The sequence below is a fragment of the Balaenoptera borealis genome (genome assembly GCF_965194805.1).
Source record: "Balaenoptera borealis genome assembly, chromosome: 8".
In the NCBI taxonomy this organism is placed as follows: Eukaryota; Metazoa; Chordata; class Mammalia; order Artiodactyla; family Balaenopteridae; genus Balaenoptera; species Balaenoptera borealis.
This window is the reverse complement of record NC_138865.1, coordinates 51,683,788-51,755,876: the sequence shown is the minus strand read 5'-3', so window position 1 is coordinate 51,755,876 and position 72,089 is coordinate 51,683,788. Positions and strand designations below refer to the sequence as shown.

Here is a 72,089-nt window from a genome sequence, read left to right as displayed (position 1 = left end):
GGTGGGAGTGGGCAACTTTATCTTGTTCCTGATCTTAGAGGAAATGGTTTCAGTTTTTCACCATTGAGAATGATGTTGGCTGTGGGTTTGTCATATATGGCCTTTATTATGTTGAGGTAAGTTACCTCTATGCCTACTTTCTGAGGGTTTTTTTCATAAATGGGTGTTGAATTTTGTTGAAAGCTTTCTCTGCATCTACTGAGATGATCATATGGTTTTTCTCCTTCAGTTTGTTAATATGGTTTATCACATTGATTGATTTGTGTATATTGAAGAATCCTTGCAGTCCTGGGATAAATCCCACTTGATCATGGTGTATGATCCTTTTAATGTGCTGTTGGATTCTGTTTGCTAGTATTTTGTTGACGATTTTTGCATCTATGTTCATCAGTGATATTGGCCTGTAGTTATCTTTTTTGTGACATCTTTGTCTGGTTTTGGTATCAGGGTGATGGTGGCCTCGTAGAATGAGTTTGGGAGTATTCCTCCCTCTGTTCTATTCTGGAAGAGTTTTGGAAGGTAGGTGTTAGCTCTTCTGTAAATGTTTAATAGAATTCACCTGTGAAGCCATCTGGTCCTGGGCTTGTTTTTGGAAGATTTTTAATCAGAGTTTCAATTTCAGTGCTTGTGCTTGATCTGTTTATATTTTCTGTTTCTTCCTGGTTCAGTATTGGAAGGTTGTGCTTTTCTAAGGATTTGTCCATTTCTTCCAGGTTGTCCATTTTATTGGCATATAGTTGCTTGTAGTAATCTCTCATGATCCTTTGTATTTCTGCAGTGTCAGTTGTTACTTCTCCTTTTTCATTTCTAATTGTGTTGATTTGAGTCTTCTCCCTTTTTTTCTTGATGAGTCTGGCTAATGGTTTATCAATTTTGTTTATCTTCTCAAAGAACCAGCTTTTAGTTTTATTGATCTTTGTTATTGTTTCCTTCATTTCTTTTTCATTTATTTCTGATCTGCTCTTTATGATTTCTTTCCTTCTGCTAACTTTGGGGTATTTTTTTTTCTTCTTTCTCTAATTGCTTTAGGTGTAAGTTTAGGTTTTTTATTTGAGATATTTCTTATTACTTGAGGTAGGATTGTATTGCTATAAACTCCCTTCTTAGGACTGCTTTTGATGCATCCTATAAGTTTTGGGTCATCATGTTTTCATTGTCATTCATTTCTAGGTATTTTTTGATTTCCTCTTTGATTTCTTCAGTGATCACTTCGTTATTAAGTAGTGTATTGTGTAGCCTCCATGTGTTTGTATTTTTTACAGATCTTTTCCTGTAATTGATATCTAGTCTCATAGCGTTGTGGTTGGAAAAGATACTTGATACGATTTCAATTTTTTAAATTTACCAAGGCTTGATTTGTGACCCAAAATATGATCTATCCTGGAGAATGTTCCATGAGCACTTGAGAAGAAAGTGTATTCTGTTGTTTTTGGATGGAATGTCCTATAAATATCATTTAAGTCCATCTTGTTTAATGTATCATTTAAAGCTTGTGTTTCCTTATATTTTGGATGATCTGTCCATTGGTGAACGTGGGGTGTCATATTCCCCTACTATGATTGTGTTACTGTCGATTTCCCCTCTTATGGCTGTTAGTATTTGCCTTATGTACTGAGGTGCTTCTATGTTGGTTGCATTGATATTTACAATTGTTATATCTTCCTCTTGGATTGATCCCTTAATCATTATGTAGTGTCCATCTTTGTCCCTTTTAATAGTCTTTATTTTAACGTGTATTTTGTCTGATATGAGAATTGCTACTCCAGGTTTCTTTTGATTTCCATTTGCATGGAATATCTTTTTCCATCCCCTCACTTTCAGTCTGTATGTGTCCCTAGGTCTGAAGTGGGTCTCTTGTACACAGCATATATATGGATCTTGTTTTTGTATCCATTCAGCCAGTCTATGTCTTTTGGTTGGAGCATTTAATCCATTTACATTTAAGGTAATTATCGATATGTATGTTCCTATTACCATTTTCTGAGTTGTTTTGGGTTTGTTTTTGTAGGTCTTTTCCTTCTCTTGTGTTTCCTGCCTAGAGATGTTCCTTTAGCATTTGTTGTAAAGCTGGTTTGGTGGTGCTGAATTCTCTTAGCTTTTGCTTCTCTGTAAAGGTTTTACTTTCTCCTTCGAATCTGAATTAGATCCTTGCTTGGTAGAGTACTCTGGGTTGTAGGTTTTACCCTTTCATCACTTTAAATATGTCCTGCCACTCCCTTCTGGCTAGCAGAGTTTCTGCTTAAAGATCAGCTGTTACCTTTATGAGGATTCCCTTGTGTGTTATTTGTTGTTTTTCCCTTGCTGTTTTTAATATTTTTTCTTTGTTTTTAATTTTTGATAGTTTGATTAATATGTGTCTTTAAGTGTTTCTCCTTGTATTTATCCTGTATGGGACTCTCTGTGCTTCCTGGACTTGATTAACTATTTCCTTTCCCATATTAGGGAAGTTTTCAACTATAATCTCTTCAAATATTTTCTCAGTCCCTTTCTTTTTCTCTTCTTCTGGGACCCTTATAATTCGAATGTTTGTGCGTTTAATGTTGTCCCAGAGGTCTCTGAGGCTGTCCTGAATTCTCTTCATTCTTTTTTCTTTATTCTGCTCTGCTGTAGTTATTTCCACTATTTTATCTTCCAGGTTAGTTATCCGTTCTTCTCCCTCATTTATTCTGCTATTGATTCCTTCTAGAGAATTTTAAATTTCATTTATTGTGTTGTTCATCATTGTTTGTTTGCTCTTTAGTTCTTCTAGGTCCTTGTTAAATGTTTCTTGTATTTTCTCCATTCTATTTCCAAGATTTTGGATCATCTTTACTATCATTATTCTGAATTCTTTTTTAGGTAGACTGCCTATTTCCTCTTCATTTGTTTGGTCTGGTGGATTTTTACCTTGCTCCTTCATCTCCTGTGTGTTTCTTTGTCATCTCATATTGCTTAACTTACTGTGTTTGGGGTCTTCTTTTCTCAGGCTGCAGGTTCATTGTTCCCTTTGTTTTTGGTGTGTGCCCCCAGTGGCTAAGGTTGGTTCAGTAGGTTGTGTAGGCTTCCTAGTGGAGGGGACTAGTGCCTGTGTTCTTGTGGATAAGGCTGGATCTTGTCTTTCTGGTGGGCAGGTCCGCGTCTGGTGGTGTGTTTTGGGATGTCTGTGACCTTATGATGATTTTAGGCAGCCTCTCTGCTAATGGGTGGGGTTGTGTTTCTGTCTTGCTAGTTGTTTGGCATAGGGTGTCCAACACTGTAGCTTGATGGTCATTGAGTGGAGCTGGGTCTTGCCATTGAGATGGAGATCTCTGGGAGATTTTTGCCATTTGATATTATGTGGAGCTGGGAGGTCTCTGGTGGACCAATATCCTGAACTAGGCTCTCTCATCTCAGAGCGACAGGCCTGACGCCCAGCCAGAGCACCAAGACCCTGTCATCCACATGGCTCAGAATAAAAGGGGGAAAGAAAGAAAAGAAAGAAAGAAAGAAAGGAAGAAAGGAAGAAAGGAAAGGAAAGAAGGAAGGAAGAAAGAAAGAAAGAAAAGAAAGTTATTAAAATGAAAAATAATTATTAAAAATAAAAAAAATGTTTTAAGTAATAAAAATAGAGAAGAAAGAAAGAAAGAAGCGTGCAACCAAACCAAATAACAATCCACCAACGATAACAAGTGCTAAAAGCTATACTGAAAAAAAACAAACAAACCCCAAAACGGACAGACAGAACCCTAGGACAAATGGTAAAAACAATGCTATACAGACAAAAGCACACACAGAAGCATATACATACACACTCACAAAAAGAGATATAGGAAAAATATATACATATATTGTTGCTCCCAAAGTCCACCACTTCAGTTTGGGACGATTAGTTGTTTATTCAGGTATTCCACAGATTCAGGGTACATCAAGTTGATTGTGGAGATTTAATCCACTGCTCCTAAGGCTGCTGGGAGAGATTTCCCTTTCTCTGTTCGCACAGCTCCTGGGTTTCAGCTTTGAATTTGGACCCGCCTCTGAGTATAGGTCACCTGAGGGCATCTGTTCTTCGCTCAGACAGGACGGGGTTAAAGGAGCAGCTGATTCGTGGGCTCTGGCTCACACAGGCCATGGGGAGGGAGGGGTACAGAGTTCGGGGCGAGCCTGCGGTGGCAGAGGCCAGCGTGACATTGCACCAGCCTGAGGCATACCGTGTGTTCTCCAGGGGAAGTTGTCCCTGGATGACAGGACCCTGGCAGTGGCGGGCTGCACAGGCTCCCTGGTGGGGAGGTGTGGATAGTGACCTGTGCTTGCACACAGGCTTCTTGGTGGCTGCAGCAGCAGCCTTAGTGTCTAATGCCCATCTCTGGGATCCGCGCTGATAGCCGTGGCTCACGTCCGTCTCTGGAGCTCCTTTAAGCAGCGCTCTTAATCCCCTCTCCTCACGCACCGCGAAACAAAGAGGCAAGAAGAAGTCTCTTGCCTCTTCTGCAGCTCCAGACTTTATCCCGGACCCCCTCCCGGCTAGCTGTGGCGCACTAGCCCCTTCAGGCTGTGTTCACGCAGCCAACCCCAGTCCTCTCCCTGGGGTCCGACCTCCGAAGCCCGAGCCTCAGTTCCCAGCCCCTGCCCACCCTGGCGGCTGAGCAGACAAGCCTCTCGGGCTGGTGAGTGCTGGTCGGCATCGATCCTCTGTGCGGGGATCTCTCCACTCTGCCCTCTGCACCCCTGTGGTTGCGCTCTCCTCCGTGGCTCCGAAGCTTCCCCCCTCCGCCACCCGCAGTCTCCTCCCGTGAAGGGCCTTCCTAGTGCGTGGAAACCTTTCGTCCTTCACAGCTCCCTCCCACTGGTGCAGGTCCCGTCCCTATTCTTTTGTCTCTGTTTTTTCTTTTTTCTTTTGCCCTACCCAGGTACGTGGGGAGTTCCTTGCTTTTCGGAGGTCTGAGGTCTTCTGCCAGCATTCAGTAGGTGTTCTGTAAGAGTTGTTCCACATGTAGATGTATTTCTGTTGTATTTCTGGGGAGGAAGGTGATCTCCATGTCTTACTCTTCCGCCATTTTGAAGCTCCTCCCCTATAGCTTTAATATAAATGCAAAATGCTCCCACTTCTGCCTTCTATAAACAAGCCTGTTCTTGCCTCTGGCCCATTCATTGAAGCTTCCAAAGACCAACATCCAGTAAAGAGTACTGAAATGAGTTTTATCCTTTACAAGGAGCTCAAAAATCTAAACTCAAAAAGAGAAATAATTTGACAAATTCTATTTAAGCTCCCACACATCTCCTTATTCCAGTCATTATATGAGCATTGTGGAGATCCTTAAAGCTAATACACACAAACAAAAAGAGGATTTTATGGCTTCTGATTAGAATTAAAGAAGGAAAATCTTTCTTGAAAAGATTTTATAATGGAAGAGAATGCTGTTCTCTGTTTTGTTCCCAGTTATTACTTAACATTGAATACTGATGCTGAAATGATATAAGAATTTATTTTCAACTATTTTTAGTTCTGAAGACTTACAACAAATAAAGAGACGACTCCATCTTTAATTTTTTAAAAGAAAACTGTAAGACTACCCCATTTTAAACATTATAATGCTGGTGAATAAATTGTCTGTAGAAAAATGCCTAATGCATCAGCTAGCTATATATTAGACTATGTTGGGAAATCTTGCCACATATGAACATGATGTTTTTCCCAGCCAAAATAGAAAGTTTACAGTAATTATTTTTGTTATTCATACTTTAAACTCATTTGGTATCAAATATCCAAATAACTGAAGTAAAACTAGAATTTTTATCTATGGAGTGAATGCCAAAACGATTTAAGGTCTAGTAAAACGTTGTGATAAAATGCAAAAAGAGGCATTTTCATGGCTACGTTTTTACAGTCTTTTTTTTTTTTTAAACCTCCAGACCAATGTTTTCTTTTCTTTTTTTTTTTTTTTTAATATTTTTACTCTCTTGGTTTTGAAAGTAAAAAAAAGTGATTTCATGTAATTGAATTATTAGTTGAACTGCAAATGATATGTATTAAACAAAATTGTTCATCACCTAGATTTCATCTAGGTGTTGTAAAAAGACTGTAATTTCTTTTTATGAAATTTCCATAAGGTATAGGGAGGAAGAAATTCTTTTGCTAAGTGAAGCCTATAAAATTAGAGAATTTTTATTAGCTGATATTCAAAGGCTTACTTTGGGTCTGTAGGGTAAAGTTTATGTACCTTAGCTTGTAATTGCCTACAGAGAGATGATATTTAAAAATTTGCTGTATACCTTATAAAAGATGTTTCCCTTCTCAAATTCAGCCACTTCTCTTCCACCAAAACGTTAGTTCAAACTAATCCACTATTTCTTGCATTTACACGCACAGACTCACATACATACATTGGAAACATATAAATGAGATCTTATCACACACATTTTGAGATATGATTACTGTTTTAAGAGTTTATCTTGGTGACTCTCTAATGTCAGTCTATATAGATAGACATCATTATTTACTAAGTACAACGTATTCCATAGAACTGACAAGGCATGATTTATTTAGTTACTCTGTGACAGAAATTAGATAGATTTGATTTATTTGCTTTAAAAAATACAGCAATGAATTTATACATGTATCTTTGGGCAAATATGAATTTCCGTAGGCTAAATATATAGAAGTAAAATTCATGCATATGGTTTACAGAAATGTTAAATTTTAATAGATAGTGACAAAAGTACCCTCTAAAAATGGTTTATGACTTCAAAGTTCCACCAGTGGCTTATGAAAGTAGCTGTTTCTTCATATCCTCCCCCAAATGGGCATTATCAAATTTTAAAAGTGTTTATAACCTGAGTAAAAATTACGTAGTGATATTGTTTTAGTTTCAATTTTCCTGGTAGCTATGAAGGTTTAGCATAATTTTATATACATATGTAGTGTACAGTGTTTTTTTCTATGAATTCTTTCCTTGTATCTTTTATCTAACATCTTATAAGAGGATTGCCTCTTCTTAATAACATGGGAACTCTTTATATACAATGATAATTGCTACTTGTTTCTTAAACTTTTTGCAAATATTTTCTCTCAGTATTGTCTTTTATTATTATTATTGTGTTGTTGTTGTTTTTGTTCATAATGATCTTTGCCACCAAGAAGTTTTAAGATTTTTATACAGTTGATCCGTTAATCATTTTCATTAGTGTGAGGCCTTCTCATTCCTTAAGATTAAAAGCCATTATTCTATTTTAAAATTTTAATAGTTTTATTTACATTACCACTTTAATTATTCTATAATTTGTTTTGTGTATAGTGTTCCAACTTAATCTAAATTTAAAGGGCTAATTGCACTTTTTTAAAGATGTTTTATCAAGTCAGCTTTCTTTAATTGTGCATGCAAAAATCAGTTTTGGAACGTCAAAAAAGTTCCATCCTGGCCATTTTGGGGTTAGATAAGTACTTGCAAGTATTAGCTCCATACCAATTGTAGAAGCCAGCTAGAGTTCCTGTGGGTGATTGCCTGTCTGGGAGCTGGTAGGCTTTAGAAGCACAGTTTCCTGCTTTCTTCTAGCTTCGTTTTATTAAAAAGTACACGTCAGATTGAGGCTAGGGGGCTCAAAGGGCCTATGCTTGGTCCCGAACGCAAGTCCAAGGTAGATTCCAGGTGACCTCAGGTGGGTTTTTCTGAAATCCTGCCAACTATGCCAAGTAATGTTGGTGAAAATAATCAGTAAACAATCGCGCCCTCTGAGTCCAGCGCAGTTTCCGGCTGTAGCTCCGGCCTCCTCGCCTGGCCTTTCCCCTTGGGAGCCTCAGGCACTTTCTAAAATCTCGCTTTTTAAATACTACAACCTTTCTCTGCTAATTTAAATTTCCATTTTCTCTCATACATTAGCACACATACACACATGTTCACTCACCCACACTTCTTCTGGACTCTCCATTTTGTTCTGTTGATCTACTTGTCTATTCCTGTGCTAATATACTGCTTGCATTTTCAAAGTTTTAAAGTATGTTTTTATATCTGTTACGGCAGGTCATCTCAATTGTGCCAAATAGACTCGTCTAGTTCCATGAAAGTCCTATTATGAAATTGGTTGGGATCATACTGAATTTATAATTATTTTATGGAAAATTATTGTCTCTACAATGTTGAGCTTAGTGGCTCCTAGTTATACAATCATCCTTATGTTTAAAATTCCCGCTTCACCTGTCTATGGACAATATCTCTATTTAGGTTGCTTACAGACCATGGGAAAGGTGTGAAACATGCTGCTGGGTTGGCCATTAGCTTTATTCCGGGCATGAAGCTACCTGGAGTAATGCCCTGCTTCTTTCATCTCAGTGCTCATCATCCTGGATTTAACTTGCATGCAAATGCCACTGTCCTCTTCAGTTCTCCCAACACTCACCTGCTGCTTTCTCCAGGGCCAAATGTGACATTCTGCACCTCTTGATTCTGGCTCTGAAGATCTTTCAACCACTCCTAGCTCCGCAGCTGTTTTCACCTCTGTGTGTTTTAAATTGTGCTTTCCTCTGGTTTTGATTTTCTGATATAGTCCCATTGACTTTTTATCATTCAGGAATTCCTTCCATTTCTTGTTTCTCAACAATGTTTTGAATTAAAAAATATTCTTCCACAGTTTTGGTAATTTTCAGTGGAATGGTGGTTACCTTTCTTGCACATTCTCAGTAAGTTATTTGAAATATTTTCTGGAAGAAAGCAATTAACAGGGCCCCCCATGAGATTCAGTTTCTGTATTTGTAAAGCAAGGATGTTGATAACCTCTTTTATGGGGCTATTTTGGGGATTAAGTGAGACACACATGTATCTTAAACTCTTACCATAAAATACATTCAATATATATCAAAGAACCTCACTTTTCTTTAATCTTAACAAAAATTCAACCGCATGAAAAAAATTCTGACTGAAGGGTTGTGAAAGGTGCAAAATAGGTCATCTTTTGAAAGCATCTGCAGCATCTGAAATTTCTTGGTAAAATCTGCTAATAGAAACACTGCAGGCAGAATAATGGGAAACTGAAATTTGGTAAGTATTCCAAATGTGTTTGGCTCCACAGCTATAATCTATTAGCAGCAAGAAAATTTCATGAGAAAAATGATATTGGAATATTCCCAAGAAATGATAGTGACACTGTTTGTACTGTCAAGCTTCTTTTCTGTTGTGTAACTACTTTAGTAGCAATTCATTACCTTAATGACATCTCAGTGAAGGTGGATTCCAGAGCAGCAGCAGTGAAAGCATCATCATAGAAAAAGCCATGAAACATCTAAGTCACCTCACTATGATAATATCATAGTGGCAGCTTTTAAAGCACTGATGGTTGGTATTCTAATTAACATCTAGTTTTAAAAAGTAATCATCTGTCCTATTTGTAATCATAAGCAGTTATTGCATGAGCTCTGTCAAAAGTCAAAATGAAAAGTTTACAAGTACAGGTAGCTTTTTGCTTATTTATCAGTTTTTAATTCAAACCTGAATGCATGTAAAAAGTAGAGGCTTATATCAGGTAATAATATGGCCATTGCCAATGAGAAATAGAAAAGGTGAGTGATGGCCCCTGAATAGTGTGGCAAGTCAGGGTAAAGCACAGATCTCTGATGAATCTCTGGTGTTTAGACTAGCATTTTCCTCTTTTCCTTTTTTGATGTACGTGAAGGGCATTTGCTCTGATGCTAAATTTTGTACATTCTTTCATAGCATAGTTGGCATCCAAATCAAAACGCAAATAAATAAAACAAAAAAAGAGAAGTACTGTATGTATCTGGAAATGTCTACAGTGAATTTGAAATTCAAGGACAACTTGGAGGTACCAGTGATTCATGAAACAGAAATGTTAGCCAACCCTGATGTAATATTTTATATGAAGGGCTTTTCACTTACAAAGGTCTTAGTATTTAACAAAATTAAATATCCAAAGACATCCATTTCACCCTGCGCAGACTAATGATGTGCAAATCGGATTGGATGGATCTGAGAAGTCATTCAGCATACAGCAAGTGTTTATAGCAACTGAGCTAAGCGGATAAAAAAGACCCTGTTCTTTTGTGACTACAGGGAAAGGCTCTACACAGGTGGCCACAGGCGTCCAGCTAAGTTGACTCTGTCTAGGACTCCAGGCTGTGGGGACATGACCATGGCCAGCTATATTTGCTAACTACACATTAAAAGTTATGAAATGTTTATTTTTGGCTTCTCAGGCTGGGGAAAGTTAAAGATCATATCTGTAACTAAATAGGCTTATGAGCCCTCTGTACTTCAGGCCTTCTCTGTAACCTTAGTCTGTGCAAACAAACTTAGATTTATCCATTTTATAAGGGAGAAGAGATTATCATTCCTTATCAGTAGGCTACCACAAGTACTGAATTATATACAGCTGCTAACATCAGAATTATTTTTAGCCTTATGCTTTGTGAGACTAATGTTGTAGAGGACCAGCACTACCATCTGTCTGCCTCTTAGAGACCAAAATCTTACTTGCTTCTGTTGGAAGAGTTCTTTTGCCTTGAAAAAAGAGCTTGCTAGTACTATACAAGAAACTACTGATGTCAAGTCTTTAAATTTTGTTAAGGAGCCCACTCCGTACAACCCATTCCATGTCCCTATAATGTGGAGCACAGGCAAGCTATGCAGATATACAACTTTGGTCATATAGGTTCATCTGGTCCTAAAAAGAGACATTTTGAATTAACACTTTCTTCCGAAAAGTATTTAACACATTGGTTTTTAGAGTTCTTACTTCTGTTCTGGACTCTATTCCCAAGGCCAGATTAAATTAGACTATACATATGAAAAAAATCTCATTAACCTGAATTTATGGAAAAGGGAGGAAGAACACACTGAGAAGTATGGATTATTTTAAGTGAAATGCAATTTTAATGCATTCAAGTACATCTGGCAAGGAGAAGTAGGCTAACAATGTTTACCTATGCACGCTTTCATGAATGAATAATAATGCCCTGTAATTTCCTCATAATTCTGTGTTTTTGACATTCCTGAAAAAGTAATGGTAGAGCACAAAATTTTCTGACAACTAAAACAAAAAATGAAAACCATTGGAATATGTAGTGCTATTTGTCAGATAAGAGAAATACACAATTTTCTGAACAGGGACAGCATTTTTACTGACATTGAACTGAAGGTCAAGTTATTGCTCTTTACATATTTACTAGACCAAATTAGCTAATTAATTAATTATCTTCTTTTATTGAGCACCTACTACATGGTCAGGCACTGCGCTAGGTATTGAGGTTTATAGACAAATAAGACAATGTCCGTGTACTCCAGGAGCTAACAGTCTACACACAGAAGATAGCGCATGAAGATTTTATAAAAGTGCAACTTTATTCAAATGGTTGTACTTTCCTTATAAATATGGGGACATAATATTAAATCTTAATTGATGTATGTTATTCCTTGGATATTTGAGACAGTACTTTCAGGACCACACATTTAATCCAGAGCATAGAGAATTGAGAGCAACAAAAGCTTAACATGTCTACTGCATTGTGTTTCTCAAATATCAGATATATGAAATGAGCCTTTGGCCAATTTTAATTTTTTTGTGAAACTTTTAAGAGTGTAATTGGAGTTTGGGTTGTTTTTTTTTCCCAAGACATGTGGCCACTCACCATCTGCTCTTCCTGGAAGTCCAGGAGGCTAGCAGAAAGAGCTGATACTTTCCTCTAGTAAGATCTCTGAATCTGTTTGAACCCTTTGGCATGAACTTGGTTGGCCATAGAGCACAGAGAAGGTGATTTGGGATAACTCAGTGACATATCTGTTTATTGATGTCAAGAAGCCACAGCTTATTCACAATATATTCCTATCACATAATACACTGCCTAACTTTTTGGCCAACCCAATAAACGGAATCAAATCATTTTTTAAGTTAGCAGCCGTTCATTCTTTTTCATTGCTGTGTAGTGTTCCATTGTATGAGTATATATTTTTTATTGTACTATTTATAGACATTTGGGCCATTTCCAGGTTTTAGCTCTTAGGAACACAGCTGCTAAAAACAATTTTGTACCTGTCTTTTCAAGGGCATAAAGATTCATTTCTTGGCTAAAAAACTAGAAGTTAACCTCATGTTCATATAGATATAGATACATAGATATATACACATAATTCTTAATTCCATGTGGTCCTTAGCACATTCTAGATGATCATTAAATGACTGAAGATAAATTATTAACTAATCATGTACTGTGAGGTTATCTCAAACTTATTAAAAATATTGGAGAACAAAAAATAAATAAAAAAATAAAAATACACTGCCTGGTACACAGTGTTTAACAAATGTTTGTTGAACTAAAATAAAATCAGAAGTAGAAGTTAGCACAGTATAGGAATTCCACATTGAAAGTTCAAGTAACTCAATAGTTTTAGTACTAGGATACAAAGATTAATACTCAGAAATCCTACTCACAAGAAATTTGCATTACTTTTTGGGAGGTGGACATTAGTCACTACAGTTGGGTATGTACTGAGGACCAGAGAAGCACAGGAGAAATTATAATTATAATTGATTTTGCTTTAGTAGGTTGGGGAAGGCTTTATACCCTTAAACGAGGTAGCATTTGGTTTGTATCTTTAAGAATGAGAAGACGTTAATCAGGCAGAGGAAAATGGAAACGTATTTAGTGCTGTTTCAGGTATACTATTGCTGTATAACAAAATACACCAAAAGTTAGCTTAAAACAATGATAATCATTTATTTTGCTCATGAATCTGTAATATGAGCAGGGCTTGAGAAGAACAGCTTATTTCTATTCAATGTGGCTTCAACTGGGTGGCTTGTCAATTTGTTGACTGGTTGTTGATTGGTAGATCAACAAGAGCCACCAGCTGGAGTCCTTTCTACAAAACTGCTTGGGCTTTCTCACAGCATGGCAGCTGGGCTTCAAGAGCAAACGTTCTAAGAGATAGGAAGTGGAAATCTCTTAAGTCCTGGGCCCACAAACTGGTACAGCATCCTTTTACTGCCTGCCAAAAATCAAGGAGAGGGAAAGAGACTCCCAGAAGTTTTGTAGTCATCCTTAATCCACCACATCTGCAGATAAAATGCTATCATCAATGTCCTACCAAATGCACAATTTGGTTAGAGAATGTAGTGAAAGCAATTGTGACAAGTGGAGGAGTAAGAAGGTGATAACAGGGAGATGACTGGGGGGAGGCCACATTTAAGCAGATTGTGAAGAGCCTTTCATACTGTATTCTGAGTTTTACAACCTTTTATGCCCAGAATTGTCCTGATCATTTCTGTGTTTTGAAAGATCAATTGGGTAGCTGTGTGCAGGACTGATTAGAGGAAAGTGGAGTTGCAAACAGCATAAATGGGCAGGAGCTCTTTAATAGTTTAGGAGAAAAGTGATGAACTTGAGCATAAATGAGAATAGGGGACTAGGAAAAAAGATGGAGTCCAGTGAAATTTCAGATATAGATATAAAAGAAACTGGTTCCTAAATGGATGTTTAATTAAGAGACAAGAGAGAATCAGGGTGGCACTAAAGTTTCCAGCTTGAAAAGTGGGAGAAAATACAGAAAAGGATAAAGAGGTATAAACTTCCAGTTATAAGATAAATAAGCCATGGGGATGTAATATACACATAGGGAATATAGTCAATAATATTGTATCACCTTTGTATAGTGATGGATGGTAACTTGTCTTATTGGGGTGATCATTTCATAATGTATAAAAATATCAAATCACTATATTGTGCATCTGAAACTAATGTAATACTGTATGTTAATTATAACTCAAAAAAGAAAAAAAATGAACAAAATATATAGGAGAGAAGATAAAATATTTTAATGATCAATAAATGCTGTATAAGAATTCAGAACACCGAAAGAGAATCACGTTTGGGAGAAGAGAGACAAGATGATCAGTTTAATTTAAGACATGCTTGACTTAAGATACACCTAGCATTATTAGGCTAAAAAGTTTAATAAGCAAGTGGTTGTATGAGTAAAGAAATCAAAAGAATAATTAGGTGTGAAACATCTAAATTTGTAGTTATCAAGCTTTGAGTGCTAGTTGAAACTAGAAGAATACATGAGATCAACAAGAAAGAAAATATTTTTTGAGAAAAAAGAAACTTTTTTTAAATAAATAAATTTATTTATTTATTTATTTTTGGCTGTGTTAGGTCGTTGGGTCTTCATTGCTGTGCGCGGGCTTTCTCTAGTTGTGGAGAGCCGGGGCCACTCGTCGTTGCAGTGTGTGGGCTTCTCTTGTTGTGGAGCACGAGCTCTAGGTGCGTGGGCTTCCATAGTTGTAGCATGTGGGCTCAGTAGTTGTGGCTCGCGGGCTCTAGAGCGCAGGCTCAGTAGTTGTGGCACACGGGCTTAGTTGCTCTGCCCCATGTGGGATCTTCCTGGACCAGGGCTCGAACCCGTGTCCCCTGCACTGGCAGGCGGATTCTTAACCACTGCGCCACCAAGGAAGTCCCAAGAAAAACGAAATTTGAAAGCAGAATCTGGGCAACAGAAAGACTTAAGCATAATAAGACTGAAAGAAATGGAAAAGGCAGTAGAGGTAGGGTAAGGGCCTTCCTTATTGATCCCATGAATCAGAAAGACCAAACATAATCATATCTGTGTCACAAAGCTGTTGGGTTAACAGTATAGTTTTACTCAAACTAATTTTTATGATCCATATATTTATTCAGGGTTACACAAATGAGAAGGTAGGAATATAATTTGTCTTATGTTTCCCAACATTATACATTTGCAGCAATTTTACAGAAGGTGGTGCTCAGTGGTTGCAAATGCAGGAACTTTAAAAAAATTCTAAAGTTATAATAGCTTTCAAAAAGATTGGAAAATAGAGTCTAAAGTTTCTTTGTATAGTATATGTGTAGAATAGCCCTCTTCCTTAAAAACGTCCTTTCGTCTTTAGCTATCAGGATCACTTATTTGGCTATGAAGTCACTGACTCATCCAATCCCTAGGAGCATAGCACAGCAGGGTAAGTAAAATGTGCCCGGCCAAAAATTCAGGAAAGAATATTACTTAAGTTGGTTAGGGGCTTTCTCTAAACTGTACCATAATTCTTGGATCATAAACTGACATTTGAATAGTATTTGCTTTGAATATTAATAATGAAGGCATCTCAAGATCTCCTTTAGTTTTTCTTTGCATATCTCTTGTGGCGAAATTTGGAAGACACAATTTACACTTTGTCCCCTGTGAGCCATAGAAAGAAAAGTTGGCTGGTAAACTCCCAAGAAAAATGTGAATGACTTTTGTCAGAACCTCTTGGTCCTATACTGCAACCACTGGAAGCTTCCTTTACTATGTATAGAACTCATCTGAATCAGAGTCAGTGGGTCTATGCCCTGCTATGGGGAATGGCTGGAAGTGGCTGGGCATCAGTGTAATTCTCAAAGGATGGTGTTACATAGACACATTTCCCTGACCCAACAATAGGAAGCTATGTAGCAACAACTAGAGGAATCAGCAGGGGGCATTGCTGCAAACAACTCTTTAAAAGTGAGAAAAGGAGATGTATGGAACTGATGGCTTGAGTGACATGAATAGTTAAAGGAAGTAAGGAATACTGCACGTTTGAGGTCTAAGAACTGCTGTTGGCTTGGGCAAGCATTAGCAGCAGTGAAGAGAATGCCAGACTTCAAGGTTTCTATCCATTTATAGTTCCATTCCAAGGAAGTACATTATCAACTCTTAAAATGAATACTTATTAAAATTTATACCTTAGTTCTAGTAGGCACTCATCAATATATTACTTCCTTTCAGTTTTACAATTTTTCTGTGATGATATTCATTGTCTTTCTCATTTTATCAATGAGGAATCTAAGACTCATTGAAGTTAATTAACTTGCCCAAGACTACCAAATTGAGACAAGATTTAAGCCAAATCTCTTTCACTCCAGGGTCTATGTTCTTGCACTATGCAACGATGTCTCTCTAAAATCTTCTATCCTATACTCCTAACAGAAAGGGATAACATTTTTTGAGATATAATTTACATACCATAGAAGTCACCCATTTTGGGTGTGCAATTCAATGATTTATTAAAAGTGTATTTACAGAGTTGTGTAACCATCATCATAGTCTATTTGGGGCATTAAGTGCAAGAAAATATTTAGGATTCTTTGTGCTTTGCATATGGTAAATACTTAATGACTAATTTTGCGTAAGTAAATGAAAGATAGGGTAGGGAGGCACCCTCCAAGTGGGACCAGCTTCAGATGTTTTGAATCAGGACCTCATATTTTCTTGAGAGAGAGTCATCTGGAATAAGGTTACACTAGCATATATATGTAAAGTCACAATCTTCTGCTTTATTTGACCTAAACTTTCATTGCCCCTTGAATCATGTATTTAATCACTCTTTGGAGAGGAATAAGGGTGAAAATATCTCATATTTTGCTTCTGCATTTCCTCAAATTATTATTTTTCTGACAGCCTGAAGAACTATATATAAGACAGTAAACATTGAAGAACATGGATTTAACAACTAACTAGAAACTTCAGAGCAATAATGCCCGCATTCCACCAGATCTTTAAATGCCTGTTTAAAGAAACTGATTTATTTTCTCTGAGCCACTTTTTTTTCCTCATCCATAACGTGCTGCTGTAACAGTTTACCACATGGAGACATTGTGTTCATACAGGGTTTTTCCTTTAGATGTGGTCTATTTTTCCAAAGGAGACAGTGCAACATGGTAGATGGAACATGGTATTAGTTGTGTGGCTTTGGGACAGATAATCAACTTTCTAAGCTTCTGTTTTGCATAAATAAAATGAATGTCATTCTGAGGCTTAAGCAGTTAATGTAGGTGACCCACCTGCTTTGGTACTTGGCAGATAGTAAGTCCTCAATAAATATTCCTGAATGAATGATTGGATGAATGGATAACTGAGTGAGGAATTTCTCTGACTCAATGAGTTTTTGTAATTATCTTCCTGCACTTGACAACAAGTGATTGTGCTACTGAGAGAGGACTGATAGCCGAGGGGAGGAAGCAAAATGGCTTAGTAGAATTGGATTGGTTAGAGAGGGAGGTCAGTAAGTGGAAAAGACAGAGTTGGAGAGACCTGGTTTCACATTCTGATTCTCTGTGGAATGTGAGGATTCATGCACTTTACTTAACCTTACAATATTTAGGCCTTAGTTTATTTCTTTTCAAAGTAGAGATGATACTCCCTATATGGTAGGGTTGGGGAGAAAATTTTTTTCTTTTATGAATTTATTTATTTTATTTATTTTTGGCTGTGTTGGGTCTTCTTTGCTGCATGCGGGCTTTCTCCAGTTGCGGCGAGCGGGGGCTACTCTCCGTTGTGGTGTGCAGGCTTCTCACTGCAGTGGCTTCTCCTGTTGCAGAGCAAGGGCTCTAGGCACGTGGGCTTCAATAGTTGCAGCACGTGGGCTCTAGAGCACAGGCTCAGCAGTTGTGGCACACTGGCCTAGTTGCTCCACGGCATGTGGGAATCTTCCTGGACCACGGATCGAACCTGTGTCCCCTAGCATTGGCAGGCAGATTCTCAACCATTACACCACCAGGGAAGCACCGGGGAGAATATTAAATAAGGTAATAAATAGAAAACATCTATCACAAAGTTTAGCTAATTGTCGTATTCAGTAAGTGTAGTTTCTTTTCTCTCTGCCCTCTCCTTTTTTCATGTACTAACACACGTGATTTGTAGACGCTTTGTTACTTTAAAATTAGGAGAGAGGTATGTATGACTTTGTGATATGTAGGAAAGCATTTGGAGTTTGAAGGGTTTGTTACATTGTGGGTAAACATGGGGACAGGGGTGCGGCTGGGTGTTGAATTTGCAAACACTTGTGACTTCGGGTAAGTTACCCTCTCAGAGCATTAGTTTTCTCCTAAAATAGGGAAGTTAAGAGTATCCACTTCATAAAGTTGTTGTGAGGATTAAATAAAATGCTGCATTGAAAATAATTTTACAAACTTCTTGGAACTTGGTTAGGCCTTCAATAAATATTAACTATTAGCTGTTACTTCAGTTCCCCAAGTTGGATTCCCATTTTTGGACTGAACTCTCAGAGCTGGAAATGGCTGTATCGAGAATAAAGTGACATGGGACACAAACATTTAACCAGACTGGAAATAACCACCAAATTAAAAATCAGTGGTGCATGATATTAAGGATCTTACTAGAAGTCTTTTAGTTAAGGCTGGGAAATCTAACTTATGAGTTGTACTTAACTCGGGTTAGTTTTGACATTGTGCTCAAGACAGATGAATGTTGGTTCACACCCTGGTCCCTGGAACATAGAGGGTAAAGAGAGACAAAGAGGCAAACCACTCCAGATTGGTAGGTAGCAGTTTTAATAAGCAAGGGGATTTACACATGAGGATTTTCTCAGGCCACAAGATGAGTAGATCTTTGCATCTGCCTGCCAGAATCTTAAAAGTTTATTATAGAGACCTTAACTGAGTTATAAGTCACTTATACCATCCTGAAGGTCTCAACAACACATTACTCTCTTAAGGCTGTGTCCTCAAAAATAATTCCTACTGTGGGAACTGTGGGCAGAACATAAGTTTCAAGGACAGGGGAGGGAGTGAGGACCCTCTGATTGTGTCCAGCCTGGGGATTAACCAGCAGTCACATCCTCTTGATGACTTTCTTCAACAATGAAAGCAGCCAACATTTATGTATTTATTTAAATTTCCCTCCATTCTTCATATTCAACAAAATTAATTATTCTTTCTTTTTCTTTTATTGTTCATTTATATTTTAACAGCTTTATTGTGATATAGTTAATATATAACTGCACATATTTAACGTGTCAATTTAATGAGTTTAGACATATGTGATAGCATCACTATAATCAAGGTAATAGACTTATCCAACACCTCTTAAAGTTTCCTTGTGTCCCTTTGTTCTTGTTTTTATTTTTGTTAAGAACATTTAACCAGATCTACCCACTTGACAAATTTTAAAGGGCACAATACTGTATTGTTAACAATTGGCACCATGTTGTACAGCAGATCTTTAGAACTTATTCATCTTGCATAACTGAAACTTTATACCCATTAAACAAGAACTCCCCATTTTTCCCACCTTCCAGCCCCTGGCAATCACTATTGTATTCTCTGCTTCTATGAGTTTGAGTATTTCAGATACTTAAAATAAGTGGAATCATGCTGTATTTGTCCTTCTGTGACTGACTTATTTCACTTACCATAATGTCCTCCAGGTTCATCCATGTTGTTGCAAATGGCAGGATTTTCTTCTTTTTTAAGGCAGAATAATATTCCACTCTGTGTATATACTATATTTTCTTTACCTATTCACCCAGACACTTGGGTTGTTTCCATATCTGGGCTGTTGTAAATAATGCTGTTATAAACATGGGAGTGCAGATATCTCTTTGAGATCCAGATTTCAATTCATTTGGATATATACCCAGAAATGGGATGACTGGGTCATATGGCAGTTCTATTTTTAGTTTTTTGAGGAATCTCCATACTGTTTTCCATAGTGGCTGCACCATTTTAATTTCCCACCATCCATGTACAAGGGTTCATATTTTTCCACATCCTTGCCAACACTTGTTCTTTTTTATTTTTTGATAATAGCCACCCAAACAGGTGTCAGGTTATATCTCATTGTAGTTTTGGCTTGCATTTCCCTGATAATTAATAATGTTGAGCAACTTTTTTTTTTAATACAGCAGGTTTTTATTAGTTATCTATTTTATACATATTAGTGTATATATGTCAAAACTTTTCTTATACCTGTTGGATATTTGTATGTCTTCTTTGGAGAGATGTCTGTTCAAGTCCTCTGCCCATTTTTTAAATTTATTTATTTATTTATTTATTTATGGCTGCATTGGGTCTTCGTTGCTGCACGTGGGCTTTCTCTAGTTGCGGCGAGCAGGGGCTACTCTTCCTTGCGGTGCACAGGCCTCTCATGGCAGTGGCTTCTCTTGTTGCGGAGCATGGGTTCTAGGCGCACGGGCTCAGTAGTTGTGGTGCACGGGCTTCAGTAGTTGTGGCACGCAGGCTCAGTAGTTGTGGCACGCAGGCTCAGTAGTTGTGGCTTGAGGGCTCTAGAGCACAGACTCAGTAGTTGTGGCGCACGGGCTTAGTTGCTCTGCGGCATGTGGGATCTTCCCGGACCAGGGCTCGAACCTGTGTCCCCTGCATTGGCAGGCGGATTCTTAACCACTGCACCACCAGGGAAGCCCTGCCCATTTTTAAATTGGCTTATTTGTGGGTTTTTTTGTTTTTTGGTTTTTTTTTTGCTATTGAGTTGTATGAGTTCCTGATATGTTTTGGAAATTAACCCCTTATCAGATGTATTTTTCACAAATACTTTCTCCCATTTCAAAGGCTGCATTTTCATTCTGTTGATTGTTTTCTTTGCTGTGAAGAAGCTTTTTAGTTATTGTTCATTTATTGTGAGGAGTGATTTAGTTCCTGAACCAAGGGATTGCCCAATGCCATGGCACATTACCCTTGCATAATTTTGAGTGGCAGTGTTCAGAGGTAGCATTTTCCCTTAAGTTGTGTTATCTCTGATCCTGACTTTATATTGAAGGCATGGCAGTAACTAAATGATGGAAAGTCCAAAGCAGTGATGATCACATATCCATGCCCCATGTGAAAAGGCTTTGTTTTAAAAAAGGGGAAAGGGCGTAAATCTCTACAAAATGTAGGGAGATGTACTCTTTCCTCAGAGTATTTCCATACCGGCAAACCAGCACTCTGAAGTCCAAGTTGTCAAGAAGCCTATGTCTCTTGTAAAGTGGGAAGAAACCACTCCACAATCCTGCTATTCTCTAAGCTTAATGAAATGCTAGCAGGCTGCCCTGCTGTTCCCCGTATCTTATATTTCCAGGCCTTGCCACCTGTGCAACAAAAGCAAGCAATCTATTTAGAAGAGTGTTTTTCATTCTCTTAACTCTGAAGGTCTTTATTCTCAGCACGAGATTATTGCAACAACTTAACAAGCCATGTTTTCTCCCCCTATTTTCCTTTCTTTTCTTTTTTGCACCTATGTCCTTTTAAGTCCATTCAGGCCTTAGGGAAACATTTAGTACTTAAGCTTCGGTTTTTCAAGCTCAATCGGGTAGAAAATCTAACACAGAATGTGTGCACAAATGATAGCTCTGCACAATAGAGACGAACAAATAGCACAAAGAGAAAAGAAGAATATGAGTGTTCAGGGAGCAGGGCTGCACTTGAATTCAATTTCCCAACAGCAGACCTGATGCTTTCTCCCAAGATTCCCAGGTTTCAAATTGGTCATATATTGAGGGCCAGTTACCTGGACAATGGGGGGAAATGGCAGTTGGTAATTATGATCTTGGTTTCTAGGTTGTTAGGAGACTAATATTAATCCTGAAATTGTATGAGGAATGTGTTCATCTGGCCATAATTGTAAAGTCTTGAAAGCATTTACCAGCAATGCTAATTTAACTCAAATCACCCCAGGGGAGTATTTCTGTGCTAGTGGGGTTGCCAATTTATTGGTTAACTCAGGACAGTTTCTCCAGAATAGAAATAGCCACAGGAAACTCACAAAAAGATACAGGTATATATTTTCACTTTCTATCAGGTGAACAATTCAGTGTAAAGATTATCAGAGCACATTTTGTTCTTTGAAAAACGAAGTGCCTGTGTTGGCTGGCTGGCAAATGATTGCGAATGTTACTGAACTACACAGAATTTAAATCATTGTAAGGTATTAACACCAGGAGATAATAATGCTGTTTACAGAAAACACATTCAATTTGAATAAATACATCAAAATGTCTTTCACAGTGAAATATCTGTGTAAAAGAATTTTTATCCTACTCTCTCAATTTCCCTCAAAATTAAAGCATAGATTATAGCCGCCTTGTTTATGTTTGTTTTTGTTTGGTGAGAGAAAAGAAGATTGAAAATCCCAAGAAGATTCCAAAAGTGTTACATCTTTAGAAACAAGACAAAAGAACCATGAGCATTTGCTTACACTTGCCTTTTAGGATTATTTTGTTGTTCACAATGAAGATTATTCTTTTGTTCCGTCTTTTTTTCTTCAATCACTTACTTATTTCATCATAGTTGTCTGATAGGAAAAGGCAAATTTCTGAACTTTTGGAAATAAAGTTCATAAATTTCATTTTTTAGACAAAGTATTTTAAAGTTGTGTAGAGAATAGTATGAAACTAGGTAATATCATTGATTCATGGGGCCAACTCTGTTGTACATATAATTGAGTACGGGAATAATGTCCCCACAAATTTTATAGCTCTTGGATTGGAAGAGAAGTGTAGAAATAGTCTCAGAAAAGAGGTTGCTTTGTTACCAAGTCCAAGTTTGTACCGCTTACCACACGACATGCCAATAAATCAAGAGACCAGTTGTTGGGGCAAGGAATAGTGCCTTTATTTGGAAGGCCAGCAGACTGCTAAGATGGTGGACTAGTGTCCCAAAGAACAATTTTGCCTGGGTTTGGATGCTAGCTTCTTTTATAGAACAAACAGGGGGAGGTGAGGAGGTAAAGTAAAAAAGGTGATAAATTGTTGCAAATATTTCCTGTTTCTGGCCATACTTCAGAGGTGGATGTGTTAATTTCTTCTTTCCTGCAGCCATTCAGAGGTGGGCCTGGTCAGATGTTTCCTGTGAGCTTAAACAAAGGTATTTTAGCTTAACATTCATCTCATGGGAGGCAGGGTTCCTGGAGATGGGCCATTATGTGTACTTTAAGGTATAGGCAACAATCCATTTAGAGATTAACTTGTAGCAGAAGCAATAGAATATAAAGTTTAAAGTAAAAGAAACAGATCCAATATGGAGTCTGATTTGTTCTTCCCTATTACAGCTTTATCTACTGACAAGATTATAATATTCAGTTTGTCTCTACCACCGATGATAATGATTTGGCATCTTAACATTAAGCAAATACCAGGAATAATGGGGATAGAATACAGTATTCATATAACCACTAAAATAAATGATCCAAAAAAAAGAAATCTTTCCCCACAGAGTGTTGTTTTAAACGTGTATACACACATGCATAAACATATATAAATATAAACACAATGTATATATGTACATTTGCATACATATATAAATATATATCTCTATATTAACAAAGTTGTCAAATAATTTTTGTATGTTGACAGCTGAATGGTTGTATAGCAGGTTTGTTTGAAGATTTCAATAGTTGTCCTGTTTAGGGAATAAGTATTCATAAAAATACTTGGGAAGATAGAATTGGCCCAGTCTCTTAGATGTGGTTCGTTCGTGTTATAACTGGATCCTACTCTGAACAACTTGGTGTTTCTAGAAGACTATGTAAGGAGTAGCTGTAATCACATGTGCCTTTGTTATTAGATAATTCATCACACTGCTAATGGTCAATACTCCAAGTTGTAAATATAAGAAGCAATTAGATATTCACTAAGATAATTGTTGTTTGCTATTGTATTGTATATATTTTGGATATTAACCTCTTATCAGATATATAATTTGTAAATATTTTCTCCCATTCCTTAGGATTGCCATAGATTGCTTTTGCCCTCTGTTGATTGTTTATTTTGCTGTGCAGAAGCATTTTAGTTTTGTGTAGTCCCAGTTTTTATTTTTGCCTTTTGTGCTTTTGGTGTCCAAGACCAATGTAAAGGATCATTTCCCCTTAAGTTTCTCCTAGGAGTTTTACAGTTTCAGTTTCAGATCTTACATTTAAGTCTTTAATCCATTTTTAGTTAACTTTTGTGAGTGGTGTAAGATAGGGGTCTGGTTTTATTCTTTTGCATGTGGATATCCAGTTATCCCAGCATGATTTATTGAAAGGACTCTTGTTTCTTGGCTCCCTTGTCAAATATTATTTAACCATATATGCATGAGTTTATTTCAGGCTCTTGATTCTGTTCCAATGCTCTACATGTCTATTTTTATGCCAGTACCATACTGCTTTGGTTACAATAGCTTTGTAGTATAGTTTGAAATCAGGAAGTGTGATGCCTCTAGCTTTGTTCTTCTTTCTTAAGATTGCTTTGGGTATTTGGGGTCTTTGGTAGTTCCATACAAATTTTAAGATTGCTTTTTCTATTTCTGTGAAAAATGCCATTGGAATTTTGATAAAGATTGCTTTGAATCTATAGATACCTTTGGGTAGTGTGGACATTTTAACAGTATTATTTCTTGTGATTCATGAACATGGGATATTGTTCCATTTATTTGTGTCTTTTCTGAGTTTCTTTCTTCAGTGTCTTATAGTTTTCTTTGTACAGATCTTTCATTTCCTTGGATAAACTTATACCTAAGTATTTTATTGTATTTGATGCTCGTGTGAATGGTATTGTTTTCCTTATTTCTTTTTTTTTTTTTTTGATAATTCATTAGTGTATAGAAACACAACTGATTTTTGTATGTTGATTTTGTATCCTTTACTGAATTCATTTGTTAGTTTTAACGGTTTTTTTGTGGAGTCTTTAGGGTTTTCTGTATATAAGATTATGTCATCTGCAAACAGAGAAAATTTTACTTCTTCATTTTTGATTTGGAGACCATTTATTTCTTTTCCTTGCCTAATTGCTCTGGCTAGGACTTCCAGTATTATGCTGAAAGTAAGGGGTGAAAGTGGGCACCCTTGTCTTGATCGTGATCTTACAGGAAAAGCTTTCAACTTACCATTGAATATGATGTCAGCTGTGGGTTTATCATATATGGACTTTACTGTGTTGAGGTATGTTCTCTCCATACCCAATTTGTTGACTTTTTATCATGCAAGAATGCTGTATTTTGTCAAATGCTCTTTCTGCATCTATTGAAATAATCATATGATTTTTATCCTTCCTTTTGTTAATGTAGTATATCACATTTATTGATTCACATGTGTTGAACCTTCTTTGCATCCTAGGTATAAATCCCATTTTATCAAGGTGTATGATCCTTTTAATGTGCTATTGAATTCAATTTGCTAGTATTTTCTTGAGAACTTTTGCATCTATATTCAGCAGGAATATTGGCCTGTAGTTTTCTTTTAGTGTCCTTATCTGGCTTTCATATCAGGGTAATGCTGGCCTTGTAAATGAGATTGGGAGTGTTTCCTAAGAGAGTTGATCTTAAGCGTTCTCACCACATACAAAGGACATTTATAACGAAGTGAAGTGATAGATATGTTAATTAGCTTGATTGTTATAATCATTTCGTAGTGTATACATATAGCAAAACCGCATTGTACACCTTAAATATATAGAATCTTTGTCAAGTATACTTCAATAGAGCTGGATACAAATAATAAATAATTGTTAAATAAAAATTAATGCAACATTAAGCATAAAATAAATCATGTTTAAAAATGGAAAATACATTATCTTGAAATTGCCAGACATATTAAATTAAATAAATGGTATTTTTTTCTTAAAAAAGTGGAGATAGCAGTTTGAATCTGCATCTAGGATAACATAAAAAGCTATCATAACAATTTTGTGTAATTATGACTCATGTTCCTCTTCCAGGCTTGCTTGAACTGTGTTTCACATGTCAGTATATGTCATTAACTGGTCATAAACACTAAAAATCTAAGAATTATATTCAACTGACTACTGCTTATGTCTAAGTCACCACTCCAAGTTTGCCATCCAGTGCTCCTAATTTTAACTCAAAAAAATTTTCACATCAGTTCCTGGCCTTTTCTGTTCCTCAGTCTCACTGTCTTAGTTCAGTGTGTTATCTCAATGCACTGGCCTTTTAACCAGTCTCCTTAACTCTACTCTATTAAACTCCATCTTACAGTCAACACTGCTCCTAGAATAGCCGTTCTAAAATACAGAATTAATTTTTTTGATTATCAACTTTGATGACTTCCCATTGTGCACAGAATCAGGTTGAAACCTGATTGGATACCAAGCTCCTGAATCCTGAAGGCTTGAATACCAAGGCTTCCTTCCCATGGTCATCAACTACCAGGCCCTTCCATGGACATTACAATTCAGTTTTATTTCTCTGAACATACTTTATAATTTCTTCTCTTTAGCCTTTGGATTTGCCTTTTATTTTTCCTGGATTGACTTTTCTTTTCTTCCCTCAGAGAATTCAGACCCATCCTTCAAAACACTCTAAAACATTAACTCCATATAGATTGTCTTCATGATTCCCTCAGACAGAAGAACCAGTCAACTGGTCTCCTGGATTTAATTTATATGCCTTTATTTTAAGCTTTGTTTGTTTTTTTTAAAAATAGTAATCTTTTATTTATTTATTTATTTTTATGTTTATTTTTGGCTGTGTTGGGTCTTCGTTTCTGTGCGAGGGCTTTCTCTAGTTGCGCAAGTGCGGGCCACTCTTCATCGCGGTCCGCGGGCCTCTTTCACTATCGCAGCCTCTCTTGTTGTGGAGCACAGGCTCCAGACGCGCAGGCTCAGTAGTTGTGGCTCACGGGCCTAGTTGCTCCGCGGCATGTGGGATCTTCCCAGACCAGGGCTCGAACCCGTGTCCCTTGCATTAGCAGGCAGATTCTCAACCACTGTGCCACCAGGGAAGCCCTTTAAACTTTGTTTTTGAAAAAATGTTTGCTACACCATAAGAATGAGCTCCCTGAGAGAAGGGACTAGGTTTTATTTTTTAAAATGCCTCATTATGTAGCATAAAGCTTGACACATGGTGAATGTTCAGTAAGCATTTGCTGGTTAGATGGATGGCTGAATGAAAATCAATCAAAATTGTTAAGCACTAGATAAAGTTATAAAGTAAACAGCAGGACTTACACCCCTCGGTAAGCACATAGGGATTTTATGCTGCTTTCTAACCAGTCTTGGTATCACCCAAGTCTCTCCTCTTTGGTGGAGAACTCAAGAGTCCAGAACTTTGATAGTTCTTCGTTCTCTAAAAGTTAATGTCCTTGTGCATTAGTTCACTCATCTATAAAATGTTTAATTATAGAACCCACCTCATAACATTTTGGTAAAGATGAAATGAGTTAATGCATGTGAAGCAACCAAAATTATTTCTGGCATGGCACTCAAATGCATTTTATTAGTTTTTAATTATTATAATGATTTCTTATGGTTTCAATTACCTAGGGCTTTGTTGATCAGTGACTTATGGGTCTTCAAATGCACCTCTACTGAAGTCTTAATGATTGAGAATAATATGGGGTTCTTTATTTCTTCATGAAAATGTATGATTTTACATAACTTTAATAGGACATGCCAAAGAAATGGTTTATGTGTGAGAATTTTGAGCACTATGATGGCTTTTAGGTAAGGTAACTGAATGGGTCTTTTTCCACCAAATCACAATTTCCAACTTTAAGTATTTATTGAAGAGTCTCTCTTCACCCTGTATGATGCTGCATACATACTGAGGGTTATGAGGGAAGAATGAAAGAAAAAGATAAGACTTTATTAAACACAGTGGAAACAATTTTTAATCTAATAAACATAATGTATTTTGTGGAAGATTGGACTTTAAATATTATAGAAATTCAGAGAGTGCATATAGTGGGTTTGGGATAATCATAAAAAGCTTTTTGGAGAGAGAACCATGATTGATAGGTAGGTTAGGATGAGAAGATAAGAAACACAGAGAAAAGACAAGGCACAATATCAATTTGAGAGGACACTTGTCTGTCTATTAAATGACAAGAATGAGCACTGCTGCCAGTGGAATCTCCTAGGGTGCATTTGAGTTCCTATTCCTTATCCAAAAGTCTCAAGATGTAATACCAGTTCTTACCAAGTATCAAATATTGGTTACTGCACTAGGACTACAGGAGGGGAAAACCTCATGTAAAGAATGTTATACAGAAGATAGATTCATGTTTTATTGGTGGTGGGCAGACTGGGTAGGAGGAAAGGGATGAAGATTTGATAATTTGTCTTCAGAGTCACCTTCAAACTCTGAAATGATAAGTTTTTGATAATGAAAGTTAGTTTTCAGTACTATGCATTGATTTTTCTGGACATATATTGCATTTTTACCTACAGTTCAAAAGAGTCTTCATGTGTTCTTTGTTAGGACTTTTATCTTTTTTATTCCCTAAGGAAAATCTATCAGTACAAAATGACTCTGGAAATGAGCATTTATTTGTAAAGGATTACTGAGCAACTGGGGTGAATGGTCCTTTTTTATGTCTGTAGTTCTTGGAAAGCTTTTAATTATTAGGAAATGCCCTGGGTTTCCATAATTATTGTTGAAAAAAATTGGTTTTCTGGATATATTAATGGCTGAAAAAATCATCTAAGTCTTCTATAATTTGACCACATATAGCATTCTGTGTATAGTGGGCACTTTCCCTCATCAATGTAAAGAATGTCTTTGATGATGTAATGGCAAAATCACATTGCATCATATTCTTCCTTTCAAATGACATTCTGATTTTCTTTTGAACATTCTTATTAGCTTAGGAATTAGCATAAACTGGTAGTCTTATATCAGGCATCTGAAAAATCTACTGTATCATGACTATTATAGGTTAGATCAAGCAGGACATGGCATATGGCCCACTGTCAGAGAGAAGCCTGTCACTTTATAGAATCTTTATATTAAAAAAAAGAACTATAAATATAATGCTGCTCAGTTCTCTGCACTAGAACATGGGCTTTGAGCTGTTTTTATAATTATATATTCAATAGAAGACTGTTGAAGGGCACAGGTTTGCAAGTCTGGCAGCCCTGGGTTTGAGTCCTATTTTCACTCATACTGAGCTGTAGTCTCTCAGCCTCCTCATCTGTGAAATAGGATTAAATAAGCCAATGTATATAAAATGCTTAGTAAATAGCATTAGTCCGGGTAGGGGGAATGACATACAGTGATCTCTGTCTACGTACTCATAATTTATTTTGTGATTAATGGAAACCACTTATAAAATAAAATACTTTCCCCCAAACTCTTTTATTCACTTGATCCTCAGGGCCTGAACTCAATGAATAGAGTGGAAATACAACTGGCGAAACTCTAAAAGAAAGGCCTAATTGATGAATTCTGGTGTTCCCATTTGAGGCCTCTTCACCATGCCAACAGGAGAGAGACACCTTCATTGTTTGTACCACTGATGTACCCCTTTCACTCCTGTATACCATGTGGTCAAAAGCCCCATGGAAATGGGTTTCTAGTTATTAGAATTCAATGATTTTGGAACATGATTAATTTCTTCTCTATGTCCCTGTCAGTAAAATTGAAATAATAATGTTTACACTACCTACAACAGCATGGGCATAAAGATAAAACGTAATTATATTAGTAATAGAAAACACAGTTGGAATGCTTACTCTGTGCCAGCTATTGTTCTGAGTGCTCTGCATATATTAACCCATCTATTCTTCTAAAAACTTTTTAGAAGAAAGGTGGGCACTACTATACATCCCAATAGGGCAGTTGCAGCATCTTCCGTTTCTAATTTGTCCTATACGTTCCAATGAAGAATCTACACACTTAGCTGTTTATACACAAAAGTTATATAACTTAATGACAGAGCTGGAATATGGATTGAGGTAGTCTGGCTCTACACGATACCAACACCTCAGAGATTTTGACAGCATTTTGCATGCAGTAAATAACAAGGGACTGGAATGATCACACATACTTTGGCTATCTAACTGTGGATAAGAGGAGTCTAAGTGGATTGGAGAGTCCCACTTGGAACCAGCAAGGGATGGAACCAAAAGCTGGTTTTACTTTGTAATAGGCATTTGAGGAAGTCTATGAAATGCAGTTGTTTTAAGAATAAAATGGGAGGAATGTGGAATTGACAACCAATTTTTCTATGCAGTGGAACTGGTTGAATAATGTTTCCATTTATTCATTTATTCACCAATTTCACTATCAGGCATTATGCTAACAGTTGGTAACATGGAGATGAAAAAGATGCAGTTTTGGGGACTTCCCTGGTGGCGCAGTGGTTAAGAATCCGCCTGCCAATACAGGAGACATGGGTTCGATCCCTGGTCTGGAAAGATCCCAAATGCCGCGGAGCAGCTAAGCCCGTGCGCCACAACTACTGAGCCTGTGCTCTAGAGCCTGCAAGCCACAACTACTGAGCCCTCGTGCCACAACTACTGAAGCCCGCACGCCTAAAGCCCATGCTGTGCAACAAGAGAAGCCACCGCAATGAGAAGCACGCCCACCGCAACAAAGAGTAGCCCCCGCTCTCTGCAACTAGAGAAAGCCCGCGTGCAGCAACAAAGACCCAACGCAGCCAAAAATAAATAAATAAAATAAATAAATTTATTTAAAAAAAAAAAAGAAAAAGATGCAGGTTTTTTTTGTTGTTTTAAAGTGTCCACTGTCATGTGGAAGACAACAGGTGTTGGTTGTCATTCTGCCATCTATTATTAGAATGAACTTGAGTCACTCAATTGCTATGATACTCTATTCCCTCATTTATAAATGAGGATAAATATCCTGCATTTCTGTGAATATTAGAGATGGGCTGTAATAAGTAGTCACTGAATAAATAGCTGTTAAAATGTTGTGTGGGTGGAGCACGTAGGGAGTTGAAGTTATAGAACCAAATTGCACACCCTAGTAAGGGTCACAGGGAATCACTGAAGGATATTTAGCAGGGACATGGCATGATCAGGTTTTCATATTGAAAGGTTTCACCTTCGTAGCAGGAAGGAGGTTGAGCAGCACAGGGACTAACCTGAAGGATAGGAAATTCATGAGGAAAGTATTGAAATAGAGGATGAGGGCTTACAAGGTAAAGAGAGGCTGTGAACTTGGAACAGAGAAAAGATAGAACAGATTTCCCTATATCTTAAATAGTGTTATTTTATGGGATTTAAAAATGGAATCTTAGGGAAAACAAAGCATTAAGACAAGTATTTTTTGCAGACAAATCCTGTTTAAAACATCTCTTGGTTTTGAGGCAGAAGAAAGATAGGTTTTCTGGATGTTAATTTTCTGCCTTTCAGCTCTCTCCATCTCCCCTTCCCAAGGGTCAGTAGGGATCACTTTCCTTTGGGCATTGGCACCCTTCCTCAACTCCTTTCTAGCACATATATCACCACACTGCACTTTAGACGGTCTCCCCGAACAGATGAAGAGCTCAAAGAATGAAGAGTGTCTTTTTCTGAATGCCCAATACTTAGATAATGTCTGGCATAGAGCAGGTATTCAGTAAATGTTTGTTGAATAAATGAATGAGTAAACAAGTAAGAGCATAGTAGTTTAGCATAAGATCCCTGAAGTAGGCCTGATAGCTTTTGAATCCTGATTCCACCACCAATTACTAGCAAGATAACAACCTTCTAAGCCTGTTTACTCATTGATTAAATGGAAATTCCAATATCATAGTGTTGCAGTGAAGTTAAATGGCACAAATATATGCAAAGTGCTTAACCTACTCCCTGACACACATTTATTTAATTAAACGAGAGCTGTCACTATTACTATCAATATTACTATCTTGAAGACAACTAGAATCTTAATTCCTAACAATTTTCCTCCATCCCTGTACTTTCTGCTGCTCAATATAACCCTGATTTTAAAAATCAAATTGATTGAACCAGATGATTCTATTAACTAAACATGCTAAACAGTAGGATAGATTGATTATTCTTTTCTGTCATTATTCCAGCTTACTCCCTCACTTTCTGCCCCATGCAATCAAAGCCCTAGCATATATCTATATGTCTATATCTCTATAGGCCCACATATGAGATATATATATAATATACATACACACACATCTCCTACCTAACCTATTGTTCCATATATCATATAAAAGATATATATGTATATATACACATTGAGGAGATATATATGTGCATATATATATTATATAACCTATATGTCCTATATATCATATAACTCTGTAGCTATAGATATTTCCATGCCATAGAAAAGTATTAAAGAAGGAAGATCAGATCATTGGGAACCCAGAAACAGAAATAGCTTGACCTTTTCAAGGTAGTGAGGCAAGTAGTTGTCTGTGAAGAATTAGACCAATATAAACAGGAGTCACTGGGACAAATGGAAAGTAGATTTCACAGCTTTGTTTTCTTAACAACTGACCAAACATGAAAGATGAAACTCAATATGTGACAAAGACTCCCTTTTATACACTTTCTCTAGCACCTTCCATGTTTCCAAATAATTTGTTTGAGAAGCACACTTTGTGCTTTTTATTAAATGCATGATTGGGCTGGATTTCTCTGTATTAGGAGACTTAATTTGCCAGTGAACTATTGCTCAGGTTGGCCATCTGGAAAAATAAACTCCTCAACAGCCATGTAATTTGTCTTTTGTCTGGTTTCAGGCAGTGGATTTTGGGGGATTAGTATTGAGCAAATAGCAAGCAGACGCTTTCCTGGCTCCCTGAAGCCATCTCCCTTCTCCAAAGGGGCATCTTGCTAAGTTACAATTTAACAAACGGTCCTTTTATACATTATAGGAGTAGCAATACTACCATAATGCCTTTGTCAACACTATGTATATATGAACCTAATTTAAAAAAACAAAACAAAACAGCTTTTCCTTTTTGACATGGGGAGGCAATGCCATGGGGACCAAAGCCTAAGGTCAGGAAAGCATATTGTCTGGAACACAGGCCAGCGCACCAGCTGTGCCCTTGCACCAGAAGGTGAGGGGGTGGCAGGAGGAGACCTTTCTCTCTCAGCTCAAATGCTAACTCCACACACCCCAACCCACCAAGGTACTAGGCTGGTTGTTTGGGAAATGTCATAGGAGACGATCCCCATATTTGACCAAAACTAATTGTATTTTTTCTCCCAAAGCTTAAATACCAGGTCACCTTTATTAGACCTCAGCATGTAAGAAGTAGGGCTTGGCAAGCCAATGTCAAAAAACTGTGTTCACTCAGAAAAACACCACAGTTCCTGATAGCTTGCACTTGTTACAGTTCCAGGTACAGTTACATAACCACTCTCCCCTTTCCTTTTCTCCATAAGAAAACAATTAGAGGGACACCCAAGTTGTGGTTAAACGATGGGCTAAGCATTCAGATAGACTTGTTTTTTCCTGGCCTGATTCTGTGACTTATTAGCTAAGTAACCTTGGCTGAATTACTTAACCTCCTAAGCCTCAGCTTTTCCTCACATATAATGGGGATAACATAATAGTCATAGACTTATGGTGATTCATGGGCTTATGGTGATTCCATGAGATAATGTAGACAAGTGAAGGTGCTACCATAGGTCTGGCAAAAGTACTCAACACATTTAAAAAATAAAATTAATTAGGACAAATGTACACTTGTTAGGCTCATACCACATACTTCCACACACTGTGTTAGGTTTTGAATATAATAATTATACTTACTTTTTATAGTTGCATTCTGTGCCAAGAACTAGGACAAGGACAGCTACTATTTCTATGGTATAGGAATTGTTGAAACTCAGAGGAGTTATCTAGTATTTCCAAGTTCATTTGTGGAGTCAGGTTTTAAATTAGGATGCTCAGACTTTTTGTGTGTACCAAATTGCTAAAATCCTGATTACAGGGGGAAAATGTAAAACTTCATTCAGTTGCCTTAGTGTTTAAGCAGTAACTTACTAATTTTATACTATTTCTCACAATCTTCATAGAACAGTGGCCACAAGTGGGAAGTGCCTTCGCCTAACTCTGTTTAACATGTATGCTTAATGGCTTTATCCAAGACTAGTGCAAAAGAAACCAGTTCCTTCAGATATCCTGTTAAGAAGATTTACCATCAAAGTGAAAAGCTACTGTGTTCTCCAACTCTGTATTAGTTTGCTAGGGCTGCTATAATAAAGTACCACAAACTGATGGCTTAAACAGCAGAAATTTATTGTCTTTCAGTTCTGGAGACTAGACATCTGAAATAGAGATGTTGGCAGGATTGGTTTCTTCTTAGGGCAGTGAGGGAGACATCTGTTGCAAGTCATTCTCTTAGGCTGTCTTCTCCCTATGTCTCTACATCCCTGTGTCTCTTCCCTTTATGTATATCTCTGTGTCCATGTTTCCTCTTTTTCTAAAAACACCCATCTTATGGTATTAGAGCCCACCCTAATCACCTCACTTTATTTAACTTGATTACCTCTGTAAAGACTCTGCCCTCCAAATAAGGTCAAATTCTGAGCTACTGGGGTAAGGTTAGGATTTCTACATCTGAATTTAGGGCTAGGGGTGGCACAGTTCAACCCATAACAAGCTCATTAGTGAGAATATGCCTTGTCTGCTGCAGAGTTTAATAAGTATGTGTTGAATTAGAATGCACACCATCAGCCTCAATCTATAATCTCAGGGCCTTTTTTTAAAAATTGTTTTCACTCTCTTTCTCTGTTACCTACCATCCCACCAAACCCACCAAACTTTAGTCCTTTCTATGCAAATTCTTTTTATTTGACACTTTTCATTTTCCTTTATGTCTTTTTAGGGAAAGCCCTGGATATGCTCTTAACAGAAAATATAATTCTCTAGTAGAAAATGTTGCTTGCTTACCCTGAAGTCATTCTCCCCGAAAGGTTCTTTCTTATTGTGACAACTTGCCCCCAAAATGCCAGATAAATGTTTCCCTTTCTTTTCATAGTTTTGTTTTGTTTTTTACAGCTAAAGGCAAAATGTCTCAACCTTAGCACTATTGACATTTTGGGCCAGATAATTCTTTGTTGTCAAAGGCTGTCCTGTGTGTTGTAGGATGTTTAGCAGCATCCCTGGCCTCTGCTCAGATTCCAGTTTCACTAGCCTAGTTATGATAAAAGTGTATCCAGACATTGACAAATGTCCCTTGAAAGGAGAGCAGAATCACCCCTGTCTGAGAACCATTGAGCTAGAGTAGGCATATAAGGCAAAGTATGGCAGATGGTAGGCACCCAAGAAATATTTTCGTTTCCTAACATTTCCATGACTTTGGATATTCTCTAAGTCTGTTTCAGCCTTCTTTCTTTTCAATAAATGTTGGCCACTAAAAACGAATAACATCTTAGAGTTTCAACTTCATCCAGGATGTGTCCTAAAGATGTCCTGTTAATCTCTCCAGGTCTTCCGAATGCCCTACTAGGCATTTCTTTTAGATTGTCTAACCATCACCATACAATAAGCATGCCTGAATGAAACTCACAATTTTACCCACTCAAAACACTTCCTTTCCTCATTTCACTATTTTAAACAATAGACTCACTTTTCCTAGCCACATAAACTTGTGAGGTGTAAGTGCATGCAGCCTCTTAAGCACTGTTGCCTCTGGTGGACCTAAGTTCATATTCTACCACTTATTATGGGCAAGTCATATAAACTCTGAACCCATTCACACATATATAAGTGTAGTTTTGAGGCATAGAAATGGTATGAAAATGACATAATTATCAGAGTCTTAATAAATGTCAGATAGCATTGTTTTATTAGGAATAATGAGGTAAACAATTTTATACAGAATAATTTCCTGCTTACCATCTAAAAGCTTATGTAATGAGTAAGTTACATTAAAAAAACATCAAAGTAGGTACATAAATGAAATGGGATCCTAGAGAAAGAATGAGAAACATTAACATTAAATATATGCATAATAACATGTACTGGTTATTTATCATGTATTTATCATATGTCAGGAACAATCTGAACTTTCAAGTATAGTATATTGAGGCCTTTCTGAGGAAGTAGAAATAGTACTAAATTGAGGAGCATCCCTAGCTCTTATACTTAGTAGTTATGCAACCTTAGGCTCATTGCTTCTTTATATGTCTTAGCTCATTATCCACAAAAATTGGATAATATCCCTACCTCATTGGGTTGTGGTTGTGTTTGTGATGAAAACACTGGAAGGACAAAGTGTTTTGCATGGAATCAGTGACAATCCTCTTTTAGCTAAATGGTATCCTGGTTGTGATTCAGAGATTTCCCCAAACCATGTTGTGACAGAGGGCTCAAACACTTGATAATGCCTAATTCATCAGTAAGGTGGTCACTATATCATGTTAGCCTAGACTAGAGAATCTTAAAATATCAATGGAATGCAAGAAGATGCTTTTTTCAGAGTGGTTAATATTAGTTCTAGGGTTTTGTTGGAGGCAAATGTGCACTCAAGATAATTCATAGATTTTCTGGGAAAATTCTAAGTACTGTAAAAGCTGACTCTTCTTCCTAATAAAGTGAGCATAGGTCAGCTGAAGCCCAAGTTCACACATTCTACACCTTTGTTATTCCTTGTCCTTCACTGGCATTAGTGCTAATTTGGGTGATGGAACACCTGATATTTCTTGCCATTGCACTTGTCCAGAATTTTGGTGCCATTAGATACTTCTAGTATGTAGTATGATAAGTTCCATGTAGGTGGAAAAACTCTTCTCCTGTGAATTGTGTGTCAACTGTAAGGAAGGAAAAAGAATGTTCCCTCTACCTTTCTGAGTTCTTAGCTGAGACCCCTGTAATAAAAGACATATTAACAGGAGAAAAAACAAACAGAAGTTTATTAATATGTATACCTCATCTATATATGGGAACTATACAGGGAAAAATGAGTAAATCCCTGAGGTGGCTTAGAATTCAGGCTTAAATATTATCTTAATAGATAAAAGGGAGGGGGGGATGCAGGCCTCTTAGGGGAGAGTGAATAATTTGTAGGAAAGTTGAATGGGCCCTTAGAAGAATGGGTCCTCCTTAGATAGGAGGTATGATGGTTTGTGACAAAGTTTGTCTGGGTGTGATGTCGACTTCTAGTCTCCTCACTGGTGACAAGAGTCAGTCTTCCCTGGTTGATGAATCTCCCTGGGAGGGGATTTATAATAACTGGGTTCCTTTTGGAGGATCTGTCTTTAGGCAGATAAGGTGAGTTCAGAGAAAGCCTCTCCCTGCATTTGCTGTTTTTCAAGTGCCTACAGCTCAAAATGATCAATATGTCAAAGCAGAATATTTTGGGGTGGCATGTCCTGAACTCCTACAGTTATATTTTGGAGAGGCATATTCTGCCATCCTTCACAGTTTTCCTATGTTAAATTCAGAAACTAGGATGATTGGTGAGCTACTTGTCCGCTCTGAAACTATGTGTTCTCCAGGAAGCGAGGCTAATATCTGCAGCTCAGGAGCCCTAATAACCTAACTACAGAATCTCTACAACACACACCAGACACAATGCCTGCTGACTTTTGTAAATCCAGGAGGCGGTATTGGCCTCTCACATATAGTGCTACAAAGGACCCTTAGAAGTCCCCATCTTTTGTTTGAAAAGCAAGAGAATGACGTGGTGTTATTGCACCACAAGCCCCTAGTGCCCTTGGAGTGAATCTTCAGAGGATTCTCCGGGAGGAAAACTTCATCCTGAGGTTCAAAAAAGAATTTCTAGAGGGAGTAAGATTTGTTTAAATCTGTATACTGATTGATTTCTCAAATGGCACTAGGAGTTGGGGGTTGATGGGTAGCAAGGAGTGGGGAGAATGAAAAGGCTGCCTTTCTTATTACATGCTAAAACCTGTCACTTAAGGGCACGTGCCTTAATTTTTTCTCTTTCATGCATGGGTGCCCTGTTTGCTAAAGGGGTTGTGAAATGTTGCCAAGGGATAAATTCAACTGTTTATGAGAATCATTACGTGGTTCTGTGTTTATTTTCCTGGCACTCTCCATGATCTACGATTTGGAGCTGAACAGCTGTTTTCTGGTGCTTGTAAATAAAAGTATTTAAATATGTCTTAAACACATTGTTTAGAAAGTGTACCCCAAACAGGCTGCCTTTCTAGTATTAGGGAACCTATAAGAAGGAAAGGAAATGTTATCATTTGACTACTGCTAACATTTATTGTGTGACTGGTATAGTGTTACAGTCTCTTAGGGCTGGTTATAAAGATGGTATTTAAGTGGGTGGTTCCTGCAGGCTTCCGACCAACTTAGAAGCATTTCTCTTTCTCAGCTTTCAGCTACTACCTCCCCTAAGCGGGAGCTGGAAAAGCCAAATAAGAAGACCTTTGAAGCCACACAATGTCTGGTCTGTTTTGGCCGTGTCGTAATATAACTGACATTATAGCAGAGTGCAGGATAATTCATGTCAGAACGATACAAGCCCTCATTTCCTTTATAACAGGGAACAGAATGTGCACTGCCACGCTTCTGGGCAACTACTTGCTCCCTGACTAGAGAAGATGATGACTGAGTCAACCGTTGACCTGAAAGTGCTACCAAAATGGCTATAGCACAGTAAAAGTTTATCAAAACATTAAAAAGCTGAGCCTTTTAATTCAAAAGCGTTCCTCTTTTCCTTCACCCATGCTCCCAGAAGCCTATCTCATGGATCCTGAGGACATTCAGTCTGGTTCTCCAACATGTGTGTGACTGGAAAGCCAAAGCCTAGTCATCATTGTACTGGGTAAGCAGGACTAAGACTCACCTATTAAGTACTCATCTGTGTTGAGCTGAGAAGCCATTGCTCTCCCATAGTCTTTGAAAAAGAGCATCTCCATATCCCTCTGGTTACTTGGCAAAGGAAAGACAACAAAAGAAGTCAGGATTGCCACATTGTTGTATAAGGACAAAAATGATTGTTAGGGCATCCCTGTAGATTTGTGCAATAAAAGTGTACAGACCCGATGACCTCTCTAATAAACATGCTTAAACTCCTGAGGTTGCCAAGGGCTCCCTTTCTTTTAAACCGAGGGTTTTGACTTTGAATCATTTAGCTGGGGTGTAGCCTACTCTACATGGTTCAGTCTTGGAGATTCCTGATACATCCTGAAGGCATCAGATTACCTTACATCCAGAACTATTTGCCAAGATGTGAAGGAAAATTTGCTTAATGAAGGTAACCATTTTGGGACCTCTGCATCCAGCCTCATTTCAGACTTTTGTCTAAGACTGCAAAATGTCAAATGCTAGGCTGACCATGTATTGTGATAAGACCTGACTGAACCCTTTAATTCAAAAGGGTGAGCTGAAAAGAAAGAATCCAGGGGAAATCTTCACTTCCTCAAATCTGATTGAAGGTTGAGAGGGATCAAGGGAAATTTCAATAGCTTGGAAACTAGTCCCCAGGACAACAATGAATAAAGCCTGGAAGAAAAGAAAGGAAGCCTTGATGATTAGCTCCCCCTGTGGAGAGAGTCTCTGCCACTTGGCTCCCTTTGATGAGATTACAGACTTCTGAAACTTGTTCCCACAAGGAAGGTAGACATGTTGAAAGAACATCCTTCTAAGTAGGCAGGGAACACATTCCTTCACTCTTGGGAAAGTATACTGTTTTGCTCTCTGGAATGACTTAATCATGTTTTCAGCCCTGAGACCACAGCTTTGCTTCAAGAGGTTTTGAGCCAATCCAGTCTAAGTTGAAGCTCAGATTCTTTTGAGGAAGTTGCAAGATTTTCAAATAGCCAAAGCATTGTGGTTTTATGTTTATATAATATTCCTCAATAGGGTGGAGAGACCTTAATGGTCCTCTTACATTCCTTGTCCTTAAGATTGCTCCAATTGCATTTCTCCATGGTCCCCCCATGCACCACCCTGTTGGTTGGGGAAGGAGGATCCAAGCTAACTTTTTATTGATTTGGATATCATAACCTGAGAAATAATTTCTGCCCCTTCTTCATTTCATATGCCCTCAACTCTTACTCTACACATATACTTCAATTTATACTCTCATAATTTAAGACACTTAGAGTTGAACAGGATTTTAGTTTAGAGTTAAACTTCCCAGCCTAGGTGGGAAGTCCCATTCCTAACTGATGGTCCCTAAGTCTTCCTCAAAACTATCAGTGTCAGGAGAACTTCTTTGTTGACTTAAACCTATTTCGGTACAGCTTGTCTTTAATTCACATCCTCCACATACACCTCTCCTCATGTCACTGCCTTTCCCAACCTCATTTATCATTCAAGGCCCAGCTTAGTCCTACCATTTCTTTAATGATTTCTTAGACTAAATACGATCATATAAACTTATAAATCCAGAAGAATCATAGAATCTTAGTTAAATCCAGAAGAGGAGGTACAGGTGTTCCAGTATTGTCTCCTCATTTTACAGATGTGGGAACTGAAGCCAAGGGAGATCTGATAAGAAACCAGGTCATATCCTATATTTTGACATCCTCTCTAATGCAGCCATAAGCAATATATATATTTTTAAAACACTGTGAATATGTTTGTATTTTTTCTCCTAATTGCAATATTTTTGAAGGCAGTGATTATAATTTCTATGTCTGATTTTGCATGGTGTTTCATACATACTTAGGTTGCGCTAACTCAGTGCTGTCCAGTAAACTTTCTAAGATGGTGTAAATGTTCTGTATTAACTGCCCTGTCCAGTATGGTAATCACTAGCCACATGTAGCTTTTAAGCACTTGAAATGTGGTTAGTAGGCCTGAGGTATTAAATTTTTAAATTATTTTATTTTTAAGTACCTTAAATTTAAATTTATATGGCTACATGTTGTAAGTGATTACCATATTGAACGTTGCAGTTGTTATTCATTTGCTGATTCACAGCAGCAAGTAAAGAAAACTTAGGGTATATATTGACTTGATAATGTCTGTTAATATTGTTTGAATCAGAATAACAGAGGTTTTGAGATGAAATGGGCCAAGTCTCACCACCTCAATTAATATTCCCAGAAAAGTGAAAGCATTAGTTCAAGGTCACATGGTTAATTAGGAACAGAGCTGGCACCAGGGCCTAGACCTCCTGCCTATAGTTTTTCTTTATTATTGTTTCCTTCTTTGTCATAATGTCTTGGTGAAAGTGGAAGGAGGAATCAGGTAGTAGGTGGAAGGGAAAGCCAATAGAAATTTTAAAAAATATGATGAGAATGAACAAGGATTATAGATAAGGAAGAAGAGAAGAAAGGATGTCATTCAAAAGTGGAGAAATTTGTCAATATCAGAGAATTGAGATGAATAAAAGAAAAAAGTTAAAAGCTCATACTTTCATCTACGGGCCAGTGAAAATAAAGAATTCTCTTTTAAACACAAAACAATGTAACTATAATAAATCAGGGACCATTACATAGGTGTGCCCAGGATTACAAAATGAAGAGAGCTTAGTGGTTACTGAACCATGACAAAGCCCTCATACTAATGAATTACATTCCTCCAAACCTTTGTCAAATCAATCAAAGAACTCCCTATGAATGAGATGGAATGTTAACATCTGGTTCACCGAATGGAGATAACAGTTTCATCCGAAGCCTTAGTTAGTCAAGCTTTTATCTCTCCCCGTTGTCCGCTGATCCCACTTTATCCTTTCTCCTTGCTTTGCAGCTGCTCAAGGAAGGAGAGATCTCACTGAGGAACATTGGATTCAGTGGCATGTAAATTACCCAGGAAGTAGAGAACCCTGGTGGAAGTGAATGGTTTTGAAGCTGAAAGTGTGCTTCAGATGCCCCTTCTCCAAATGCCCCTTTTGATAATCTCAGTAGCTTCAACAACCTTTCAAGAGAAATAATTTGTATAGAGAGTGTTGCTTATCATTAAATAAGAGAAGCAACTAGTTCCCCAAAACTTAGTGGTGTTCAAAACAGGATGTTACATTTTTTTGGGTTTGTCTCAGAGTATTTTGTATAGCAAAGAGGGAAGGAAAAACTAAGACTAAACTCTGTAATATCATGATTTGTAGCATGCATTTTATTTCCTTCGTATCTTTTCCCATTCCTGCAGGGAAGTAAAATGACACTGAAATTTTCTCAGAGTGTGTGGAATATTTTTCTTACTAATTTAATGGTTGTTCAGTTAGGTCATAGGCATAGCAAGCTTTTCTTCTGCATCTTGAATGCTACTTTACCTGTTGACGTGACACTAATCTCAAAGTCACAAGCTCAAGTTAGGATTTATTCAGTCAGGATTGTAAGGTGGAGTCAATCATCAGTCCCTTCCAAATCTTATTCTCTCTCTCCTCCAGCCACCTGTTTTCTTCTTCTGGGTTCCCAATTTCTTATTAATACTACTACCATTCTGGCCAATTGCATTAGAAGTCTGTGGGGCATTTCGACTGTCTCTTTTCTCTTATGCCCCACCTCTAAATGATTGCTCCATCAAGCAGCTTTCCTTTCCAGGGTGTCTCACATTTGTTGCCCTCCTTTCCATTTCACTGCCCCTACCCTAAGCCAGAATGGTGTAGTTTTCTGTCTTTTCTGTCACCAGTACAAGCTACACAGTGTCCCTAAATGAATCATTCTAAAGATCGGGACTAGTTGTATTACTTTATTGCTCAAAAACTTTCAATGGTGTGAGGTACTTAAAAGGAAGACAAAGGAGGAGAATGAAAGGAGGAGGTGGAGGAGAAAGAGGAAAAGGAGAAAGGAGGAGGAAGTTGCCAATGGAACAAAATAGAAACCTAAGAGATTTTACTATATATAAGAATTGAACATATAGTACTGATGGCAAGTCAAATCAACGGGAAACTATATTTCATGCAATAATTGTGAATAATTGTTTTAAAATATTTAAATTGGATTCTTACCTTCCAACATACACCAAAATAACTATCAGATTAATTAGAATGTTAAATGTAGAAAAATGTTCTACAAAAACTTGAAAAATATGAGAACCTATTATTTCGTGTCAAGATTAGAAAGACCTTTCTAAATAAAATAAAAGCCAAGGAAGGAAGAATAATATAAAAGATTAAACATAACACAAGTATTAAAAATCCAATAAAAAACCCATCATCAAAAGTCCAAAGAAAATGTTCATTTGGGAAAAAGTATATCTAAGATACAAGGCATACAAAATGTGAGTGTATTTATAAAATATCAAGAATTCTTACAAATCAACAGGGAAAAGAATACTCCAAAAGAAAAAATTTGCAAAAATTATGGAGAGGAATTTCACAAAAGAATATAAATTACATATCATGAAAAGAAAGACATTAGAGCTTTTTTTCCTCTGTGTGTTCTTCCATGTGTTTTAAGCTCATAAAATCTTTCCTCATTTTATGATTGCTCAGTCATATTTTTTCCAGTTTATATTTTCAGTTTGCATTTAATATTTTAATTCATTCAATTTATTTGGATGTATGCTCTGAGACATTAGAGTCAATTTAGTTGTAATCTTTTCCCACCTTCCTAGATTGTAAGCTCCTTGAGGGCAGGAAAAATGTGCTATTTATTTTTGTGGATCCTGTAGCATGTATCAAGTGCATAACACACAATAGTTAACACAGGAGGGACGAAGAGGGAGGATCAGAAATGTTTTGAAAGAAGAGGCATCTTTTGAGATTGGTCTATCTAAACATTTTCACGGCACTGTGCTTTTTTTTTTTTCCTTTTGTGTGTCTCTTTTGGGTTAAACGTGGCTCAAAGGCAAGGTAACATGACAAGAGAAAAGGGTACTGAAAAATGACAAATGAGGCTTCAAATACTGACATTACCACACAGAGTGAAGTAAGTCAGAAAGAGAGAAACAAATACCATATGCTAACACATATATATGGAATCTAAAAGAAAAAAAATTGTTTTGATGAACCTAGGGGCAGGACAGGAATAAAGACGCAGACATAGAGAATGGACTTGAGGACACAGGGAAGGGGAATGGTAAGCTGGGATGAAGTGAGAGAGTAGCATTGACATATATACACTACCAAATGTAAAATAGATAGCTAGTGGGAAGCAGCTGCATAGCACAGGGAGATCAGCTCCGTGCTTTGTGACCACCTAGAGGGGTGGGATAGGGAGGGTGGGAGGGAGGCGCAAGAGGGAGAGGATATGGGGATATATGTATACATATAGCTGATTCACTTTGTTATACAGCAGAAACTAACACAACATTGTAAAGCAATTATTCTCTAATAAAGATGTTAAAAAAAATACTGACATTACTAATCACTTTTGTCACTCTGAGCCTCAATTCCTTACCTCTTTCATATAGATATACCGGTTACTACTTGTAAGGTTGTTGGGAAGATAAAAACCCATGTTTGTAAAGTGATAGGCATACTGATTTCATTCCCTTCTTACTACTTATTCTCCTTCTCTGGGAGGGACACTTGTCATCCCTTAGCCTCCTTTTCTGTAGTGAAGTAAAAACATGATAGTTTGTGTGAAAACATCTTGTAACATGAGTTTTTTTAATAACATAAAGTAGTTTTAAATTTTTTGCTCTCTAAGTGTAAATTGCTTGTTACGCTTTTGTTCATGATAGAATGAATGGAAGTGATGTTTGGGTGAGAAGGTTCAGAATAGATATATAGAGGTAAGAAAACAAAGTTAAATGTGAAAAACAGGTAATTAGAAAAAATTCTGATAAGTTGGAGTCACATTGTAGAAATAGAACAGATTTGGGGGTCAAGCAAACATGAGTTTGAGTCTCAGCTTTGCCACAAACTCTCTGTGCAAACTTGGAAAGGTTACTTGCCTTCACTGAGGCTCAGCTTCTCTACCTATCAAGCTGGGATTAATAACATTCCCCCGGCAGGGGTGTTGTGAAGTCCTATGATATTAGTAAACAAAGCATATGGCACATAGATGACATTTGACAAGTGCTTCTTTTTTGTTTCTTTTGATTCATCATAATGTGTCTGGGCATCTATATGTTTAAAAGACCTAAATATGATTTATTATGTACCCAACAAACTACCAGTGAGTGACTTAGTCCTCATGGAGAACAGATCCTACTTTTTAAAGTGCATTCGGACTTGCTCCCTATGTTTACAAAAGGATTTCTGGATCCATGTATGTCTCATGACACAGAGTCTAAATCTCCACTTGTTTTCAGTTAATCATCTCGGTATGTCTTGCAGGGCCACAGCCATCATCTTGCTCTTGGGAAGACAGAACACTGTGTACCAATTCTTCTTTTAGGGGCCTATTTAGTTGTTATCACTGCCTGCTTTTAAAATTTTGTGAGCTGTAAAATGTAATACTATATATTCCTGGGAATTTTTTCCCCACTGAGAGTATTTAAGTTTAATGTTTTTCTAATAGTCTGGGAGAGAAGATACTGGTAATAAAACAAAGCATTTGAAAATTTAAAAATAAGCAGTACATTTATAGCAATTATGTAGGGATGTTATTAATGATTAAATATAGTATCATAGAATAATATACCTAGAGTGAAAATTGTTAGTCATTGTAATCTAGTGATTTTTTTCTAGTTCTTTTTGTCTTTTAATAAAAGAATGCTTATATTTTAGAATGAATGAAGCATGGCCTACTATATTTGTATTAGTTTATTTCATGTAATAGGATATAGCAAAGTACTTATATTGCTACTTTGACTTTAAAATTATTAGTTAAGGCATATCATTCCAACCTCTCTTATATTCTCTTTAGATATGACCTTGAATGACAAGAGGGAACACCCTTTTTCTTCAATGAAAAAACATGGCACACACCATTTTCCCTTTCATTCCTAGGCTATGGAGATGTGGATTTGCTGTTTCCTTTACTTGAATGTCCTGAGTCATAACTATTGTGCTAGAATCAATAATTTACTAATTAGTCCATCTATCTTAACATTTGACTAGAATCTACTATGCCCACTTATGCACTTTATAAAAATTATCTCATTTTATTACTTACTTTAAGGTTTGGTGATATAGGTTTGATTGTCCCATTTCAGAGCTGAGGAAAATGGGGCCCAGAGAGTTTTTAGAAATTCTCCCATGTTCTTATCTTGTGAGTTAAAATTATAAACTGGTTCTTAATAGCTGTAAACATAAGTTCTTTACAAATTAGTAAGCTACTGGAATTTTTTTTTTTTTTTTTAAGCTACTGGAATTTTATACTGATTTATAAGTGTTCTTAAATGGCCTTTTTATGATTAAAAGATTATGTAAGGATAATGATTATATCCTCTTTATATCTCAGCATAGGGAATACAGGTAGAAGAGCAGGCTTTTGAGGGGAGGGATGAAGAGCTTGGCTTTCCACATGCTCTTTCAGGAGCCTACCATATATCCAGGTAGAGTAGATATATAGAACCTAATCTTCAGAGAAAGAGACCAGGACTGGAGATAGAGGCTTGGGAGCATCAGGGACAGGTACACAGTAGATAAAAGGCACTTGCCATCTTGACTCATTTTTGGCCCATTTTCCCCATTCCTAGAATGGTTTGTGAGGTTGTGAAATTAAGGGCAGACTGATTTAACATATGGGGGGTTCTGCTCTAAATAAGACAGATGGAGCCAGGAGTCTAAGAGGCTACACCATTAGGAGATGTGGGTAGAGTCAGCCTAAGTACGTACTTAACATTTGTCTAAGCCAGAGTTTCTCAAGCTGGTGTATATCAGAGTCACCTGGAGAACTAATAAAGCATCAGAGACCCAGTATAGTAGGCCTGGGCACTCTGTTTTTATGAAGTTCTCAAGAAGATTCTGATAGGCTCCAAAGTTTGAGAAGCACCAGCCTAAACCATATTTTGGAATTAATATCGCTTCACCAAGTAATAACTATAAAAAAGCAATTATAAGACCTTTGTTTTTTATAATTTAGAAGGATCTGCTGATGATTTGACATTTGAATTTAAAAATATTTGTTTAAAAGATTACTTATCTCTGTTTCATTTGGTTTTTTTCTTTTCCCCACTGGTGTTTTATCTTACTCTTTCTTCTGGAACATATTTCTATGTTTTCTCATTTTGTTTGACTCTTTTAGCTTGTTTTTATGTATTAGGCTAGATAGCTACCTCTCCCAATCTTGAAGGAGTGTCCTTACGTACGAAATAAACCTTACTGTTTAACCTTGAAAAACATATATTGGTTTATAGTTTATGTGATTATCTGAGGCTGACAAACACATTCACATGGAGAAATCTTTCTTTCTAAGGTGATTCCATTTTGCCTCTTCTACACAAGGCAAGGACGAGCATATCTAGGGCATCTGAAAGATTTTCCTTCTCAAACTTTGCTTTCCCTGTGGGAAACAGTGTGAGGAAAGGAAATGAGTCCTAACCCTCCCTGGAGGTAATGCTTACACATATTTTGGAATCTGGGGGTCAGCTGCCAATTTCACCTGTAGGCAGGAAGTTCACACCTGTTAGCTACATGGTTTTAAAAATAGCCTGTACTTAGCCAGATTACAAGGAACACTGTTGTTACGGCATCAAAATAGGAAGCTGACTTACATGCAAGTAATCCTTATTAAAGGGGATTTTAGGAAGCAGGACACTTGAGAAAAGCAGGCAACTGTGAAAAGAATATCTCCTGCTTACCTTTGTAAAAGCCAACAATTACCCCCCAAATTAGGTTGGGATTAGATAGGGCAATCAGTTGTAATAGAGTTGATATCTGGGAAGGGGAGAAATTTGAGTCATTCAGAGATAAACCTCTTATTATGGTTCCCTTTCCTTGATCATCTTTATCCTTCTACCCCACCCCTAACTTTATACATAGTGGTTGCTGGTGGGGTGAGGAAGGAATGACTTTGGAAGCGCTCCTTAACCAGGCTTTTGTATGCATTGTCCCAGGCTCAGGGCTTTCTCATCAGCGGGCTTTCCAGCCCTGTCATTAGTCCTAGTGGCAAAAGAGCCTCATTCTCATGAACTGACCCATGCTGCGAGCAGGTCACCTCAGATGGAGGCTTGCTGCTTTATTCAAAGGCTTCTGAAATTCCCAGATGTTGGGGCAAGATGCAAATGTGGGGACACTCTTTCATTGCTCCTCAGTTTGTTTTTGGACTATTGGAAGAAATGGGGTTCTATCTGCTGACCAAATGCGTGTTTCACATGGGGATGGTGGATTCTCACCTTTCATAGTTGTAATCGTGAGAAGAGCCTCTTTGTGAAAGCAACAGTTAATTCTCTCTGAACGTTACTACAGTTTAGGGAAAAAAAGTCTTTTCCCCCCTCCTTTATATTTCCCCTTCACTTATGCTTAAAAACAGGTAATTGGAGCAGGGCTTCGAAGTGTAATCTTGCCCGAAGGCTAAGCTTGCCACCTAATGACACAGGGTTGTTCTTCTTTATTGAGGCAGTCTTGCACTCATTATCCCTAAATTAGTTCCCTTTTTTCCTTTGCTTTATTATTCATCCACCTCCTCCTTTTTCATTTGGATTTTTCCAAGCGAACCATGACAAAGTGTGTCTTTGTGAGGTTGTGTGTCTGTGCAACAGTGCATCTGTGTGAGTGAGTGAGTGCCCCTTCCTCCCCGGTGCCCCTCGTTTACATGAAATGTTTATTTAAGCCAAGGCAGTGGAACACTGACAGAAATCTTTGGCACTGATTGCCTTATAATGATCTCACATCAATCCAGGGAGGAAAATCTAGCTGAAAGTGGAATAAGCTGAGATTCAGTTGCAGGGTTCCCTTTGCCACAGGCAGACACAGGCAGCTCAAACTCAGAAAAAAGTTGAAACTGGTTTTTGAATGAAGACTGTGAGAGTGTTTGTGTAAAAGTATATAATTAATACTTTTCTTCAAAAGAAAACTTTTTTTATACCACTCGTGTGATTCTATATACAGTTGGACATATAGCATGAGGTAAAGACAAGAAAATACTGATGTGGTTTTTCTTTCTTCAGACCTTGGCTGGAATCCCGACTTTACTCCTGATAACCTACTATTACTTAGACTGAGTCTGTTTCCTCATCTAAAACAGGGATAATAATGTCAACTTCACAAATTTGTGGTGAAGATTTAAGGGGACGATATTCAAAGTGCTTAATACAATGACTGTTATATTGTAAACAACACATTATATTAAAAATTTGGTGTCCTTCTTTATTCCCTTATAATAAACTGAAACACAGCTTGGAATAGTTTTGGCTTAATAGCCTAAGAATCTGAGCTTGGATTCTTTTTCTCTCTCTAGGATCATTTCTTTCTTGAACTTAAAAAGGGACCTAGAATTTCTGAAGCACACCCAGCATTCTCATTATATACCAGACACTTTGCTTGGCAGTGTAATCTTATCAAAACACTTGTACAAACTCTGCAAAGGCTTATTATCATTCCCATATTGTAGATACGAAAATGGAGGCTCAGAAAGATTAAGCACCTTGTCTAAGGTTCTAAAGTAAGAGTTGGAGCAAGTATGCAAACAAGGGTTTGTCAAGTCCCAAAGGGTCTAAATACAGCTGAGAATTAGTTCTATTTCATTCACCTAAGTTTGCTTTAAGAAAGTTATTTCCTCAAATATAATGTAACAATTTTACTTTTTTTTGATTCAGAAGATTAGTAGACTCTTAGTGTGTACAGAAGAGAGAATATTAGCAACTTTGACTGCTTGATTCTTTTTTTTTAATTTTAAAATTTTTATTACTTTTTTAACATCTTTATTGGAGTATAATTGCTTTATGACTGCTTGATTCTTAAGGTAAATATGTGATATGTGTATTTGAAATATCAAATTTGCTCTTGATATTATTGGACAGACTCAGTTATTATTTCTGCCTCTTTACCAAGGTGATTTCTTTCAGACACGCATCTCATAGATTACAGATTTTCCATCTCCTCTTCTTTATCCTACCTTGACGTTCCAGAGGTAATCATCTTTCTTTGCTCCCACCATATCTCCTTTCTCTTCATTAGGCCATGGGTACCTAGGTGTTCTTCAGCCTTGATAGCACCGACAACCCTGGGTTGTTGGTTATGTTCTATTACTCCTTCCACACATATCTTCTTTCTTGTCCTGCAAAGTCATTTCTTCCTCCTCTCCTTTTTATCCTTCTTCCATGAAACCAGTTAGCCACACGAGTGTCCAGTAAAGTGGTGTAGGGGGAGACATAAAGGTTTTAGTCCTAGCTTGATGACCTTGGTAAGTGATTTAACATCTCCAGGCCTCAGTTTCCTCACCAGTAAAAATAAATGATCCACTTGTAACTTTCTGTGATTCTTTCTTGACCATGGCTCCAAAAGCTGCAGATGCAATTTGTATGTCATGGCTTCCATCAGAGGTACAGTCTCTTATTCAATTTGGTAGCAGTAATAATATGTATATATAGCACTTTGTATTCATGAGAACAGTATGCAGACAACATTTTACTTGTTCCTTTCAACAGAGCAACTTGGGCCAGGTCACCTAGGTAGTCAGTGGCAGAGCCAGGACCTGAATATGGTCCTCTCAATTCTGAATCTTGCATTCGTTGCTCTGCACCTCAACAGGGTAAGGTAAACTGGCTGGGGCATGAGGAAAGAAAGATCAAAAGGTTTTTTGTATGTTGTCTTCACGTAAACTGTGCTGGGGTAGTGAATGGATAGTAGAAAATTAAAGGGTAGAAATGGTGGTATGAATTTTTCAAAAAGAAAAGAAATCTTCCAGATTATTGTTTCAGGCTTTGTAGCTTTTTCTAAACATCTGTAGGACAACATTTGAGAAAAGGGAGTATAACAGAAAATATAACTTCAGTTTAAAAATCCTAAACCCAACACTAAAGAATGAAGAACAAGTTACTCTAGTGACTTAGGGGATTTTTCTTTTTTTCTGGATATTTTCCCCAAAATGGAAAATAGTTGTTTTTTGTTTTTTTTTTTAAATTCCTTCTATGGTTAGCTCAAAGATTAGCTTATACAGTCCCTTGAGTTACAAGCTAGGGATTTATAACTTTTTTTTTAACGTCATGATCAACAACTCCTTCTCTGGTTGACCTTGTCCTGACTTGGTAAGAAGGATCAAATTTAAAGCTGTCTATTGTATACTCAGTGGCCTCTTTTGGCCATAAAAGAGTTCATTCTCCATTAAAAAGCCAGTGATATATTCCAGATTCTTTGTGAAAGAATCAAGCATATCTCTCTTTGTTCAGGAGGTGATTGTCAGTAGGCGGAGTAAAAGCGGAACAGGGAAATGGTGGTGGCTTCATCATATGTCGCAGAAATCTAATTTGATGCGTTAGCCCAACCTTTTCTCGTTTAAGATTTAAACCAATATTTATTTTTGAAAGGAAATTCAACCCATATGTATCTGTCTCAGTAGCCTTGTTGGCTTTTATTGATAGGAAATAGGAAGTTACTTTTTTGCCAACATTACAAAAGGCCTAAAGTTCAAGTGAATCTTGATCTTGGCAAATGTAGCTTCTATCCTGAAAGGTGGAACATAGGTTCCAGGTAATAAGAAAAGAAAGATAAACATTATCTTTAACTGCCTTCCAAGATAGGGGCAGAGGAGACTGAGGCAGGTTCGAAGAATTACTGATTGTTTAATTTTGTCCCAAAGCCAATATAATTTGTTCTTGAATGTAGATTCTCACATGCATAGGTGATGGTTCCATTTATTCAAGCAATTCCAGTTGTAGATGCTGAAGGCTTAGCGTAAAAAGAAAAAATTGCTGTAATAACATCTTTGACTTTGATTATTTGTGCCCTTCAAAAAGAAATTATGAATGCATGTTGTTTCTCCCAAGGAGACTTACTATTTTGATCTATATTTTTATATAAAAGAGAGACATTTTTCAGCATAGGAGATATTTTCCCATCATCCTGAAAAAAAAGTCTGTCTTTATTACCTTATATTATTTTCTAAATTAATTAATTCAAGAAAAAAATTGTTTCACAGAGCATATTCACTACTTTTTCTCATCCACTGTAAAGATTTGACACTGTGAATTGTTCTGATTTTCTGTGTTTAGCTAACTCAGCCTAAGATTTACTCATGGAGAAGTGCTCTCTTTAGAGTGACTGTCCTTGGCTTAAATAATGGTTCCCAGGGGTGGTGGAGAACACTGGAAACCAAGTTCTACAGCGCCAGAGCCAGATTTATAACCTAGCCCAGAGAGACAGGCACAGAATTTGGTAACTCTTAGGAGATGACCTGCAGTACTTAGTTGAAGCAGGAGGCTTGGACTAGGTGAAGTCAGGAGGCAAGGTGCTTAGTATCACAAGAACTCGAGCACAGACTAAATTTTATTTCTGCTTAGAACTTATCCAGGATCTGATAGTCCACTTTCCCCATGAGGTCCTGATTTGGTAAGGAGTTCCCAGGATTGTTCCTTCCTCCAAGAAAAAGTTACATTTTAACAAGACTTTCTTTGGCCACAGGCATTCCTCTAAGCAGCGTTTCTCAAAGTGTGGTTCCCTAGACCAGGAGCATCAGCATGACCTTGTTATGCTTGTTGTTAGAAATGCAAATTCTCAGGCCTTGCCCAAGTATTACTCAATCATAACCTCTGAGATTGGGGCCTAACAATCCATGTTTTAACAACCATCTGGGTGATTCCAATGCTTGCTAAATTTTGACAAACCCTGCTCTAAAGTAGAGAATACCTTTAGGCTTTTGTGTAAAACTCTGCAGTGTAACCATATTACACCAATTTGAACTTGTCACAATTCTATGAATTTAAGTGTCAGTTCTATGTGAACAATTAGCTATTAGCCATATGTTTTAAATGAGTGTATGGATTATTTTTCCCTGGTGGCCTCAACTCTGACCTGGTCAGCACAGTCAGCTCAACCTCTAAATAATGGTTACCATCTATGTGTAATTAGGCTGCTCGAACCCTACCTATCTTACCACACCCTAAAAGAATTAGGCTAGATTTAGGTGGCTCAGTATGGAAAAAGTGCCCGTCAGTCTCTTTCTAGGATATTCTGAAGCAATAGGTCATACACTTGTGCTACTTCTCCTGCTGTACCTTCTTGGACCCCTGATGGAATTTCTGATTGTCCTTGGGCCAGATGAGAAAGGGCCCAGATTTCTGAAAGCTCAAAATTCTTGGAATAAAGCTCAACCCCTTCCCCAGTACCAGATTGTATAATATACTGCTTGAAGTGAATAAAAAACTAGCACCTTTAATTTCCCTTTCAGTGAAGGTTATTCCCTATCATTCCCCTTTGTTCTGAGGTAGTGGCAAGTAGCTTTCAACATTGTTTTTGTACATGTTCTGCGAGTCTTATATTTATGCAAAAGCCACTCATCTAAAGAGACACAAAACTATTCTTGCTCCTACTCTGCCACCAGAAAATCAGTCCTGACTTTGAGCCCTGACTGATATATATTTTTCAGAGGTTCCTCCAGGCAAAGGAATTATTTATGGCTGGTTTGATCTCATTTTCAAATCCCTATAGGAGTTGGGGCTATGCCACCTGTGACCTCAGGGATCCCTTTGTCACTTCTAGCCTAAGCTTATCTCCTGTTTTCCAAGTTCCACCTTGCCTTCCAGTTTGACTCATAATAGGAGAGGCATCTCCTTTCAAAAATGTAATCTGAGCTGCAGGCACCCAGTGATGCTGGTATGAGGCAGGTAGAAGTTTTTGTAAACTTCCTTCTAGGAAAGTAACCAAATCCTACTAGTGGCCAGTTTGGAAATCTAGTCAGTGGGCATATTTGATTGCAGATGGATATACTCAGAAAGAGGTAAGTCTTAAAAGTCATCCAAATACTTAATGGACCACTTTCTACCATAAGATATGCTCAAAGAATTGAGTGCTAAATGTGTGTCAGGCATACATACATTACTTAAGGTATTTTATTTAATCCTTGCATCAGCCTAGTGAGGTAGGGATTATGAGAATCCCTAGCTTGCATGATGAATTAACCAAGGCTTACATAGTTTAGATGAATTGCTGTCAAAGAGCAAGTGAATCAGGAAATGCATTCCAACCTTAGATGATTCTTTTATACATTCTGTGCTATTAACCACTATACCATTGGTTCTCAGTCTATCACACCCAATTGCCACCCCCATCCTCCTTTATAACAAATATTTGAAAGGTCCCCTTTACTATCATGAAATAAAATGTATAGATAATATAATCTGCCTACATACAAAACTTGAATATTTATAAAATGGAATACTGCTCAGCAGTAAAAAGGAGCAAACTATGGATACACAAAACAATGCAACTGAATCTCAAAAACACCATGTTGAGTAAATTTGGGAACAAAAGAGTACATTATTTGTGATTCCATTTGTATGATATTCAAGAGCAGGCAAAACTAATCAATTGGATTAGATGTCAGAACACTGGTTGCTTTTGGGAGTGGAAAAGGGAGGGGATTGAGAATAAAGAGACATGAGGTGAGTAGAGTGATCGAAATGTTCTATCATTTAATGGAGTATTAAATGTATGGATTTTATAGTTGTTAAACTCATCGAAATATACATTCAAGATCTGTGCATTTTACTTTTTGTAGTTATAACTCAACGTAAGTTAAAGTCAATATAAAATTCTAACAGTAATATATAGGAGAACTAAAAGGAGTTTTAAATAATATATATTTCAATATATATATGCTAGGGATTATCTATTTGAAGATATAATGACATAGTCAGATGCTTGCATCAAATATTAGTAAATAAATTTGGATTTTCAGTTTTGAATTGAATATTGTCAAAAGTGTTTTTTTAACATCACATTTCGAAGATATTATACATACATACATATATACACAGAGATTCAATTATAATGAAACAGTTGCTAATGCAGACAGATAGAGTGTCATATTGGGTTCACCAATGTCACAAGTAGTGCTGTTTTTGATGGAATGATGGACTATCCTTGGAAGAATTTCCAAAATACATTTTCCAATCTTTCCTCTATTTACACAGTCATGTTAATTCTGGAAAATTCAGTGAATAAATTATGAAAAAATTATTTTTGTTTTTATATATAAAACAGAGTTGAGTTTAAAGTTCAGATGATTAAAAGTTGGGTTTTTATCTATAAGAATGTCCAAATATTAAAAATATTAAAAAATATTAAAACTGACGTCTTACATACCTGGCCCTTTTCCACAAAACATATGTAGGACTGGGCCCAAACATTGTGACAACTGGAAACCCCACACAAATCTAAATCTCTTCAAGAGGAGTGACACTGGCTGAGTTGAGAGCTATGCTCCACACAAGACTTCGAATTTTGAGATCTTTCTCAATTGCTACCTCTTCTGCTAAGCTTATCAACATGCTCTTTTGTCCTCAAGATGAATTGAAGGATGTTTTTATTTGTCCTGAAGAGAATCCTAAGGATGTTTCTATCTTAGAAATCATATTTTTAGTTTTTATTTTTGGTAATTGTTAGTATACTTGTCTATGTCTCTCCTGAAATTATAAGGTCCTTGATGTTGGAAATGTTTTTATCTCTAACAAACAGCCAGTAAGTTCAGGTGCACGTTCCACATTTAGTATATATTTGTTGAAAGCATACATGACTGGATTAATAAAATAATGAATGCAGACATCAAATGTACTGAGTACACATGATCCAAGCAATAGGCTGAATTTATATTTCTTTGCTTTGGTTATTTATTACACGCACACACTATTATGTTGTATAGTTGGGATTTACTAGCATTAGAACAAAGGTAGATTGAGAAACAAATAATTTTTTCAATAAGATCTTTTTAAAAAACATGCTAGTGGCATTGAAAGATAAATAAATGGGTGTATTTTATATAAAGACCTTCTCATTTCTTTTTACTGAAATTAAGATGTAATGATAAGTGCTGTATCAGTTTTTAACCTCAAACTCTCACTACTGTGTAACAAAAGAAAAAAAAAAAGAAATTAAGAAAAACGGCAGATTACATAAGGAAATCTATATTTATTTGAAAGGACAAAATGTGATTCAGATACTGCTGTTACCAGTGGGAAAGAGTCCCATGCAGCCCATTATGCCCAGAAGGGCAGCTCTGTTACCACTGCACCTAAAGCCTTATCTGGGTTCTTACCTGTTGTTATCTGCAAAAAATCTCAACAGACCTACATTCATAGCTGCTAGGGACATAGATATGCGACCTTCCTTGTTGTGAAGTGAGCTCCAAAATTGTGATTAGATAGACTTGTCCCATTTCCAATCCCTCCCAGCTGTTAAGAACACTGGGTGATTTTTCAGATCTCTCAGTTCTATGGAAACAAAGAGGTACAGTGTAAGTATCCACCAAATCTCAGGCTAGCTACCATGGCTTTGCCCTGCAAATATGAGAGTTGTGTTTATTTTTCTCATAAACCAAAAAGGGCTAATAGCATTAAGATTTCCGGAAAGACCCAACCTTGGAGATATGTTTTGCTATACATATAAACAAAAATAAAACACTAGAAAAAAGGGCACAGTTACACTTCTAGAAAGTCCCTTTTGAAGATTTTTCCCCCCTTATATATGAAAGCACAGAATTCAGACCTGGTTGAGGGGTAGTAAACAGCAAAGGCCAGATTTTTACAACTTGTTATATCCTTTTTTTGCGTGGCAAGAAAGTTTTCCTGAATATAATCCTGATGAAGCCTTCCCTGGGTCATTCTGGGGACAGGTTTAGTGGACCCTTTGGGACTTGGATTTGAAGTCAAAGCTAGGATATTCTAATTTTGTCACTGTATTTGGGACATTACTGAGAAAGAACCTATAGATGTCTCTTGCGAGAGTAGTTTTAAGGCCAGTTGGAAATACTTCAATATGTATTGAAAAGGTCTCTTCTTCCAAAGAGTTCAAGGTAGTCTTTGTTCAGGCATTTCATTCCTCTGCACGGTTTTCTTCATCCATAAAGCGTTCGTAAATATTTTGACAAGACAAATTGAATAGTGTCTGGAAAGTATATTAATTATTTCTGAATACACGTATTCATCCAGAAATAACATATCCGCTTTATACATATTTATAGCGCGTCTCTCAGAAAAGAGGAAGTGACCACGTCTCCCATTGGAAGCCCAATCTCGCGGGATCTCGTGCGTTCCACAGGCTGGCTGCGGAGTCCTGGGATGAGAAACGCCTGCGTGCAGCGCGTGGTAGCGGCTTCGCTTTCCAGGCTTGTCCGTAAAGAGTTTGGCTTTTGCCACCTGTCTAGCAACCCGCAACGCCTGGCGCCAGCCGCCTCGCCTCAGGAGCCCTGCCAAGGGTGGGAACGGGCTCTGCCCAACGGCTTTGAGTGACTCCTCAAACCAGAGTCGGCGAGTGAACTGCGCGTTTGCGGCCGCAAATCCATAGCCTTCACGGAGGCCGAAGGGGCAGCGCCGCGGACTTCTGGTGAGGAACCCCTGGGGCCCAAGCCGATGTCTGCCAGGTCCAAGGCAACAGCAACCCAAACTATTATCCTTGGGGCCAGCTGTTTTTCCGGGCGGCTGTGAGGGGTCTAGAATTCTTCCCAGGAGACTGTGGCTGTCGGTCCCTGAGGAGAAGCCTCAGGACATTGCTCTCCCTTTCCGACTCAGCCCAAGGCCGGCAGCCTGTGATGGGAGAGCTGGCCCCTTCACCTAAGCCCTTGTCAGGAAATGTTCTCTTTTGAATACGCTGGGGGATGCCCGAGGGCTGGGGCCAAGCTGTGGCCAGGGCTGCTGCAGGGGCCGGGGCCTGGGCCGGGTGGATGGAGTGTTGAGTCTCCCAGGAAGGCAAATAGGACGCACGTGGAGCCTGCAGAGTGTGCTCTGTGGCTTGGCTGTAGTGTCTTTATCACGTACTTAATTATTAGTAATAAAATTTGTGGGAGAAATAAGGATGACCTTATAAAGTTAGATAAGATCAAGAGTTGTAGGATGGAAACAAGAAAACAAGATATTAAGAAGTAAGATTATAAAAGATGTTTCAGAACACTTCTCAGTCTCATGACAAACTAAGCTAATACATATTTAGCTCTGCCTCTACATTACATTACTCTAGTCAAGCTTACAAGAAATAATGGGCAATTCACGGGGGCTAGAAATAAAAAACAAACTCAGAGCCAGAAAGCCCACTGTGTTAGTTGGTACTGTGAGAGACCAAGATGGCACCTGTGGTCTACCTAAAGGGTAAAGTCCAGGGACTAGGGATTTAACACTAAGGAATGTGGTCCTGGCTAACAAGAGTTGGGGAGTTGCAACTAAAACCCTAGTGTAAAGCCGGAACCATAAAGGGCTTTGCACTTTTAAAAGGTCCCTAAAAAAACTCCTCAGTGGAACAGAGAAATAAGGATGAGGAGAAAATAATTCTTCTGTAAATAATCGAAACCCCAAGCATTATCCACAGATAAAGCCCACGTTCACACTACTTGCGTTGTATGGCAGTTTCAAGCTGAGAAGTTAGCATTCTTTCCTTGACCAGTGAAACTCCCGAGATTAATAGCTGAGTTAAATACAAAATGGAAACGTTTGTACAACTCAGAATCGCAAGACTCATAGAAAAGGTAATATGGATTAAGATGAGTTCATAACAACAACAACAAAATACAAGCCACACAAGGAAACAGTTTACTGTAAAGTAGATTCAGTAGAAACACAAATAGGAAGATTACCACCTCAAAGAACTTAAGGAAATGTAAGAATTCGAAGAGATTTGGAAATAAAATCCAAGAGAGAAAGACAGGATGGAAACTACAGTGAGGTAATAGGATCTATATATCTATATCTATATATTTATATCTATATAAAGAACTGGCAGATTTGATAAAGAACCACATAGAACTTCTAGAAATAGTTTTTGAAATTTAAGTTAAAATACACCCTCAAAAATAATTATATAGCAGATCAGACAAAACTAGGACAAGAATTAAGAGAACTGAAAATAAGTTTGAGGAGCTTACCAGAATGCACAGAAAGAGAGAAAAAGGATAGATTGAGATACAAAGGATACAAGAAAAGATTGAGAAGAATTAATGGCAGAAAGGAGATTTTTGAAAAACTGGCTGAGAATTTTCCAGTGTTAAAGAAAGTCATCAGATTGAGGAAGTACACTGAGTCTCAAGCAGGATTTTTAATATGTATATTAGATATATAATATGTGTAAATTTTATGTATAACATCCATCACCAAGAACAGTAAGCATCTTCAACTGAGCAGAGACAGGTTACCTACAAAAGAACAATTATACTCAGTTTGGAACACTCATAAGCAGCAAAAGAAGCTGAAAGAAAATGGAGTAATATCTCCAAATGTTTAAAATTCTGTGCACAGCTGAACTTATATAGGAATAGTGCAGCAATAGAGACATTTTCAGATAAAGTCTAAGAGATTTGACCACTAACAGGCTGTCACTGAAATAACTGATAAAACATCTGATTCAGGACAAATAGAGAAAAAGCAAGAAGATATAAGAAGCATGTGAGTCGATAGAAAGATGCATTGATAAAAATAACAATAGTGATGGGTAATTTTGTGAAGTTTAAAAAGACTTTGAAACCAAATATATATACTAGAAAAAAATGTAATAACATGTCTAGTGGTAAAGTTTTAAGTTTCTTATTCAGGAGAAAGAAAATAATGACAGTTAGATATTGTTAAAGGAAATATGCAGATTAAAATTTAAACCTAAATATTGTGAGGAAAGGACTAAAACCATTTTTAAATAAGTCAAGAGTAAAACAAATGACTACACAAAATGTAATCACAGCAACTGAAGGTGGAAAGGAGACAAAAGTCAAGCAAAGAAAAAGTTTGGTAAATTAAAAACAAAAAATGATAGTATAAACAAATGCAAAATAATAGTAATTACAGTAAAAAATAAATAGATTAAATTCACTCAAGACATTTTCACATAGACGTCCTTTCTGAAATCTCAGGGCATAGACTGGACAAGAGCTCTACTTATACTTAGACAAACTCATGTTTGTAGAATGAGTTTATATTACTCAATTTGAGGAACACCATCCTAGTCACTCCAGGCTAGGGGTTTCATCTTTTAGAAAGACCAGTGAAAATGGATTGATAATTACTCTTTTTAAACTCTCTGTTAGTGAGTTTGGTTTTGTAAACCAAAATTTGTATCTTTTTAAAAGATAAGGCCACAAGTAATTGATTTCTTTAAATGCTAAGGAAGAGATATTGGAAGTAGATAGTTACAACCTATATTTGCAGTAAAGATTTGGAGGCACAGATGAGGTAAGTAATGCCTGTTATAATATGAGGCTGAATTAAGGCCACTGTGTGTGTGTGTGTGTGTGTGTGTGTGCGCGCCCATGTGCGCGCACACACACACACTCTGAACTACCTTGAATAAAAGCTTTTAAGAATATTCAGTAGAATGAACTTACATGTACTGTTCCCATCATACACATTTATTTTTCTTTTCTAAGATACTTGAATTTAAAACTTGAATTTAGAATTTTCCAGGTTCAGTAATATCTCAGGTATTTATTACTCAGGAAATTCCAAGCAGTTTGGGCTCATTTTCCTACTAAATAAATTTTCCCTCATTGAGTATCTAGGTCTGAGCTATGTTCTGTTATTAACAAAATTTGTTGAGAGCTTACTTTTTTTTTTTTCTTCAAATAATACAACCTTACACCAAGGTCAGATCATGCTAGATTGTTTAAAATATTATGCAAATGTAACTGTCTTCTTTTTCACTTGAAAAATTTTCTTTTCTCTCTCTGGTATCTGATGTGATATCCTTAGATGTAGATCCTAAAAAGCCCTGGAGAACTAGGGCTTTATCCATAGTCCTTTTCAGCTTTCCACTACAAATATTCTCTCTTACTGTGAGCTGAGATTATATGGACTTCAAAAGGGATTTTGCTTGAAGTTTATTTTAACTTCGAGAAACACAGTCTTATTTAGAATATTGTGCAAAATTTGCTCCTTTAATTCAGAGGTTGCAGTTGGATTAACAAAATGTATATTACACAATTTTCTTTTGCTACCACAAACATTTTCTTTGTGGTTATGCAAGTGTGACTTTATATTTTCTTAATGAGATGGAGGAAGGAACTAATGTTTACTGAATATTGGTTATTTTACCAGACTATAACAGGCATATTACATAAACACTTTAACAGTTTCAATTCCATGAGTTAGTTTTAATTTTCCCCATAGTCTAGAGGAGGAAAACAAGTATTTGCTGAAGTCACAATGTTTTTGTCCTCCACATCCTAGTCTAAAAGGTATGACACTGATTTCATTTGTGGAATATTCTGAATAAAATTGTTTTTTCTTTTCTTGCCATAAGTGCCTTTACAGGTGCTTGACTTTAAAGGCAAAGAGTTTATTTTTATAAGGCATTGGTAGTTTAGAGTATTTTCATATTTCTATATCCTGTTCTACTTTCTATAAACATTTAGTTTTGTACATGACATTTTCTATTTTGAGATAGTTTGCCCTGTAATGACTTCTTTTAAGACCTTAAAATTGTATTTATTTATTTACTTTTTTATAAATTTATTTTATTTTTTGGTTGAGTTGGGTCTTCGTTGTTGTGCACGGGCTTTCTCTAGTTGCGGTGAGCAGGGGCTACTCTTCTTGCGGTGCGCGTGCTTCACATTGCGGTGGCTTCTCGTTGCGGAGCATGGGCTCTAGAGCGCAGGCTCAGTAGTTGTGGCGCATGGGCTTAGTTGCTCCGCGGCATGTGGGATCTTCCCGGACCAGAGCTCGAACCCGGGTTCCCTGCATTGGCAGGCGGATTCTTAACTACTGTGCCATGAAGGAAGTCCCTAAAATGGTATTTTAAATAGTTACAACTATGTATTATTTTAGAGAACATAAATGTAAACTCCATAAATGTAGACTCCATTTGTTGGTGTGTGTGTATATGTATAAAATTTGGGCAAAGTTGTCATACAAAAGACTGCAAGAAATTTTTTAAAAAATAAATTTATTTATTTATTTATGACTGCAAGAATTTAAAGTGTACAATTTGATAAGTTCTGGCATATGAACATATCTGTAAAACCGTAGTCACAGTCAAGATAGAGAACATATACATCCCCCCGACCCCAGTTTTCTCCTATATCTTTGTAATATCTTTCTTCAATCCCCTCTCTTCTTTCCTCTCCAGGAAAAAACTGACCTGCTTTCTGTCATCACAGATTAGTTTCCATTTTCTAGAGTTTATGTGAATGGATTATACAGCATGTACTTATTTTGGGGTTGGAGGGATAGCTTCTAGATTCTTTCACAAAACATAATTATTTTGAGATTAATTCATGCTGTAGTATGTATCAATAATGTATTCCTTTTTACTGCTGATTAATATTCCATTATATGAATATACCACAGTTTATCTACTTATCTGTTGTTAATTGGCATTTGGTTTGTTTCCAGTTTTGGGCTATTACTAATGGAATTTCTTTTTTTTTTTTTTAATTTTATTTATTTATTTATTTATTTATTTATTTTTGGCTGTGTTGGGTCTTCGTTTCTGTGCGAGGGCTTTCTCCAGTTGTGGTGAGCGGGGGCCACTCTTCATCGCGGTGCGCGGGCCTCTCACTATCGCGGCCTCCCCTGTTGCGGAGCACAAGCTCCAGACGCACAGGCTCAGCAGTTGTGGCTCACGGGCCCAGTTGCTCCGCGGCATGTGGGATCCTCCCAGACCAGGGCTCGAACCCGTGTCCCCTGCATTGGCAGGCAGACCCCCAACCACTGCGCCACCAGGGAAGCCCACTAATGGAATTTCTATAGCTGTTCATGTACAAGACTTTGTATGGACATATGTTTTCTCTTGATCACGTACCTAGGAGTGGAATGGCTGGATCATATGGTATGTGTATCTTGAACTTTTTAAGAAACTATCAAAGTGGTTTCCAAAGTAGTTGTGCCATTTTACATTCTCACCAGAAGTGTATGAAAATTCTAGTTTTTCAACATCATTGCTAAACTTGGTATGTTGAGTCTTTTTCATTTTACCCATTCCATTAGGCATGTAGTGATATCTAATTGTGGTTTTAGTTGGGATTCCCCTCATGGCATGTTGAGCATCTTTTCATGTGTTTATTACCATCTACACATCTTACTTAATGAACCATCTGTTCAGATCATTTGCCCATTTTTTATTGGATTATTTGACTTCTCACTGATTTTTGATATTCTTTATTTATTCTGGATACAAGTCCTTTATCAAGTGTACACTTTGCATATTTTCTCCAAGCCAGTGGTTGGGTCTTTTCATTCTTTTAACAAAGTCTTTTGAAGTGTGGGCCTTTTTAATTTTGATGAAGTATAATTTGTCTTGAAATCAAGTAGATATTACCACAATTTTGTTCTTTTTACTCAACGCTATCTTGGCTCCTTTAGTTCCTTTACATTTTCGTATGAACTTTTGAGTCAATTTGGTGATTTCTACAAGAAGGCATACTGGGATTGTGTTGAATATATATAGATCACCTTGGGGAGAATTGACATTTTAATAACGTTGAGTGTTTTGAGTGACAAACCTGGCTTATGAACCTTTATTTTTCAGACACTCTTTAATTTCTCACAGCAAATGTTTCATATTTTTCAAGTGTACACGTCTTTCATATTTTTGTCAGATTTCCCCCTAAGTAGTTAATATTTTTGATTCTTTTAAAATTATTTTATTAAATTTCAATTTCTGATTATTTATTGCAAGTTTGTAGAAATACAATTGATTTTGTGTATTGATTCTGTATCCTACAACCTTGTTACACTTCCTTGTTAATTCTAGTAACCTTTTTGTAGATTCCATTGGGTTTTCTCCACAGATGATCTTGTTCTCTGTGAATAGACAGTTTTGCTTCTTCCTTTCAGATCTGGAGGCCCTTTCTTTCTTCCCTCCCACTCTTTTTTTGCTTGATTACGCTGGCTAAAATTCCCAGTACATTGCTGAATGGTAATGTCTTGTTCCCGATCTTAGGAAGAAAATATTCAATGTTTCACCATTATGTTGTTACCTGTAGATGTCCTTTATCATTTTGAGGAGGTTTCTTCTAATCCTAATTTCTTGAATAGTTTTTATTAGAAATGGATGTTGACATTTGCCAAATATTTTATTCTGCTTCTGTTGAGATAATCATGTTTTTTTCTTTTTTAATTTGTTAATGTATGATTTTGGTTGATTTTGGAATGTTAAACCACTACTGCATTTCTAGGATAAATCTCACTTAATATATTATCCTTTTTATATATTTTTGGTTTTGATTTGCCAGACTTTTACTTAAAATTTTTGCATGTATGTTCATGAGGGCTATTAGTCTATAGTTTCTTTTTTTATTGTGATGTTTTTGTCTGGTTTGGATATTAGGACAGTGCTGATTTCAAGGGATGAGTACAAAAAAAAATTATTCTTCAGCTTTCTGGAAGTGTTTGTATAGGATTATCTTTGTCTTAAATATTTGGTGGAATTAACCAGTTATGCCATCTGTTCCTGCTCAGATGTTCTCTTATTATCCTTTTAATATCTGTAGAATCTGGCGTGATATTGATCTTCTCAAAGAATCAGCATTTAATTTCAGTAATTTTCTGTGTTGTTTTTACTTTTCTATTTAATTGATTCCCTTTTTGATCTTTATTATTTCCTTTCTCCTGCTTATTTGAGTTTAATCTTGTCTTCCTTTTGTAGATTCTTAAGGTAGTATCTGAAGTCATTTATTTCTTGTTTTCTAATATTGGCATTTAGTGCTATAAATTTTCCTCCTAAGTACTGTGTTGATGACATCCTACAAATTATGATATGTTATGTTTTCATTTTCATTTGGGTTAAAATATTTAAAAATTTCTCTGTTTAAGTGTTCTTTGACCAATGAGTTATTTAGAAGTGTATTAATTTTTTCCAAAATATTTGGAGATCTTCCAGGTATCTTTCTATTATTGATTTCTAATTAAATTCCATTGTAGGCAGAGATCATATGTTGTATGACATGAATACTTTTACATTTTAAGACTTATTTTATGGCACAGAATATGGTCTAATTGATAAAGCCCCATGTGCACTTGCAAAGAATGTGAATTCTGCTGTTATTAGGCAGAGTGTTCATGTTGGTTGATAGCATCATTTAAGTCCACTATATTATCACTGATTTTCTGTCTACTTCTAATGATTTTGAAGGAAGGGGCATAGACATCTCTAATTCTATTTGTAGACTTGTTTGTTTCTCCTTGCTGTTCTATTAGATTTGGTTCATATACTTATATATTTAGGTATCAGATATATAAATATTTAGTATTATGTCTTGATTAGTTGACCCTTTTATCATTATGCAATGATGTTTAGTTATATAATGATATTCTCTGCAGCAGTGTGGGTGAATCTTAACAGCAGTGATAGGTAAAAGAAACCAGACATAAAAGGCTACATACTGTGTGTGCTGATTTACATCACATTCTGAAAATGGTAAAATTATAGGGATTTTAACCAGATAATTGGTTGCCAGATATTAATGATGAGGTTAGGGCATTGACTGCAAAGAACCATGAGGGAAATTTTTGAGTCAGTCAAAATGCTCCATATTTGGATTCTGGTGGTGACAGGTACACAACACTGTATACATTTATCAAAACTTATTGACTTGTACACTAACAAATAGTACATTTTACCTCATCTTTATCCTTGAGAAGCTTGCAGCTTATTAATGTTTCAAAGAAAGAGTTCAGACACTTTGGTGTACTTTTTATACTTCAATAAGCTTGACAAAATAAATATCAAGAAGATACAACCACTTTTTCTTCTCATTTGTTCCAATATAAACACAAATATTCACTTCAGTTTCCTAAGTAATTTCCTGATGAACAGTCAGTGGACTATGTGACATATACAGTCGTGTACTCTCATGTAGAGATGCAGCTTTGGGAGAAAGTTTGAGCATGTGAGACCAAGGTCAAGATGAAGTTCCAAAGTTCAGAAAGCACCAAAAATGCCACACCTTGAATATCTCATACCTGAAAGCCCCACTGAGGGCGTAGTGCCACAAAGACAAGTGCAGGACACAGTCCTCATTCTAACTGGAAGAAAGGCTGGACATCTAGCAGTGTCTTGGCTCTTTCTCTGACAAACCTCATTTCTTGGAGCAAGAAAGGCTCCGTGTCTCAGGGTTTTTCCTTGTTGGTTTCCAGAAAGGATATATTACACTCTTTCCACAAGTCATCTTGAGTTAGGAGAGTAGCTCTGCCTTACATATGCACTTCCAGTCATACTTATAAGTTCATATCCCTGTAGAATGCAATAAATAAGCAAGCAGTTGTATTTGTGATTAGCCTGAATTGTTAAGAAATGTTTCCATATACTTTGTTGAATTTCCCACTTTGCAAATGTCCCCCAAAGTGGTACAGAATATATGATCTATTTTTTTAGCTCTCTGAAGAAACTCAATAGGTCCCAAGCAAGCCTTTATAATCTTACTCTCAAATATAATTAGCTCAGTTCAACGATTATTTATTGAGCCTTTATGATGTTCCAGACAGTAGGAATGAAAGGGCAGGAGTTCAAAAGTTGAAAGACTTGGCCCCTATCCTCAAGAAGCTCGGAGTTATTAATATGCATGAAAGGAAATTGTGAGATACTTTCATGTACTTTGTATGGATATGATTATATATGTGAGAGTTTCTTGTTTCACCTCTATCCCTTTGCCTTCTCTTGTTTTTACAGATAAGGGAATAGAGACATTTCTTAGATTCCATCTTTGATTCCTTTCCTAACTTTTCTAAATTTTGTTTACATTTTTCAATAAAATATCCATTAACTATTTCTGGAATGGCCAGTATTCATTAAAGGAGAGCCTTATTCCATGTCCTCACATTTCCATTGAGGGAAAGTAATTTCTGATCCAGTCCCCACAGGTGGAAGAACTGGAACGAATACTTTCAAATGATCTATCCACTCATTTAATCTTTTTCCGCCTTAGAAATATGAGTAACTTCTCTGGTTAAATTGGCAAGACCTTGGTATCTTTTGGGTGATGTATCATAGTGGGTAGAATTAGTCCATTGAAAGGCAGTATAGGGTGGAGGCAGGTTCATCCCTTATCTCTGGCTTTATAAGATCTAGTTGCACTCAGGTGAAGCAAGAACTTGTGCTTCAATAAACTATGTTGTAAGTCTTCTAGATCTGGGTCCTCTGTATTGGAAGTGAACCATACTCCAGAATCTCTTCCAGAAACTGAAAAAGTATGTCAGATCATACTTGTTTTATAGCCTGTTATCTTCAATTTAAGACATGAGAGTGCATTCACCAAAGGAGGTACATTCACCGATTTAGCTCTAGGAGGGGGCTTTGTGTTTTGGGAGTAATTGCCCCACCATTAATAAAATAAGTAAGTTTATCTTTATTTGATTTTTTGTTACTTTTATCTTTATTTGATTTATTTAGTAAACTTTTATTGAGCATCTACTATGTGCTAAGTGGTGAAAATACAGTGGTGAATGAGACAGGTTTTCTAAAATGGCTTAAAAAAGGAAAAAAGTGAAGAAAATATAAAATATTGAAAATAAAAGGGAGCTATGTGATAGAGAGTGGCCGGGGAGCTCTTTAAATTGCATAGTTAGAAAAGTCCTCTTTGAAAAATGACATTAGCTGCTTAAGATGCAGCTTAATGTGAGGAAACAACTACATATGGGGGAAACACATGAGGGAAGATCTAGAGGAAGAGTGTCACTGGTGGAGAAAACAGACTCTATCAAAACCCATGAGCTTAATACAATAGAAGGATAGAAAAAAACCAAGGATGACTAGAGAGCATTTAGCTGAGGGAAAAAGATAAATGACACCCCATAAAATAATTGGTAGTGTCACCACTGACTCTCTTTTTTGTCCCCTTCTTTACTTCATCCTTACTCATTTCCTGTCAATACTTCCAGCTACTCTTTCTTCTGAGCCTCAATTTCTTCATGTAATATTCTAGAATGCTCTGATACAACTTTTTTTTTTTTTTTTCAGAATATAACAACTTCACATGAATTCGCAGTGAGTAATATTTTTCTTTTCTGAAAGATTCTAACTGGAGTACAAAAGTGTGTATTTTTTTGAAGTCTTTTTTTGGAAGCCTTTACTTAATATTCATCTGTATCACTGAATCCAAAATTATCTCTGATATTTGAACACAAAATATTCTCTGTTTTAAATTGTTTTTTACAAGGAACCTTTAAAATAGTTACACATTAAACAAAATCTATAGGCTATTTTATGAAACTTTTGCTCTTTGTATTTTCTGTTTTATATACTTAGTGTTTTTGGCTTTTTTTCTTTTTTGTGTCTGTAGGTTTTTCTGGATTTTATTTGAGTTCTACCAATAGTTATTCTTCTCAGCATTCTATTATACAATTATAGTAAGCGACCCTTAACATACTCATAACATTTACAGAATAAATGGTTCTTTATCCAATGATTTCTCAGAAAAAACTAATCCTTGGGTGTGGAAGTGGGAATCCTTGGCTAAATGCATGTTTGACATAGCCAGGTACCTAAATAGACAGTTGTTCCACTACTGAAAATTGTCTGAGTGGAATGCCTAGGCACTCATGGTGGTCTTAAAAGAAAGTAAGAGGCATCTGACAGGATCCTCCAAGCAGTTCAGCTTTCTAATCGGACCATCTGAATTCCTTAGTGAAAGATAAGAAAAAACCCTGCCTACCCATTAGGGCGGTCACTCAATTGTAATAAAGCAGATGTTTAAACAAGGTACGCATAGCTATGTCTGTCAGTCTGTCATGTAGTGAAGAGGTGGAGGTGCACCGGAGGGGGGGGGGAGGAGGGACAGATGAGGGAGAGGAAGCAAAGAATCCTGCTAGACTTGAGTGTATGAGCAGTAGAGGCAATAGCTTAAAATAACAAGGTGGCAGCCCAAGACACTGTTGCAAGTCTGAAACAGTAGCTGCCATTTGCTGATTTTGAAAGATATCCAGAGAGAAAGACGGGGTCAGTGCTAGTGAACCATGACTGAGAGAGACAACATATTTGACACTCCCTGTCTTTCACATGCCTTATTTTTGTGAGCACTAGGAGCATTTGGCCAGGATATATAAGTTTTTGTGGTGCGTATTGAGAGAATACTTTTCCTAAGGAGCTATTTTTGTTTGTTTGTTTGGCTGTGATGTAATGGAAAGTATGTGTTTTATGTTTGGTACTGGGCATAACATTCGGTCTCTCTGAGGTCTGATTTCCTCAGCTGTAAAATGATGACGGTAATACTTTGAAGAACTAGAAGAACTAGAAATTACGTATGTAAAATGCATGACAGATAGAGCCATCATTAGTTTTGATGGTGTTTTCTCTTGGTAGTTGTTGGGATTGTTGTTGGGATGACCTACTTTGTGGTTAGTGTGGGACTCCAAAGAGAGAACTCTTCCTGACAATTTAATAGGAATACCTAAAAACACGAAAATGGACTCAACCCAGTGTCTTTGGAAGAAGAGATTGTAACTACAGAACAACTGGAGTGTCTACTAAGGGATATTTGCATTTAGGGATATCTAAGCAATGTGCTAGACTGCCTCACAGTCCATTCTACCAGAGGGATGCTCTGGGAGGAGTTAACATACAGACTCACGTGGGTGCACACATGAATGTTTTGTAAGTTGATGGATGTCCATGGGGAGGGGGCTACATCTGGCCTTGTGCAGGCATCTGTTCCATGCAAACTACTTACCTGCTTATGGGAAAATATAAATCTTAAAGTAATAGGACAACTTTCAGGTATATTGTTATATTCAAAATCTGCTTACAGTACAGCCCTAGAGAATCCATAGATGGGCTTGAGAGGGTCCTTGGAACCTATGAACACTGAAATTTTTTGTGTGCATTTTCCTGGCCTGAATTTTCATAGTTTCTATTTTCAGAAAGTTTTCTGATCATAAGAAAGTTAAGAATTTCTGTTCTATGGTATCAAATAAGATAAGATAAAGAAAACTGACTGATCTTAAAAGCTTTTGGATATCTGATATTTAGTAGACAGGTGGTCTCTTTCAATTGGATCTATTTATCCTTTGAATTACCATCACCAGCAAGTGAATAGCAGTAAAACAGGTTGTAAAATATCAACTTGAAATATTCCCTACTGTTCCCATCTAGCATTTTTCTTTCAAGCTCTCTTCCTGTTTGGTTCCTCTTTGGTTTCTAAATTTTCTAAATTGAATTATAATCAGTTTTCAGGTACTGAAACTGATAAAGATGAGTTGTATCAGAGAAAATAGAATAAAAAGATAGCTAGCTGGCTGAAAAGGACTGTAGAGAGTTTTGTGGGAGTTGACAAAGAAATCTGTAACATTAGGCATAAAATAGTTTGAGGACTGATGAAATAAAGGCTGACTCACAGAAGTTCCTGCAAGACAAATTGTGTGCCAGTTCATTACTTTGAAGAATCAAAAGCAGTAATTCCTACATTATGATTTTGGGGTAAATATCTCTTTAAGAATTCAGCACCGAGTGTAGAAACTTGAAAATTAAAAAAAAAAATTGCATTGAGATAGAATTAGAGAACATATATTACATTTAAACCTGTTTTACATATATTATTTAATCTTCACAAACACGCAATGATAAAAATACTCTTTCATCTCAATTTTAATGATGAGGAAATGGATAATTAGGTAGATTAGGCTACTTGACAGAAGTCTGACCATAAATCATAAAGCCAGGAATCAAACTCAACTGATTCATTATGTTATTGACAAAGAAGGGACTGTAAAATCTCAAACTACATAAGTAGCTAGGGGATATAGTATAGCTCTGTTGATGATTAATATTGATAATGCCATTACTAAATATTATACTAGCTAGTGAATAAAGTATTATTGCTGCAATAATAATACTGACTAGCACTAAGATGTCCAAAACAAGAATCATTCATGATTCTTTGCCTTTCTACCTATGTTTACAAATCATTCTCACCTCCCACAGTGGATACTATATTATTTTTAATTCCCTTCATGGGTTTCAACATAGTATTGTTTAATTTTAAGCAGTTCTAACATTGTTTTTGTAAGATGCATTTGAAGACTTGTACTGGTAAGCTTCAATAAATTTGGGAGGTCATTGTAACCTTTCATTTTGGTCTGGGAGATATGTACTCTGAAGTCTGAGGGAGAGACTGGCATCACAAAGCCAGAGTCATATACATAATGAAATAAAAAGGTAATGAAGTGTCATATTGCTCCATTAGAGAAAAAAGGAGAAACTATTACCTTTCATGATTGGTATATTACAAGGGAAATGGGCGTTTTTCTGATGTATTTTTTATGAAACCTAACTGCTGATTCAGAAGAATGTTTTGAAGTATAGTTAAATATGAGGAAAATAATATGTCTGCAAAACTCCAAGCAATAAAACATTGTTGAACACTGTAGTGAATATTTTTAATATTACTGACGTCTACTTAATTTATTCTTTTACTCATGTATTTACTCAACAGACATTCAGTGACCGCATACTATGTATTAGGACCTGTGTTTGACACCACAAATAATTTAAAAATGAAATAGAACACTACCAAATGTAAAATAGATAGCTAGTGGGAAGCAGCCGCATAGCACAGGGAGATCAGCTCGGTGCTTTGTGTCCATCTAGAGGGGTGGGATAGGGAGGGTGGGAGGGAGACACAAGAGGGATGACATATGGGGATGTATGTATATGTAGAGCAGGTTCACTTTGTTATCCAGCAGAAACTAACACACCATTGTAAAGCAATTATACTTCAATAAAGATGTTAAAAAAAAATGAAATAGAGAAGAACTTTGAAAGAGCTTAAAGTTTCTCCCAATCACAGGAAAATAGGCTGTAGATGGGAACATATGTTTCTATGTAACATTGTGAAATTCTGTGACTGCAGAATCAGAGTTGTTTAGCTCCTTCTGGGTTTCTGATAGAAACTGGGTGCATTCAAGAAGATGTGATGTCACCACAATGCTGAGATCCTAATCTATCGATATCTTAGTGTGATGCTTCCACAACCTTCCAACAAATGATTATTTCTCTCTTCCTTTTCTTCGGCCTAATGATAGTAGCATTTATGGTCAGGGTAAAACTAGGAGTGAAAAGTAGATATGGTATTTTGCTTAATTCATCCCTGATTTTTTAAGAATGCTTCCCCCCTTTTCTTTTTGCTAAAATCAGTGAAGACATCTTAGTCGATTCACTTAACTTCTTTGAATTTTGAGACTTTTGACTATGTCGTCCTTTTTCAAATAGTTTTTCCTAGACTCTAATAAACATTCATTCTCCTAATTATTTTATTACCTTCTGGATCCTCTTCCTATTGTCCATTGTCTGAAAACTAAAGTTTCATTTATCTTTGCTTTATGTCAAGAGGTAGGGTAAATCTGGTCCTTGTTATTCCAGCAAGGAGGGAAGCAGAAGTTTGAGTAGTCTTTTAAAGTACTAAAAAACAATTAAATTGGCATTGAAGAAACGTTCAGCATGAATGTACGGTCGGCCCTCCGTATTCCTGGGTTTCACATCTGTGGGTTTGACATCCAGGGGTTCAGCCAACCAGAGATGGGTCTGGAGTTGGTTGATTCCCCAGATGGAAGTCAGGTAGATATGGAGGGCCAACTGTATTCATTATATCAATACTACACCCTTTCATATAAGGGACTTGAGCATCTGTGGATTTTGATATCTGCAAGGGATCCTGGAAGTAATCCCTTGCAGATACCAAGGGATGACTATACTTATTTCTATAGCTACTCCAGCTTTCTTTTATTGGTGTTAGCATAGTATATCTTTCTCCATCCTTTTACTTTTTATCTATATGTCTTTATATTTAAAGTGGATTTCTTGTAGAGAACATATAATTGGCTCTTATTTTTTGATCCAGTATGATAATGTGTCTTTTTTTTTTTTTTGGAGTATTTAGATCATTGACATTTAAAG

The 72,089-nt window shown here is 36.9% G+C and overlaps 1 long non-coding RNA gene across 1 annotated transcript; it reads right to left on the bottom strand.

The window, feature by feature from the left end:
* Positions 1 to 23,471: 23,471 nt before the first annotated feature.
* On the bottom strand, positions 23,472 to 56,612 carry LOC309632782. The gene is made up of 2 exons (XR_014247070.1): positions 45,506 to 56,612; positions 23,472 to 45,475 (listed from the first exon to the last, which is right to left on the bottom strand). It is a non-coding gene; the product is annotated as an uncharacterized lncRNA (long non-coding RNA).
* Positions 56,613 to 72,089: the final 15,477 nt, after the last annotated feature.